The sequence below is a fragment of the Ambystoma mexicanum genome, chromosome 10 (assembly GCF_040938575.1).
Source record: "Ambystoma mexicanum isolate Mex_15411 chromosome 10, UKY_AmexF1_1, whole genome shotgun sequence".
Taxonomy (NCBI): domain Eukaryota; kingdom Metazoa; phylum Chordata; class Amphibia; order Caudata; family Ambystomatidae; genus Ambystoma; species Ambystoma mexicanum.
In genome coordinates this window covers 1,251,415,034-1,251,486,345 of record NC_090932.1, presented here as the reverse complement: position 1 = coordinate 1,251,486,345, position 71,312 = coordinate 1,251,415,034, and the positions used below count along the sequence as shown (strand labels likewise).

The window sequence follows — 71,312 nt, the reverse complement described above, 5'->3', positions numbered from 1 at the left end:
CCCTTGCTGGTTTCCTTCTCCCTCCCGCCCCCACCCCGCCCACCACACCATGATTGGCATGCTCTCCTTAGGCCCTCGAGTCTAGCGATCGTGCAGGCCCCAGTCCCCTCTTTCCTCCTGGGGAATTGAGGTGAGTGCCCACGCAATCCCTGCCATCTGACCCCATTTTGTGTAGAATGTTGGCCTCCAGTGGCCTGTGAAGCCCCCGTGCCCGCTCCGAGCCCCTTCCTGGTTTCCTTCTCCCTCCGGCCTCCCACCTCGCACTCTGCACCGTGATTGGCCAGCTCTCCTTGAGCCCTCGAGTCTAGTGACTCGTGTAGGCCCCGGTCCCCTCTTTCCTCCTGGGGAATTGAGGTGAGTGCCCACGCAATCCCTGCCATCTGACCCCATTTTGTGTAGAATTTTGGCCTCCAGTGGCCTGTGATGCCCCCGTGCCCGCTCCGATCCCCTTGCTGGTTTCCTTCTCCCTCCCGCCCCCACCCCGCCCACCACACCATGATTGGCATGCTCTCCTTAGGCCCTCGAGTCTAGCGATCGTGCAGGCCCCAGTCCCCTCTTTCCTCCTGGGGAATTGAGGTGAGTGCCCACGCAATCCCTTCCATCTGACCCCATTTTGTGTAGAATGTTGGCCTCCAGTGGCCTGTGAAGCCCCCGTGCCCGCTCCGAGCCCCTTCCTGGTTTCCTTCTCCCTCCGGCCTCCCACCTCGCACTCTGCACCGTGATTGGCCAGCTCTCCTTGAGCCCTCGAGTCTAGTGACTCGTGTAGGCCCCGGTCCCCTCTTTCCTCCTGGGGAATTGAGGTGGGTGCCCACGCAATCCCTGCCATCCGACCCCATTTTGTGTAGAATTTTGGCCTCCAGTGGCCTGTGAAGCACCCGTGCGCGCTCCAATCCCCTCCCTGGTTTCCTTCTCCCGACCACCCCACACCCCGCCCACTGCACCGTGATTGGTCAGCTCTCCTTGAGCCCTCGAGTCTAGTGACTCATGCAGGCCCCGGTCCCCTCTGTCCTCCAGGGGAATTGAGGTGAGTTCCCACGCAATCCCTGCCATCCGACCCCATTTTGTGTAGAATTTTGGCCTCCAGTGGCCTGTGAAGCCCCCGTGCCCGCTCCGATCCCCTTCCTGGTTTTGTTCTCCCTCCTGCCCCCCACCCCGCCCACCACACCGTGATTGGCCAGCTCTCCTTGAGCCCTCGAGCCTACCGACTCGTGCAGGCCCCGGTCCCCTCTTTCCTCCTGGGGAATTGAGGTGAGTGCCCACGCAATCCCTGCCATCCGACCCAATTTTGCGTAGAATTTTGGCCTCCAGTGGCCTGTGAAGCCCCCGTGCCCGCTTTGATCCCCTTCCTGGTTTCCTTCTCCCTCCTGCCTCCCACCCCGCCCACCGCACCATGATTGGCCAGCTCCCCTTGAGCCCTCGAGTCTAGCGACTCGTGCAGGCCCGGTCCCCTCTTTCCTCCTGGGGAATTTAGGTGAGTGCCCACGCAATCCCTGCCATCCGACCCCATTTTGTGTAGCATTTTGGCCTCCAGTGGCCTGTGAAGCCCCCGTGCCCACTCCGATCCCCTTCCTGGTTTATCGTCTCCCGCCTGCCTCCCACCCCGCCCACCGCACCGTGATTGGCCAGCTCTCCTTGAGCCCTCGAGTTTAGGCCCCGGTCCCCTCTTTCCTCCAGGGGAATTGAGGTGAGTGCCCACGCAATCCTTGCCATCCGACCCCATTTTTTGTCGAATTTTGGCCTCCAGTGGCCTGTGAAGCCCCCGTGCGTGTTCCAATCCCCTTCCTGGTTTCCTTCTCCCTCCCGCCCCCACCCCACCCACCGCACCATGATTGGCTAGCTCTCTTTGAGCCCTCGAGTCTAGCGACTTGTGCAGGCCCCGGTCGCCTCTTTCCTCCTGGGTAATTGAGGTGAGTGCCCACGCAATCCCTGGATTCTGACCCCATTTTGTGTATAATTTTGGCCTCAAGTGGCATGTGAAGCCCCCGTGCCCGCTCCGATCCCCTTGCTGGTTTCCTTCTCCCACCCACCGCACCGTGATTGGCCAGTTCTCCTTGAGCCCTAGAGTCTAGCGACTCGTGCAGGCCCCGGTCCCCTCTTTCCTCCAGGGGAATTGAGGTGAGTGCCCACGCAATCCCTGCCATCCGACCCCATTTTTTGTCGAATTTTGGCCTCCAGTGGCCTGTGAAGCCCCCGTGCCTACTCCAATCTCCTTCTTGGTTTCCTTCTCCCTCCCACCGCCACCCGGCCCACCGCACCATGATTGGCTAGCTCTCCTTGAGCCCTCGAGTCTAGCGACTCGTGCAGGCCCCGGTCCACTCTTGCCTCCTGGGGAATTGAGGTGAGTGCCCACGCAATCCCTGCCATCTGACCCCATTTTGTGTAGAATTTTGGCCTCCAGTGGCCTGTGAAGCCCCCGTGCCCGCTCCGATCCCCTTCCTGGTTTCCTTCTCCCTCCCGCCCCCCACCCCGCCCACCACACCATGATTGGCATGCTCTCCTTAGGCCCTCGAGTCTAGCGACTCGTGCAGGCCCCAGTCCCCTCTTTCCTCCTGGGGAATTGAGGTGAGTTCCCACGCAATCCCTGCCATCCGACCCCATTTTGTGTAGAATTTTGGCCTCCAGTGGCCTGTGAAGCCCCCGTGCCCGCTCCGAGCCCCTTCCTGGTTTCCTTCTCCCTCCGGCCTCCCACCCCGCCCACCGCACCGAGATTGGCCAGCTCTCCTTGAGCCCTCGAGTCTAGTGACTCGTGGAGGCCCCGGTCCGTTCTCTCCTCCTAGGGAATTGAGGTGGGTGCCCACGCAAACCCTGCCATTCGACCCCATTTTGTGTAGAATTTTGGCCTCCAGTGGCCTGTGAAACCCCTGTGCCCGCTCCGATCCCCTTCCTGGTTTCCTTTTCCCTCCCGCCTCCAAACCCGCCCACCGCACCCTGATTGGCCAGCTCTCCTTGAGCCCTCGAGTCTACCGACTCGTGCAGACCCCGGTTCGCTCTTTCCTCCTGGGGAATTGAGGTGAGTGCCCACACAATCCCTGCCATCCGACCCAATTTTGCGTAGAATTTTGGCCTCCAGTGGCCTGTGAAGCCCCCGTGCCCGCTTCGATCCCCTTCCTGGTTTCCTTCTCCCTCCTGCCCCCACCCCGCCCACCGCACCATGATTGGCCAGCTCTCCTTGAGCCCTGGAGTCTAGCGACTCGTGCAGGCCCCGGTCCCCTCTTTCCTCCTGGGGAATTGAGGTGAGTGCCCACGCAATCCCTGCCATCCGACCCCATTTTGTGTAGAATTTTGGCCTCCAGTGGCCTGTGAAGCCCCTGTGCCTGCTCCGATCCCCTTCCTGGTTTCGTTCTCCCTCCTGCCCCCCACCCCGCCCACTGCACCGTGATTGGCCAGCTCTCCTTGAGCCCCCGAGTCTACCGACTCGTACAGGCCAAGGTCCCCTCTTTTCTCCTGGGGAATTGGGGTGAGTGCCCACGCAATCCCTGCCATCCGACCCCAATTTGTGTAGAATTTTGGCCTCCAGTGGCCTGTGAAGCCCCTGTGCCCGCTCCGATCCTCTTCCTGGTTTCCTTCTCCCTCCCGCATGCCACCCCACCCACCACACCATGATTGGCCAGCTCTCCTTGAGCCCTCGAGTTTAGCGATTCGTGAGGCCCCGGTCCCCTCTTTCCTCCTGGGGAATTGAGGTGAGTGCCAACGCAATCCTTGCCATCCGACGCCATTTTGTGTAGAATTTTTGCCTCCAGTGGCCTGTGAAGCCCCCGTGCCCGCTCCGATCCCCTTCCTGGTTTCGTTCTCCCTCCTGCCCCCCACCCCGCCCACTGCACCGTGATTGGCCAGCTCCACTTGAGTCCTCGAGTCTACTGACTCGTGCAGACCCCGGTCCCCTCTTTCCTCCTGGGGAATTGAGGTGAGTGCCCACACAATCACTGCCATCCGACCCAATTTTGCGTAGAATTTTGGCCTCCAGTGGCCTGTTAAGCCCCTGTGCCCGCTTCGATCCCCTTCCTGGTTTCCTTCTCCCTCCTGCCCCCACCCCGCCCACCGCACCATGATTGGCCAGCTCTCCTTGAGCCCTGGAGTCTAGCGACTCGTGCAGGCCCCGGTCCCCTCTTTCCTCCTGGGGAATTGAGGTGAGTGCCCACGCAATCCCTGCCATCCGACCCCATTTTGTGTAGAATTTTGGCCTCCAGTGGCCTGTGAAGCCCCTGTGCCTGCTCCGATCCCCTTCCTGGTTTCCTTCTCCCTCCCGCCTCCCACCCCGCCCACCACACCGTGATTGGCCAGCTCTCCTTGATCCCTCGAGTCTAGCCACTCGTGCAGGCCCCGGTCCCTTCTTTTCTCCTGGGGAATTGGGGTGAGTGTCCACGCAATCCCTGCCATCTGACCCCATTTTGTGTAGAATTTTTGCCTCCAGTGGCCTGTGAAGCCCCCGTGCCCGCTCCGATCCCCTTCCTGGTTTCGTTCTCCCTCCTGCCCCCCACCCCGCCCACTGCACTGTGATTGGCCAGCTCTCCTTGAGCCCTCGAGTCTACCGACTCGTGCAGGCCACGGTCCCCTGTTTTCTCCTGGGGAATTGGGGTGAATGCCCACGCAATCCCTGCCATCCGACCCCAATTTGTGTAGAATTTTGGCCTCCAATGGCCTGTGAAGCCCCTGTGCCCGCTCCGATCCTCTTCCTGGTTTCCTTCTCCCTCCCGCATCCCACCCCACCCACAACACCATGATTGGCCAGCTCTCCTTGAGCCCTCGAGTTTAGCGACTCGTGAGGCCCCGGTCCCCTCTTTCCTCCTGGGGAATTGAGGTGAGTGCCCACGCAATCCCTGCCATCCGACGCCATTTTGTGTCAAATTTTAGCCTCCAGTGGCCTGTGAAGCCCCCGTGCCAGCCCCAATCCCCTTTCTGGTTTCCTTCAAAATTCCCGCCCCCCACCCCGCCCACCGCACCGTGATTGGCCAGCTCTCCTTGAGCCCTCGAGTCTAGCGACTCGTGCAGGCCCCGGTCCCCTCTTTCCTCCTGGGGAATTGAGGTGAGTGCCCATGCAATCCCTGCCATCCGACACCATTTTGTGTAAAATTTTGGCCTCCAGTGGCCTGTGAAGCACCCGTGCGTGCTCCGATCCCCTCCCTGGTTTCCTTCTCCCGACCACCCCACACCCCATCCACTGCACCGTGATTGGTCAGCTCTCCTTGAGCCCTCGAGTCTAGTGACTCATGCAGGCCCCGGTCCCCTCTGTCCTCCAGGGGAATTGAGGTGAGTTCCCACGCAATCCCTGCCATCCGACCCCATTTTGTGTAGAATTTTGGCCTCCAGTGGCCTGTGAAGCCCCCGTGCCCGCTCCGATCGCCTTCCTGGTTTTGTTCTCCCTCCTGCCCCCCACCCCACCCACCACACTGTGATTGGCCAGCTCTCCTTGAGCCCTCGAGTCTACCGACTCGTGCAGGCCCAGGTCCCCTCTTTCCTCCTGGGGAATTGAGGTGAGTGCCCACGCAATCATTGCCATCCGACCCAATTTTGCGTAGAATTTTGGCCTCCAGTGGCCTGTGAAGCCCCCGTGCCCGCTCCGATCCCCTTCCTGGTTTCGTTCTCCCTCCTGCCCCCCACCCCGCCCACTGCACCGTGATTGGCCAGCTCTCCTTGAGCCCTCGAGTCTACCGACTCGTGCAGGCCACGGTCCCCTCTTTTCTCCTGGGGAATTGGGGTGAGTGCCCACGCAATCCCTGCCATCCGACCCCAATTTGTGTAGAATTTTGGCCTCCAATGGCCTGTGAAGCCCCTGTGCCCGCTCCGATCCTCTTCCTGGTTTCCTTCTCCCTCCCGCATCCCACCCCACCCACAACACCATGATTGGCCAGCTCTCCTTGAGCCCTCGAGTTTAGCGACTCGTGAGGCCCCCGTCCCCTCTTTCCTCCTGGGGAATTGAGGTGAGTGCCCACGCAATCCCTGCCATCCGACGCCATTTTGTGTCAAATTTTAGCCTCCAGTGGCCTGTGAAGCCCCCGTGCCAGCCCCAATCCCCTTTCTGGTTTCCTTCAAAATTCCCGCCCCCCACCCCGCCCACCGCACCGTGATTGGCCAGCTCTCCTTGAGCCCTCGAGTCTAGCGACTCGTGCAGGCCCCGGTCCCCTCTTTCCTCCTGGGGAATTGAGGTGAGTGCCCATGCAATCCCTGCCATCCGACACCATTTTGTGTAAAATTTTGGCCTCCAGTGGCCTGTGAAGCACCCGTGCGTGCTCCGATCCCCTCCCTGGTTTCCTTCTCCCGACCACCCCACACCCCGTCCACTGCACTGTGATTGGTCAGCTCTCCTTGAGCCCTCGAGTCTAGTGACTCATGCAGGCCCCGGTCCCCTCTGTCCTCCAGGGGAATTGAGGTGAGTTCCCACGCAATCCCTGCCATCCGACCCCATTTTGTGTAGAATTTTGGCCTCCAGTGGCCTGTGAAGCCCCCGTGCCCGCTCCGATCGCCTTCCTGGTTTTGTTCTCCCTCCTGCCCCCCACCCCACCCACCACACTGTGATTGGCCAGCTCTCCTTGAGCCCTCGAGTCTACCGACTCGTGCAGGCCCAGGTCCCCTCTTTCCTCCTGGGGAATTGAGGTGAGTGCCCACGCAATCATTGCCATCCGACCCAATTTTGCGTAGAATTTTGGCCTCCAGTGGCCTGTGAAGCCCCCATGCCCGCTTCGATCCCCTTCCTGGTTTCCTTCTCCCTCCTGCCTCCCACCCCGCCCACCGCACCATGATTGGCCAGCTCCCCTTGAGCCCTCTAGTCTAGCGACTCGTGCAGGCCCGGTCCCCTCTTTCCTCCTGGGGAATTTACGTGAGTGCCCACGCAATCCCTGCCATCCGACCCCATTTTGTGTAGCATTTTGGCCTCCAGTGGCCTGTGAAGCCCCCGTGCCCACTCCGATCCCCTTCCTGGTTTATCGTCTCCCGCCTGCCTCCCACCACACCCACCGCACCGTGATTGGCCAGCTCTCCTTGAGCCCTCGAGTTTAGGCCCCGGTCCCCTCTTTCCTCCAGGGGAATTGAGGTGAGTGCCCACGCAATCCTTGCCATCAGACCCCATTTTTTGTCGAATTTTGGCCTCCAGTGGCCTGTGAAGCCCCCGTGCCTGTTCCAATCCCCTTCCTGGTTTCCTTCTCCCTCCCGCCCCCACCCCGCCCACCGCACCATGATTGTCTAGCTCTCTTTGAGCCCTCGAGTCTAGCGACTTGTGCAGGCCCCGGTCGCCTCTTTCCTCCTCGGTAATTGAGGTGAGTGCCCACGCAATCCCTGGATTCTGACCCCATTTTGTGTATAATTTTGGCCTCAAGTGGCATGTGAAGCCCCCGTGCCCGCTCCGATCCCCTTGCTGGTTTCCTTCTCCCACCCACCGCACCGTGATTGGCCAGTTCTCCTTGAGCCCTAGAGTCTAGCGACTCGTGCAGGCCCCGGTCCCCTCTTTCCTCCAGGGGAATTGAGGTGAGTGCCCACGCAATCCCTGCCATCCGACCCCATTTTTTGTCGAATTATGGCCTCCAGTGGCCTGTGAAGCCCCCGTGCCTACTCCAATCCCCTTCCTGGTTCCCTTCTCCCTCCCACCCCCACCAGGCCCACCGCACCATGATTGGCTAGCTCTCCTTGAGCCCTCGAGTCTAGCGACTCGTGCAGGCCCCGGTCCACTCTTGCCTCCTGGGGAATTGAGGTGAGTGCCCACGCAATCCCTGCCATCTGACCCCATTTTGTGTAGAATTTTGGCCTCCAGTGGCCTGTGAAGCCCCCGTGCCCGCTCCGATCCCCTTCCTGGTATCCTTCTCCCTCCCGCCCCCCACCCCGCCCACCACACCATGATTGGCATGCTCTCCTTAGGCCCTCGAGTCTAGCGACTCGTGCAGGCCCCAGTCCCCTCTTTCCTCCTGGGGAATTGAGGTGAGTTCCCACGCAATCCCTGCCAACCGACCCCATTTTGTGTAGAATTTTGGCCTCCAGTGGCCTGTGAAGCCCCCGTGCCCGCTCCGAGCCCCTTCCTGGTTTCCTTCTCCCTCCGGCCTCCCACCCCGCCCACCGCACCGAGATTGGCCAGCTCTCCTTGAGCCCTCGAGTCTAGTGACTCGTGTAGGCCCCGGTCCGTTCTCTCCTCCTAGGGAATTGAGGTGGGTGCCCACGCAAACCCGGCCATTCGACCCCATTTTGTGTAGAATTTTGGCCTCCAGTGGCCTGTGAAACCCCTGTGCCCGCTCCGATCCCCTTCCTGGTTTCCTTTTCCCTCCCGCCTCCAAACCCGCCCACCGCACCCTGATTGGCCAGCTCTCCTTGAGCCCTTGAGTCTAGCGACTCATGCAGGCCCCGGTCCCCTCTGTCCTCCAGGGGAATTGAGGTGAGTGACCAGGCAATCCCTGCCATCCGACCCCATTTTGTGTAGAATTTTTGCCTCCAGTGGCCTGTGAAGCCCCCGTGCCCGCTCCGATCCCCTTCCTGGTTTCGTTCTCCCTCCTGTCCCCCACCCCGCCCACTGCACCGTGATTGGCCAGCTCTCCTTGAGTCCTCGAGTCTACCGACTCGTGCAGACCCCGGTCCCCTCTTTCCTCCTGGGGAATTGAAGTGAGTGCCCACACAATCCCTGCCATCCGACCCAATTTTGCGTAGAATTTTGGCCTCCAGTGGCCTGTGAAGCCCCCGTGCCCGCTTCGATCCCCTTCCTGGTTTCCTTCTCCCTCCTACCCCCACCCCGCCCACCGCACCATGATTGGCCAGCTCTCCTTGAGCCCTGGAGTCTAGCGACTCGTGCAGGCCCCGGTCCCCTCTTTCCTCCTGGGGAATTGAGGTGAGTGCCTACGCAATCCCTGCCATCCGACCCCATTTTGTGTAGAATTTTGGCCTCCAGTGGCCTGTGAAGCCCCTGTGCCTGCTCCGATCCCCTTCCTGGTTTCCTTCTCCCTCCCGCCTCCCACCCCGCCCACCACACCGTGATTGGCCAGCTCTCCTTGATCCCTCGAGTCTAGCCACTCGTGCAGGCCCCGGTCCCCTCTTTTCTCCTGGGGAATTGGGGTGAGTGCCCACGCAATCCCTGCCATCTGACCCCATTTTGTGTAGACTTTTTGCCTCCAGTGGCCTGTGAAGCCCCCGTGCCCGCTCCGATCCCCTTCCTGGTTTCGTTCTCCCTCCTGCCCCCCACCCCGCCCACTGCACCGTGATTGGCCAGCTCTCCTTGAGCCCTCGAGTCTACCGACTCGTGCAGGCCACGGTCCCCTCTTTTCTCCTGGGGAATTGGGGTAAGTGCCCACGCAATCCCTGCCATCCGACCCCAATTTGTGTAGAATTTTGGCCTCCAGTGGCCTGTGAAGCCCCTGTGCCCGCTCCGATCCTCTTCCTGGTTTCCTTCTCCCTCCCGCATCCCACCCCACCCACCACACCATGATTGGCCAGCTCTCCTTGAGCCCTCGAGTTTAGTGACTGGTGAGGCCCCGGTCCCCTCTTTCCTCCTGGGGAATTGAGGTGAGTGCCCACGCAATCCCTGCCATCTGACGCCATTTTGTGTCAAATTTTAGCCTCCAGTGGCCTGTGAAGCCCCCATGCCAGCGCCGATCCCCTTTCTGGTTTCCTTCAAAATTCCCGCCCCCCACCCCGCCCACCGCACGGTGATTGGCCAGCTCTCCTTGAGCCCTCGAGTCTAGCGACTCGTGCAGGCCCCGGTCCCCTCTTTCCTCCTGGGGAATTGAGGTGAGTGCCCACGCAATCCGTGCCATCCGACCCCATTTTGTATAAAATTGTGGCCTCCAGTGGCCTGTGAAGCCCGCGTGCCCGCTCTGATCCCCTTCCTGGTTTCCTTCTCCCTCCTGCCTCCCACCCCGCACACCGCACTGTGATTGGCCAGCTCTCCTTGAGCCCTCGAATCTAGCGACTCATGCAGGCCACGGTCCCCTCTTTCCTCCAGGGGAATTGAGGTGAGTGCCCACGCAATCCCTGCCATCTGACCCCATTTTTTGTTGAATTTTGGCCTCCAGTGGCCTGTGAAGCCCCCGTGCCTGCTCCAATCCCCTTCCTGGTTTCCTTCTCCCTCCTGCCGCTACCCCGCCCACCGCACTACGATTGGCCAGCTCTCCTTGAGCCCTCGAGTCTAGCGACTCGTGCAGGCCCAGGTCTCCTCATTCCTCCTGGGGAATTGAGGTGATTGCCCAACCAATCCCAGCCATCTAACCATTTTGTGTAGAATTTTGGCCGCCAGTGGCCTGTGAAGCCCCTGTGCCTGCTCCGATCCCCTTCCTGGTTTCCTTTTCCCTCGTGACTCCCACTCCGCCCACCTCACCATGATTGGCCAGCTCTCCTTGAGCCCTCGAGTCTAGCGACTCGTGCAGGCCCCAGTCCCCTCTTTCCTCCTGGGGAATTGAGGTGAGTGCCCACGCAATCCCTGCCATCTGACCCCATTTTGTGTAGAATTTTGGCCTCCTGTGGCCTGTGAAACCCCTGTGCCCGCTCCGATCCCCTTCCTGGTTTCCTTTTCCCTCCCGCCTCCAAACCCGCCCACCGCACCCTGATTGGCCAGCTCTCCTTGAGCCCTTGAGTCTAGCGACTCATGCAGGCCCCGGTCCCCTCTGTCCTCCAGGGGAATTGAGGTGAGTGACCAGGCAATCCCTGCCATCCGACCCCATTTTGTGTAGAATTTTTGCCTCCAGTGGCCTGTGAAGCCCCCATGCCCGCTCCGATCCCCTTCCTGGTTTCGTTCTCCCTCCTGTCCCCCACCCCGCCCACTGCACCGTGATTGGCCAGCTCTCCTTGAGTCCTCGAGTCTACCGACTCGTGCAGACCCCGGTTCGCTCTTTCCTCCTGGGGAATTGAGGTGAGTGCCCACACAATCCCTGCCATCCGACCCAATTTTGCGTAGAATTTTGGCCTCCAGTGGCCTGTGAAGCCCCCGTGCCCGCTTCGATCCCCTTCCTGGTTTCCTTCTCCCTCCTGCCCCCACCCCGCCCACCGCACCATGATTGGCCAGCTCTCCTTGAGCCCTGGAGTCTAGCGACTCGTGCAGGCCCCGGTCCCCTCTTTCCTCCTGGGGAATTGAGGTGAGTGCCCACGCAATCCCTGCCATCCGACCCCATTTTGTGTAGAATTTTGGCCTCCAGTGGCCTGTGAAGCCCCTGTGCCTGCTCCGATCCCCTTCCTGGTTTCGTTCTCCCTCCTGCCCCCCACCCCGCCCACTGCACCGTGATTGGCCAGCTCTCCTTGAGCCCTCGAGTCTACCGACTCGTGCAGGCCACGGTCCCCTCTTTTCTCCTGGGGAATTGGGGTGAGTGCCCACGCAATCCCTGCCATCCGACACCAATTTGTGTAGAATTTTGGCCTCCAGTGGCCTGTGAAGCCCCTGTGCCCGCTCCGATCCTCTTCCTGGTTTCCTTCTCCCTCCCGCATCCCACCCCACCCACCACACCATGATTGGCCAGCTCTCCTTGAGCCCTCGAGTTTAGCGACTCGTGAGGCCCCGGTCCCCTCTTTCCTCCTGGGGAATTGAGGTGAGTGCCCACGCAATCCTTGCCATCCGACGCCATTTTGTGTAGAATTTTTGCCTCCAGTGGCCTGTGAAGCCCCCGTGCCCGCTCCGATCCCCTTCCTGGTTTCGTTCTCCCTCTTGCCCCCCACCCCGCCCACTGCACCGTGATTGGCCAGCTCTCCTTGAGTCCTCGAGTCTACCGACTCGTGCAGACCCCGGTCCCCTCTTTCCTCCTGGGGAATTGAGGTGAGTGCCCACACAATCCCTGCTATCCGACCCAATTGTGCGTAGAATTTTGGCCTCCAGTGGCCTGTGAAGCCCCCGTGCCCGCTTCGATCCCCTTCCTGGTTTCCTTCTCCCTCCTGCCCCCACCCCGCCCACCGCACCATGATTGGCCAGCTCTCCTTGAGCCCTGGAGTCTAGCGACTCGTGCAGGCCCCGGTCCCCTCTTTCCCCCTGGGGAATTGAGGTGAGTGCCCACGCAATCCCTGCCATCCGACCCCATTTTGTGTAGAATTTTGGCCTCCAGTGGCCTGTGAAGCCCCTGTGCCTGCTCCGATCCCCTTCCTGGTTTCCTTCTCCCTCCCGCCTCCCACCCCGCCCACCACACCGTGATTGGCCAGCTCTCCTTGATCCCTCGAGTCTAGCCACTCGTGCAGGCCCCGGTCCCCTCTTTTCTCCTGGGGAATTGGGGTGAGTGCCCACGCAATCCCTGCCATCTGACCCCATTTTGTGTAGAATTTTTGCCTCCAGTGGCCTGTGAAGCCCCCGTGCCCGCTCCGATCCCCTTCCTGGTTTCGTTCTCCCTCCTGCCCCCCACCCCGCCCACTGCACCGTGATTGGCCAGCTCTCCTTGAGCCCTCGAGTCTACCGACTCGTGCAGGCCACGGTCCCCTCTTTTCTCCTGGGGAATTGGGGTGAGTGCCCACGCAATCCCTGCAATCCGATCCCAATTTGTGTAGAATTTTGGCCTCCAGTGGCCTGTGAAGCCCCTGTGCCCGCTCCGATCCTCTTCCTGGTTTCCTTCTCCCTCCCGCATCCCACCCCACCCACCACACCATGATTGGCCAGCTCTCCTTGAGCCCTCGAGTTTAGCGACTCGTGAGGCCCCGGTCCCCTCTTTCCTCCTGGGGAATTGAGGTGAGTGCCCACGCAATCCCTGCCATCTGACGCCATTTTGTGTCAAATTTTAGCCTCCAGTGGCCTGTGAAACCCCCGTGCCAGCTCCGATCCCCTTTCTGGTTTCCTTCAAAATTCCCGCCCCCCACCCCGCCCACTGCACGGTGTTTGGCCAGCTCTCCTTGAGCCCTCGAGTCTAGCGACTCGTGCAGGCCCCGGTCCCCTCTTTCCTCCTGGGGAATTGAGGTGAGTGCCCACGCAATCCCTGCCATCCGACCGCATTTTGTGTAAATTTTTGGCCTCCAGTGGCCTGTGAAGCCCGCGTGCCCGCTCTGATCCCCTTCCTGGTTTCCTTCTCCCTCCTGCCTCCCACCCCGCACTGTGATTGGCCAGCTCTCCTTGAGCCCTCGAATCTAGCGACTCATGCAGGCCACGGTCCCCTCTTTCCTCCAGGGGAATTGAGGTGAGTGCCCACGCAATCCCTGCCATCTGACCCCATTTTTTGTTGAATTTTGGCCTCCAGTGGCCTGTGAAGCCCCCGTGCCTGCTCCAATCCCCTTCCTGGTTTCCTTCTCCCTCCTGCCGCTACCCCGCCCACCGCACTACGATTGGCCAGCTCTCCTTGAGCCCTCGAGTCTAGCGACTCGTGCAGGCCCAGGTCTCCTCATTCCTCCTGGGGAATTGAGGTGATTGCCCAACCAATCCCAGCCATCTAACCATTTTGTGTAGAATTTTGGCCTCCAGTGGCCTGTGAAGCCCCCGTGCCTGCTCCGATCCCCTTCCTGGTTTCCTTTTCCCTCGCGACTCCCACTTCGCCCACCTCACCATGGTTGGCCAGCTCTCCTTGAGCCCTCGAGTCTAGCGACTCGTGCAGGCCCCAGTCCCCTCTTTCCTCCTGGGGAATTGAGGTGAGTACCCACGCAATCCCTGCCATCTGACCCCATTTTGTGTAGAATTTTGGCCTCCCATGGCCTGTGAAGCCCCCGTGCCCACTTCGATCCCCTTCCTGGTTTCCTTCTCCCGACCGCCCCCGACCCCGCCCACCGCACCGTGATTGGCCAGCTCTCCTTGAGCCCTCGAGTCTAGCGGCTCATGCAGGCCCCGGTCCCCTCTGTCCTCCAGGGGAATTGAGGTGAGTTCAGACGTAATCCCTGCCATCCGACCCCATAATGTGTAGAATTTTGGCCTCCAGTGGCCTGTGAAGCCCCCGTGCCCGCTCCGATCCCCTTCCTGGTTTCCTTCTCCCTCCTGCTCCCCACCCCACCCACCGCACCGTGATTGGCCAGCTCTCCTTGAGCCCTCGAGTCTACTGACTCGTGCAGGCCCCGGTCCTCTCTTTCCTCCGGGGAATTGAGGTGAGTGCCCCCGCAATCCCTGCCATCCGAACCAATTGTGCGTAGAATTTTGGCCTCCAGTGGCCTGTGAAGCCCCCTTGCCCACTTCGATCCCCTTCCTGGTTTCCTTCTCCCTCCTGCCTCCCACCCTGCCCACCGCACCATGATTGGCTAGCTTTCCTTGAGCCCTCGAGTCTAGCGACTCGTGCAGGCCCCGGTCCCCTCTTTCCTCCTGGGGAACTGAGGTGGAGGTCTGGGAAGTACAAGGGATATATTAGGGAGCTGAGGAAAGGGACTGGTTGAGAAGGGGCAGCGGGTTTGTGGTTGGGGGTGAGGAGGTTTAGGTTTGTGAAGTGACAATGTGATTTTTTTTTTTCAGAGACAGCGAGGAGGCCGGAGCAGATGCAGCAAATCTGGATTGTCGGGCATTCAATTGTGAAGTGGGCGGGTAGAGAGGCGGAGAAGAGGATTTTTGGCATGCAGTTGGGTTGCAGCTATCAAGTAGGGATTGTGAGATGGTCGGGTCTTGGGGGTTGTGCTGGGATCAACTACTGCCCATGCTGGCGTGAATGAAGGAGCGTTTTGGGGTCCCGGACTGGGTTGATCATTCACTATGGGGAGAACGATTTGGTGTGGGATACGGGAGTAGCTCTGTTGAAGAAGATGAAAAGGGACATGGCGTGGCTTAGGGAAATATGGCCTAAGGTAAGTTTGATAAGGACTAAGTTGTTACCGAGGAGTGTATGGAGGGGTGCTGTAAGGGAGGGCGTGGTAGAGCGAACAAGGAAGAAAATTAACAGGGAAATGATAAAGTTTTGTGGTTTGGCAGCAGTGCGAGTTCTGGAACACAAGGAGATTGTATATGAGAACGTTGAGGTCTTTACGGAAGATGGGGTTCACCTGTTGGTTCATGGAAATAGCTACTACCTTTTGGATTTGACGTTGCTGGTAGAGGACATGGTGAAGAGTTGGAAGTAATACGTAATTCAGTGGTGGGGCAGAAAAGAACACCTCTGGGGAGGGTTTTTTCTGGTGCTGGGGGGCATGGCCCCTTTGGATGAGGGGGAGGCAAGCAATGGGGGGAATAGCGCCAGTAAGGATGGGGGTGGTGCTGTTTGCACAAATGGGCTACCCCTGGTGTGCAGAGAGGGGAGCAGGTCTTGAAGATGGAGGGGCATGGCCCCGGCGAGATGATGGCAGAAAGCCCACGCAATCTCTGCCATCCGACCCCATTTTGTGTAGAATGTTGGCCTCCAGTGGCCTGTGAAGGCCCCGTGCGCGCTCCGAACCCCTTCCTGGTTTCCTTCTCCCGACCGCCCCCGACCCCGCCCACCGCACCGTGATTGGCCAGCTCTCCTTGAGCCCTCGAGTCTAGCGGTTCATGCAGGCCCCGGTCCCCTCTGTCCTCCAGGGGAATTGAGGTGAGTTCAGACGTAATCCCTGCCATCCGACCCCATAATGTGTAGAATTTTGGCCTCCAGTGGCCTGTGAAGCCCCCGTGCCCGCTCCGATCCCCTTCCTGGTTTCCTTCTCCCTCCTGCTCCCCACCCCACCCACCGCACCGTGATTGGCCAGCTCTCCTTGAGCCCTCGAGTCTACTGACTCGTGCAGGCCCCGGTCCTCTCTTTCCTCCGGGGAATTGAGGTGAGTGCCCCCGCAATCCCTGCCATCCGAACCAATTTTGCGTAGAATTTTGGCCTCCAGTGGCCTGTGAAGCCCCCTTGCCCACTTCGATCCCCTTCCTGGTTTCCTTCTCCCTCCTGCCTCCCACCCCGCCCACCGCACCATGATTGGCTAGCTTTCCTTGAGCCCTCGAGTCTAGCGACTCGTGCAGGCCCCGGTCCCCTCTTTCCTCCTGGGGAACTGAGGTGGAGGTCTGGGAAGTACAAGGGATATATTAGGGAGCTGAGGAAAGGGACTGGTTGAGAAGGGGCAGCGGGTTTGTGGTTGGGGGTGAGGAGGTTTAGGTTTGTGAAGTGACAATGTGATTTTTTTTTTTCAGAGACAGCGAGGAGGCCGGAGCAGATGCAGCAAATCTGGATTGTCGGGCATTCAATTGTGAAGTGGGCGGGTAGAGAGGCGGAGAAGAGGATTTTTGGCATGCAGTTGGGTTGCAGCTATCAAGTAGGGATTGTGAGATGGTCGGGTCTTGGGGGTTGTGCTGGGATCAACTACTGCCCATGCTGGCGTGAATGAAGGAGCGTTTTGGGGTCCCGGACTGGGTTGATCATTCACTATGGGGAGAACGATTTGGTGTGGGATACGGGAGTAGCTCTGTTGAAGATGAAAAGGGACATGGCGTGGCTTAGGGAAATATGGCCTAAGGTAAGTTTGATAAGGACTAAGTTGTTACCGAGGAGTGTATGGAGGGGTGCTGTAAGGGAGGGCGTGGTAGAGCGAACAAGGAAGAAAATTAACAGGGAAATGATAAAGTTTTGTGGTTTGGCAGCAGTGCGAGTTCTGGAGCACAAGGAGATTGTATATGAGAACGTTGAGGTCTTTACGGAAGATGGGGTTCACCTGTTGGTTCATGGAAATAGCTACTACCTTTTGGATTTGACGTTGCTGGTAGAGGACATGGTGAAGAGTTGGAAGTAATACGTAATTCAGTGGTGGGGCAGAAAAGAACACCTCTGGGGAGGGTTTTTTCTGGTGCTGGGGGGCATGGCCCCTTTGGATGAGGGGGAGGCAAGCAATGGGGGGAATAGCGCCAGTAAGGATGGGGGTGGTGCTGTTTGCACAAATGGGCTACCCCTGGTGTGCAGAGAGGGGAGCAGGTCTTGAAGATGGAGGGGCATGGCCCCGGCGAGATGATGGCAGAAAGCCCACGCAATCTCTGCCATCCGACCCCATTTTGTGTAGAATGTTGGCCTCCAGTGGCCTGTGAAGGCCCCGTGCGCGCTCCGAACCCCTTCCTGGTTTCCTTCTCCCGACCGCCCCCGACCCCGCCCACCGCACCGTGATTGGCCAGCTCTCCTTGAGCCCTCGAGTCTAGCGGTTCATGCAGGCCCCGGTCCCCTCTGTCCTCCAGGGGAATTGAGGTGAGTTCAGACGTAATCCCTGCCATCCGACCCCATAATGTGTAGAATTTTGGCCTCCAGTGGCCTGTGAAGCCCCCGTGCCCGCTCCGATCCCCTTCCTGGTTTCCTTCTCCCTCCTGCTCCCCACCCCACCCACCGCACCGTGATTGGCCAGCTCTCCTTGAGCCCTCGAGTCTACTGACTCGTGCAGGCCCCGGTCCTCTCTTTCCTCCGGGGAATTGAGGTGAGTGCCCCCGCAATCCCTGCCATCCGAACCAATTTTGCGTAGAATTTTGGCCTCCAGTGGCCTGTGAAGCCCCCTTGCCCACTTCGATCCCCTTCCTGGTTTCCTTCTCCCTCCTGCCTCCCACCCCGCCCACCGCACCATGATTGGCTAGCTTTCCTTGAGCCCTCGAGTCTAGCGACTCGTGCAGGCCCCGGTCCCCTCTTTCCTCCTGGGGAACTGAGGTGGAGGTCTGGGAAGTACAAGGGATATATTAGGGAGCTGAGGAAAGGGACTGGTTGAGAAGGGGCAGCGGGTTTGTGGTTGGGGGTGAGGAGGTTTAGGTTTGTGAAGTGACAATGTGATTTTTTTTTTTCAGAGACAGCGAGGAGGCCGGAGCAGATGCAGCAAATCTGGATTGTCGGGCATTCAATTGTGAAGTGGGCGGGTAGAGAGGCGGAGAAGAGGATTTTTGGCATGCAGTTGGGTTGCAGCTATCAAGTAGGGATTGTGAGATGGTCGGGTCTTGGGGGTTGTGCTGGGATCAACTACTGCCCATGCTGGCGTGAATGAAGGAGCGTTTTGGGGTCCCGGACTGGGTTGATCATTCACTATGGGGAGAACGATTTGGTGTGGGATACGGGAGTAGCTCTGTTGAAGATGAAAAGGGACATGGCGTGGCTTAGGGAAATATGGCCTAAGGTAAGTTTGATAAGGACTAAGTTGTTACCGAGGAGTGTATGGAGGGGTGCTGTAAGGGAGGGCGTGGTAGAGCGAACAAGGAAGAAAATTAACAGGGAAATGATAAAGTTTTGTGGTTTGGCAGCAGTGCGAGTTCTGGAGCACAAGGAGATTGTATATGAGAACGTTGAGGTCTTTACGGAAGATGGGGTTCACCTGTTGGTTCATGGAAATAGCTACTACCTTTTGGATTTGACGTTGCTGGTAGAGGACATGGTGAAGAGTTGGAAGTAATACGTAATTCAGTGGTGGGGCAGAAAAGAACACCTCTGGGGAGGGTTTTTTCTGGTGCTGGGGGGCATGGCCCCTTTGGATGAGGGGGAGGCAAGCAATGGGGGGAATAGCGCCAGTAAGGATGGGGGTGGTGCTGTTTGCACAAATGGGCTACCCCTGGGGTGCAGAGAGGGGAGCAGGTCTTGAAGATGGAGGGGCATGGCCCCGGCGAGATGATGGCAGAAAGCCCACGCAATCTCTGCCATCCGACCCCATTTTGTGTAGAATTTTGGCCTCCAGTGGCCTGTGAAGGCCCCGTGCGCGCTCCGAACCCCTTCCTGGTTTCCTTCTCCCGACCGCCCCCGACCCCGCCCACCGCACTGTGATTGGCCAGCTCTCCTTGAGCCCTCGAGTCTAGCGGCTCATGCAGGCCCCGGTCCCCTCTGTCCTCCAGGGGAATTGAGGTGAGTTCAGACGTAATCCCTGCCATCCGACCCCATAATGTGTAGAATTTTGGCCTCCAGTGGCCTGTGAAGCCCCCGTGCCCGCTCCGATCCCCTTCCTGGTTTCCTTCTCCCTCCTGCTCCCCACCCCACCCACCGCACCGTGATTGGCCAGCTCTCCTTGAGCCCTCGAGTCTACTGACTCGTGCAGGCCCCGGTCCTCTCTTTCCTCCGGGGAATTGAGGTGAGTGCCCCCGCAATCCCTGCCATCCGAACCAATTTTGCGTAGAATTTTGGCCTCCAGTGGCCTGTGAAGCCCCCTTGCCCACTTCGATCCCCTTCCTGGTTTCCTTCTCCCTCCTGCCTCCCACCCCGCCCACCGCACCATGATTGGCTAGCTTTCCTTGAGCCCTCGAGTCTAGCGACTCGTGCAGGCCCCGGTCCCCTCTTTCCTCCTGGGGAACTGAGGTGGAGGTCTGGGAAGTACAAGGGATATATTAGGGAGCTGAGGAAAGGGACTGGTTGAGAAGGGGCAGCGGGTTTGTGGTTGGGGGTGAGGAGGTTTAGGTTTGTGAAGTGACAATGTGATTTTTTTTTTTCAGAGACAGCGAGGAGGCCGGAGCAGATGCAGCAAATCTGGATTGTCGGGCATTCAATTGTGAAGTGGGCGGGTAGAGAGGCGGAGAAGAGGATTTTTGGCATGCAGTTGGGTTGCAGCTATCAAGTAGGGATTGTGAGATGGTCGGGTCTTGGGGGTTGTGCTGGGATCAACTACTGCCCATGCTGGCGTGAATGAAGGAGCGTTTTGGGGTCCCGGACTGGGTTGATCATTCACTATGGGGAGAACGATTTGGTGTGGGATACGGGAGTAGCTCTGTTGAAGATGAAAAGGGACATGGCGTGGCTTAGGGAAATATGGCCTAAGGTAAGTTTGATAAGGACTAAGTTGTTACCGAGGAGTGTATGGAGGGGTGCTGTAAGGGAGGGCGTGGTAGAGCGAACAAGGAAGAAAATTAACAGGGAAATGATAAAGTTTTGTGGTTTGGCAGCAGTGCGAGTTCTGGAGCACAAGGAGATTGTATATGAGAACGTTGAGGTCTTTACGGAAGATGGGGTTCACCTGTTGGTTCATGGAAATAGCTACTACCTTTTGGATTTGACGTTGCTGGTAGAGGACATGGTGAAGAGTTGGAAGTAATACGTAATTCAGTGGTGGGGCAGAAAAGAACACCTCTGGGGAGGGTTTTTTCTGGTGCTGGGGGGCATGGCCCCTTTGGATGAGGGGGAGGCAAGCAATGGGGGGAATAGCGCCAGTAAGGATGGGGGTGGTGCTGTTTGCACAAATGGGCTACCCCTGGGGTGCAGAGAGGGGAGCAGGTCTTGAAGATGGAGGGGCATGGCCCCGGCGAGATGATGGCAGAAAGCCCACGCAATCTCTGCCATCCGACCCCATTTTGTGTAGAATTTTGGCCTCCAGTGGCCTGTGAAGGCCCCGTGCGCGCTCCGAACCCCTTCCTGGTTTCCTTCTCCCGACCGCCCCCGACCCCGCCCACCGCACTGTGATTGGCCAGCTCTCCTTGAGCCCTCGAGTCTAGCGGCTCATGCAGGCCCCGGTCCCCTCTGTCCTCCAGGGGAATTGAGGTGAGTTCAGACGTAATCCCTGCCATCCGACCCCATAATGTGTAGAATTTTGGCCTCCAGTGGCCTGTGAAGCCCCCGTGCCCGCTCCGATCCCCTTCCTGGTTTCCTTCTCCCTCCTGCTCCCCACCCCACCCACCGCACCGTGATTGGCCAGCTCTCCTTGAGCCCTCGAGTCTACTGACTCGTGCAGGCCCCGGTCCTCTCTTTCCTCCGGGGAATTGAGGTGAGTGCCCCCGCAATCCCTGCCATCCGAACCAATTTTGCGTAGAATTTTGGCCTCCAGTGGCCTGTGAAGCCCCCTTGCCCACTTCGATCCCCTTCCTGGTTTCCTTCTCCCTCCTGCCTCCCACCCCGCCCACCGCACCATGATTGGCTAGCTTTCCTTGAGCCCTCGAGTCTAGCGACTCGTGCAGGCCCCGGTCCCCTCTTTCCACCTGGGGAACTGAGGTGGAGGTCTGGGAAGTACAAGGGATATATTAGGGAGCTGAGGAAAGGGACTGGTTGAGAAGGGGCAGCGGGTTTGTGGTTGGGGGTGAGGAGGTTTAGGTTTGTGAAGTGACAATGTGATTTTTTTTTTCAGAGACAGCGAGGAGGCCGGAGCAGATGCAGCAAATCTGGATTGTCGGGCATTCAATTGTGAAGTGGGCGGGTAGAGAGGCGGAGAAGAGGTTTTTTGGCATGCAGTTGGGTTGCAGCTATCAAGTAGGGATTGTGAGATGGTCGGGTCTTGGGGGTTGTGCTGGGATCAACTACTGCCCATGCTGGCGTGAATGAAGGAGCGTTTGGGGTCCCGGACTGGGTTGATCATTCACTATGGGGAGAACGATTTGGTGTGGGATACGGGAGTAGCTCTGTTGAAGAAGATGAAAAGGGACATGGCGTGGCTTAGGGAAATATGGCCTAAGGTAAGTTTGATAAGGACTAAGTTGTTACCGAGGAGTGTATGGAGGGGTGCTGTAAGGGAGGGCGTGGTAGAGCGAACAAGGAAGAAAATTAACAGGGAAATGATAAAGTTTTGTGGTTTGGCAGCAGTGCGAGTTCTGGAGCACAAGGAGATTGTATATGAGAACGTTGAGGTCTTTACGGAAGATGGGGTTCACCTGTTGGTTCATGGAAATAACTACTACCTTTTGGATTTGACGTTGCTGGTAGAGGACATGGTGAAGAGTTGGAAGTAATACATAATTCAGTGGTGGGGCAGAAAAGAACACCTCTGGGGAGGGTTTTTTCTGGTGCTGGGGGGCATGGCCCCTTTGGATGAGGGGGGAGGCAAGCAATGGGGGGAATAGCGCCAGTAAGGATGGGGGTGGTGCTGTTTGCACAAATGGGCTACCCCTGGGGTGCAGAGAGGGGAGCAGGTCTTGAAGATGGGGGGGCATGGCCCCGGCGAGATGATGGCAGAAAGCAGGAACGAAGGCTTGAGTAGATGGTAAGGGGATGGTAAGGACCTGGGGATAGTTAGGGAGGAAGTTGCGGTTATTTATTTATTTGTTGGGGGTTTAAAGAGTTATTTATTTATTTAATGTTTTGGCAAATTGTTAAAGCGGTTTATTTTAGTCTGAAAGGCCAGGAGCCAGGTTAGCGTTTATTTGTGAGCTTTGGCCTGTCACATTAAAGCGACCTTTTCCACTTTTAAGCGAGTCTGGGTTTTTGTGCAGTAAGCCCAAAGGGGGGGACGGGGGGAACGCATAGCGTTTCCCCCAGGGGTGGTTTTGGGCGCTGCACAGGCAAGCGAGCTGGCCTGCGCATAGCACGCCGTGGGGGGGTGTTTAAGGGGCAGGGAAGGTTCGAGAGAAGGAGACCGTTGTGGGCTAGTTTTTGTCCCTGCCCTCCCCTCCCCGTTTTTGAGAGGTCCATCGGGGTCAGGAAAGGGGTGTCTGATTTGTGTTCGGGAAGTTTGCTTTTTAATTTTCCCCCAGATTTCGGGCTTCTGCGGTTATTTTAAGCGGGGCTTAGGTCCGGGGGGTTGACGGTTGTTTTCGTGTGGCAGGTCGGGGCGTTAGTTGGGGGTTATGTTGTACAGTTTTGTTGCTGATGCGACAGGTCGGCCTGGCTGCGGGTTGGAGGTAGGGGGAGTTTGGTGTAGAGGGGAGTTGAAAGGGTTTGAGTACATAGGGTTGCCGGGGGCATGGCCCCTTTGGATGAGGGGGGGTGGCAAGCAATGGGGGGAATAGCGCGGGTAAGGATGGGGGTGGTGCTGTTTGCACTAATGGGCTACCCCGGGGATGCAGAGAGGGGAGCAGGTCTTGAAGATGGAGGGGATGATGGCAGAAAGCGGGAACGAAGGTGGTAGGGGATGGTACGGACCTGGGGATAGTTAGGGAGGAAGTTGTGGTTATTTATTTATTTGTTGGGGGTTTAAAGAGTTATTTATGTATTTAATGTTTTGGCAAATTGTTAAAGCAGTTAATTTTAGTCTGTAAGGCCAGGAGCCAGGTTAGCGTTTATTAGTGAGCTTTGGCCTGTCACATTAAAGCGACCTTTTCCACTTTTAAGCGAGTCTGGGTTTTTGTGCAGTAAGCCCAGAAGATGTTTCTGCACAAGCACAGTAACACTTTAAAGCCCACGAACACAGTAACACTTTAAAGCCGCTGGTTTCAGGAAAGGTTTCTTTCCCCTCTCTGACTAACAAACAGCTGTGTTCCAAAACCCTGCCCTCAGCTCACATTTGTGGGGGGAAGGATTGGCGGCTCAAGCCCGTTTAGCTCAATGGTGTTGCACGCCTGATCCAAAGCACATAAAGTAAACTGGAACTAGTAGTGAAGATATTACCCCCCCTCCCACATGCCCCCCAACACACACGCATCGCTACAGCACACACACACATCCATGGGCGTAATAAGGGGGAGCAGGGGTATTTGCCCCTCACCCCCAACTTTCATGGCTCACCATGTTGTCCCTATTCATTTGGTTGGGGCACCTTTTCTACAGATGTCATGACCCCCCTGCCCCCAACATTTTCAGTAACGTTACTCCACTGCACACATCAAATGAGCCTCACATTGCAGAGCGGCTCATCTGTATACAGAGCTCTCCCGTGCGGGTTGGCCAATGCAGCTCAGACCTGCGTGGACTGGATACGTCTTGCACGCGTGGCAGAGCTCGCCCAAACCTATGCACGATCCCGTGTGCTTGTGGACTCGTGGTTAGTGGAGTTTAGTGCTGTGGCTCTCCTTCGTGTCATCGTGTACACGGGCCACGGGCAAATGCTTGAGCTTGACGTAGATCCACTGCTTTGGTTTTAGCTTGGAGAAGCCTGGCTCACTCAGCACGGAAGTCCCTGACTGACCGGCTTTGTGGAGTAGCTGTATATTATCCCATTCCCCACTAGGGGGCGTTCCGCCCTAACATGGAGGGCCCGCAGGCGCAGCCAGGGAAGCAGCCAGCAGGGCCCATAAAATCAGCGAAGATATAAGAGAGGCGCCAGGTGAGTAATAGACAGGATAATGCTGGGAGATTGCGAGCTGTTTACCACTACCCACCAGCGCCACCATAGTTACTCATTAACGTTACTATATACAAATAAGATACAGAGGCGATAACCCAGTTTGAAGTCTGCACCTGTGGGCACAGCACCTTTCCCCGCACCGAGCCTTCTGCCGGCGCAGCCTTGCCGCCATTAACTGTTCACCTCGTATTACATTTAAATGAAGAGTTATTCCCCTAGCCCCAATATTAAAATAACTTTTACCATTCATCTGCCGACTTTATAAACCCAGCTCGGAGATGTCCTGGCACCCGGCTGTTTTTTCACCCTGTATTTGGGCACGGCAGAGCTCAATACGTACACGTGAGGGTATGCGCGTGCTGGGCGCTCAGCAAACCGCGGCCCTGGAATGCTCCAAAGGTCCACCTCATGCCGTGTCATCCCTCCTCTAAACGAACCCTCAACGTTGCAAGTCCGCGAACAGCAAAGCCGGACCGCCGACACGTAGCACAGTCAGACGTTGGCCTCTGCCCCTTGGTCATAGATACATGCACATAAACACGTTTGGGCCGGATTTACAGAAGTGCCTTACAATTAATTGGAAAGTGCAACTGAACAGCGCTTTATAAATCAGACCCTTGCGTGGTGCGTGGATACACAACTTTTTTCCAGTCTCTCTCTCTCTCTCTCTCTCTCTCTCTCTCTCTCTCTCTCTCTCTCTCTCCTCTCTCTCTCTCTCTCTCTCTCTCTCTCTCTCTCTCTCTCTCTCTCTCTCTCTCTCTCTCTCTCTCTCTCTCTCTCTCTCTCTCTCTCTCTCTCTCTCTCTCTCTCTCTCTCTCTCTCTCTCTCTCTCTCTCTCTCTCTCTCTCTCTCTCTCTCTCTCTCTCTCTCTCTCTCTCTCTCTCTCTCTCTCTCTCTCTCTCTCTCTCTCCATCCACAGTCAGTTGCATAGAAAGTTGGATCCAATTTGGTACATAAATAAATACTGTTGTGAGAAGATGGTTCTGGAAATGTAGCTACTCAACAACAACAAAAAAGGGGGAGGGGGTCGTCTTTGTTTCCCCACAGGAGTGAGGTCAGTCAGGGCTGTAGCCGCCGCGGGATCCTCATTGGTCCATGCAATAGGGCCCGATTCATGGAATTCTTTGCACACTTTGCACTGCTGAAAACTGACTTTGCGCTGCCGACACAAAACCTGATTCATGGAACTGTGCAACGTGTATTGTTGCAGTCCAAAATCTGTGCAAAGTCATTTTTGCAATACAAAATGACTTTGCGCTGAAAAATACGCTGCGCAGTTCCATAAACCAGGGTTTGTGTCGGCTGTGCAAAGTCCCATGGAACCGTGCAAAAAATTCCATGAATCGGAGTTAAAATGGAAAACACTCAGGTAGGAGTGTCACGCCCATGCATAACACTATCTTTGTCAATGTGTGTCGCAGGAACGGCCGTGAAATGTCCCCAAAATTGTGCACTGATGTTTTTTGTTCCCCTTCTACAGATGCCATATAGCCTTGAAGCAGGGTCCTTGGCCATTGGCAACGAAACATGTGAGACAGAGCAACCTTGGGAAAATGCAGAATAGCGCCGTCAAGGGCCCACGTAGCATCACGTCACGGAATGCCCACGTAGCATCACGTCACGGAATGCCCACCTAGCATCACGTCACGGAATTACAAACTTAAGGACACAAGCGCTTTCCCGGAATTAGCAGCGACCTGGAGCCATTTCCAACCTTTATGCGTAGGTAAGGAAAAAAGAAAAGTCGCAGCATCGGTGCCGATCATTAATACATATTGGGGATTGTAAGAACGACACGGGAAATGTGTTCGTGTGCAGGCTCGGACTGGCCTATAGGGCGATGCCCGAACCAACACCATAACATGCTCGGACTGGCCTACAGGGCGATGCCCGAACCAACTTTAAAATGCACAATTTGCATCACATTTGATCAACCCCCACCCCCCAAACAGTCTGTCACAAAGGGAATTAATTGCCCTTTGCAACTGTGGGTCACTTTTTCATTGTTGCCCGAGAAAATGTGATGCCCTTGTCCGACCCTGTTCGTGTGTTGTAGTTGCCCAGCCGACATATGTGTAGACATGTGTGTGGTAGAGTGTGTTCTAAGTTTTATGAATATTGTTCTGTACTGGCACATAGTGAGATAGGTGGTCTTATTTGGTTGAGCAAAAAACGATGTAGTTGTATGTTTGAAATGTAACCGCGCCTCTTTCTTTTAATTTATGTCATGAGTAATATATGCATCAATGCACTTACAGTGACTGGTGGATATTTATGAGTGACATTTGGCTATTTCGCTCTCACACACAAATACAGAAATACAAACACACAGAAACACACAGATACAGAAAAACACACACACACATAGAGAAACGCAAACAGAAACGTGAATACACACACACACAGATGCACACCACGCACGCAGACGCACACACACCCCGAGACACCACACACCACACAGGGCCCGGTTCCCCGAAACACTAGGCAATGGGATTGCGCCATTGCAAGATGCTTTTGGTAACCAGGCCCTCTTTTTCTCCCCGTGTTGCATTGCACTCGTCAGTGCATCGCGCAATGCCACCCATTTAGTTTTGGGGTGCCGTGACCCTCTCCTAAATGATTCTCGCACAGAGGACTGAACTCGATAATCGTGTCTATTACTCTTTTTGGAAACACAAAAATAACAAGTTGTGGAGAGGTTTGCACCGGCATTGGTTCCTTCACCCAACCCTTGAATATAACTAAAAGATGCCCAGACGATGCCCGAGGTGGTCTGGCGCGGCTGAGGCGCCTCGGGGACTCTGTGCCCGAGGCCAGAGCCGTCCCTATTGGGCAGGGGTGCACTATGTATTAGAACGACTGGCACACATGTAAAGTAAGCGTCTCCTTTCATGTGGGCGCGCTGGCCTGGTCTGCCACCAGAAAGGCTTCCTGTTTCCAGAGGCTAATTTGCGCCGCTTATCAGGAGAACTGTGTTTCTTGTGCGCAGAGCAAAGTGAAAGGTTATCAGCGATCGGGCCGGTCTGTTTGATGTTTATATCGGCCGTGGAACCCCCTGTGGGCCGCCACGGGGTGCGATACGATCGCCATAACGAGCCATTTATACGCAGGCTGCTGCCACGGCTGAGCACACACATTGGCCCCGGGTTTTCTCGACTTCCGCGGGACTCCTGTGCTACGGCAAACCTTCTCTGCTCAGAGCACACGGTGGATCCTTACATTACCCCAATCCATTGGACGTGCCACGGATCACGCGGGCCAATCGTTCCCCCCTCACAGCAGACAGCCGATGTTGGACTATACCCAATGCTCGTCGGTGTCATGCACCAACAAGTTCGTTTTTAATGTGTTTCCCGTAACAAACTCCAGCCGCCTCGTGTTCTGCCAGACGGCCAATATGGCCTGATCGGTTCGCCGATAAGTATGGACCGATTTAGCGTCCGTTGGTTTTCAGTTCAGGTCGCTGTAACCCCCAAAAACTGGTGATGCGCAATCTGACGGGAGTGTTTATAAACCTGCTCCAAGCGCTGGCAAATTGTTGGCGTGTTTTGTACACGTATGCCAGCCTTGATGCGAAGGTGTGTGTGTGGGGGGGGTGAGGGGGGTGGAGCGGGGGTATATCAGTGGTCTTCAAACTGGGGGGCTGCCCCCCCCCCCACCTTAGGAGGGCATAAAGAATGTGGAAGGTACTCTTTGAAAAGGGATTACAATTACTGCTTATAATATATAATTGTACGACTGTTTTTTTTTATAGAAAATATAAGCATTATGAAAATCTGTTTATAATTTGAAGAGCCTGGCCCGGCCATCATTTGGTCCCCTGGGTGGTGGTGTGGGTGGGGGGAACAATATTTTTACTCGTGTGGGCGCTTGGTATAGAAACGTGTGAGTACCACTGCCCTACAGGAAGAAGAGAGAAAGACAAAAAGAAAGGTTCGTGACAGAAAGAAAGAAAGAAAGAAAGAAAGAAAGAAAGAAAGAAAGAAAGAAAGAAAGAAAGAAAGAAAAACAAGCTTGAAATAAAGAGTGAAAGCGTTAAAGAGCAAAACAAGAGTGAAATAAAGAGCGAAAAAACAACAAAGAGCGAAGCTAGAGGGAAAGGGGGTGACGCAGAGCGCCCAGACAGCGTTGCTCTATGCTCTATGTCTGCTGTGAGATCCCGCGTGCAGTGCGTGAGATGAAACGTGCTCTTTTCTGGAGAGCCCGTTCATACGTCGCCAGCTTTTTCGCGGCGCTCTTCCGGGCCCTGCTTCCAGGCCATGCACTGCGAGCTCTGCTTAGACAGGAAACGTTTCTGTTTTCGGGGGAGGAACCGAAAACCATCGAGCACGCATTCCCCCACATGACCAGATAATATCTCGGCTTTTATGACTTTTCAAAGCCTAAGTAGTTTATGTTTTCGTGGAAATTACTGCTCCAAATATCCAATCGCGCGTGCCTATCTACTTCTGGCGCGCTGAGCCGTTCTTTAAATCATGGCTTTTTTTGGCTGAAATAAGGCGACACTTCGCCCCCCCCTCCCTCGCCCCCCACAGACACAGTTTAGAACAAAGGCGCCTTTTCTCTGGATTAACATTACTTCCCGTCGCTTAACATGAAAGCGCTCGCCCCCCCTGAACCCCCCCAACCCCTCCTCACCCCCATGCCAATCACACACCAGCGACCAGGCAAGACATTTCAACAGCAGAAGCCAGGCATAGCTCAATAAGAATTTATTGAAACTCAGCGACGTCGAAGAAAGGAAATATATATATACATTGAGCTGAGATTTGCCAACAATTCCTCTACAATAACATATACCTTCATGTTGTGTGTATTTTGTTAGCTCAACCCTCCTGTGTCAAGACAGAAGACAACACAAAAAACACAATAGCCCGTTTTCATACGGGGAGTGGGGGCTATGGGGGGGGTATTCTTAATCGCTCCTGCTGGCCCCTGTCACCTTCAGATCTCACGCCGAGAGCAGGGACACTTTTAAGGCTGAAGGCCGCGGTTCTCAGCTGCCATGGGGGCGCAGTACTGGGGTCTCAATTGCTTTTTGCAGCGTCTTCCCTGCTGGGGGTGGGCTTCCACCGCCCCCTCCCTCCCCATAAGGCCCGAAAATAAACAGCACAAGTGGCGAGTTCCTAACCCTGCACAGTGGTTTCAAAATAATGCGTTTGAAATTAAAATGACAAAAAAATAATAAAAATAAGAAAAGAGGCAGAGTCGGGCGTATTTACACACGTATGTACACGGTCAATAAATTAACGTTTACTTTCCAGAGTTTATATATCACTTATTTACAGGAGATATCAAATAATTACATAAATACTTTCTTTTTATAATAGTCTCTGTTCTGTGTGTGTTTTAAGACCTTGTTATTGCAACATACGGACAGCATGAGGAAGGGGTGGAAGGACATCTACCAATACACTGGGGGGGGGGGGTCCTATGAAATAAAATCAGTCTTCACGTTGTGTTATGCTTTTTTTGATTGTGATCTGCTGCTTGGGAAAGGGGCGGTCGGGGGAGGGTGGTTTGAAAGAGAGGGGAAATATGCGCTTGTGTCCCAAGGGACCGAGGGAGTGGACGGAACCAGCATTGGGGACTAGAAAACAGACATTTCTGCTGCATGCACGCGTCATATAGTGGCGCTGAGGCCTCACGATACTACTATAAAGAGGAAGGTTTCCTCAGTGGAGCTTCGATCGGCCTTCGGCCCAGAGCAAGGGTCCTCTCGCGATACTATAGAAAGAGGGTGTTCTGCTCAGTGCGGGCTCCAACGGCTTTCGCCCAGAGCAAGGGTCCTCTCGCGATACTATAGAAAGAGGGCGATTTGCTCAGTGCGGGCTCATACAGCCTTCCGCCCAGAGCAAGGAGCTTCTCGCGATACTATAGAAAGAGGGCGATTTGCTCAGTGCGGGCTCATACAGCCTTCCGCTCAGAGCTGGGATCGCTCCTGTAAAATCTTCTGATAGTCTTCTGATAGTAGGAGCAATGTCTAAGGTCGTGGTCACTTCATGCGGGAAACTTTGTAATTCATGGCTATGTGCAAATGCATAAGAAACCACACACCCATGAAATGGGAGGGCGTAGGAACTCTAGGGTGTACGGCCTCCAGTCCAGCCTGATATTTTCTGACATTTTTAATGTTAACTTTGTTATACAACGTGGCCACGAAGAAACTTTCAATATGCACACCATATATTTCTTACCCTATGTTCATAGTGCTTTTACGTGTTTACAGGGGTGGGTGCTGGGGGAAAGGCGTCGTATGACTCACTCCTGCAAAAGCGCCCATGTCTTTCTACTGCCACGCATTTTCTCTGTACAACATATTGGTGCGATTAATTCGGTCCCTGCCTACACACATTAACACTTTTTTGTTGTTGCAACTGTTTAGCTTTCATATAGCAGTCCATACCACAGATGTGTTTCTGTAGTGGGGTCTCTAACACGTCTTAATAAGACCTAATTCAGTGGTACTCAATGTAACGACTTTGGAAAAATGAAAGGCGGAGCGAGCCCTGTCTAATGAATTCATGACGGTGAGTCACTTTGAAGGGAAATCAAAGAAGCACAGCTAGGGCTTAAGTGCTGTCACAAAAGTATCTGGCTTCTTAAATTCGAGGTGACCCAAACAATGCACGCACCTGCAGGCAGAGCATTATCACCTTCATTCACACAGGTGAGTGATGCAGAGTGATGCAGAGCTGGAATCTCATCAGCCAATATTTAATTAGAACGTATTCTGGATGCGATTTATACCCGAGGAGCAGTTTATTCCACATTTTTTTAAAGGTGAGTGAGAGAATTTGGTGTCCCTTAACCTGTCAGTACGATTAGAAATTCAGAATAAGCAAACATGAATTGTGTGTGTAGGCGGCTGTGTGACAATGTACTGGGGAAATAAATATACTTTGTGTGGACACAAGCAACCGATTAATATTCTATCTATGGAAATAGCAAGTTCTTATGAGGGCCAATTGGGGTCTCTTCCATGGCTGATGAGAGTGGGCAAGTTTGACGTCAGCGTGGCATAGCAGTCATTCTACAAATCATTTGGGACACTCTAGCAATGACAATATACGGTCCCAGAAGCAAGTGTCATCCTCGGTGGTAGAACGTGGTGTGCGGCGGTAGAACGTGGGGGGTCGCTTCCTGGTCACCCAGGAGCACAGGCACAGAGTCCCACATAGATAGTTATGTACACACACAAAAAGCCATATTTCCAGGGTCAACCAATGTGAGCACGTATGTGAGTACATTTTAAAAAAAACAAAGTGCATTGCAAGACTGTTCTGGAACGAGGTCAGACGTGGCCCATGAGAGGCAATCTTCCTGGGTAGGAGCTTGGCATGTAGGAGAAGGGGGCACTGCCAAGCCTCCTCTTTCTTGATCAGAAGTTGGCATGGAGTGGAAGGGGGCACCTGTGGTCCATGGTACCTCCTCCTTGGTGGGAGGTTGGCATTGACAATAAGGATGCTGCACGCTTTGGCCAATGGGTTCCTCTTCCCGGGTGAGAGGTTGGCGTATTGGCCCACTGGCTCCCCTTCCTTAGCAGGCGGTTGGCATGAAGGGAGAAGGGGGGGCGCGTGCTGCCTATGTTAGCTCTTCTTCCTTTGGTGAGTGGTTGGTTTGGAGGGGCAATGGGGACACTCGCGGTCCACCTGAACCACTGTTCCTGGGTGAGAGGCTGGCGTGGTGGCGAAAGAGCGCCGAATTGCCCAGGTTGGCATGTTGGCGGCTGCTCAGGGACTGCTGCTCCTGACTCTGTCCTTGGTCTCCAGCCCACTCACCAGGCGCTGGATGCTCTGCAGTTCGCTGCTCGATTCCTTCTCTGGGCCCAGCTTGGGCGAGAGGGACACCGAGCCCGAGGAGAGGGTGGAGGAGCGGCTGGTCAGTTCGGAGCCCGAGTCCATGGTGCCCGAGGACGGGCTGGGGGCCAGGTGCGCCGCCTTGGCCTCCAGGAGGGAGCTGCTGGCCGGCATGCCGTGCAGGGCTGTGGTCAGCAGGCTGCTGCTGCTGCTGTCGGGCAGGTGCACTGGGATGGAGTAGGGGCTGTACCTCAGCCGGGGACGCACTGCGTTCAGGAAGGGGTGCCTGTGCACCGAGCCGGAGGCTGCTGCCGCCGCCGCTGTCGAAGCTGCCGCCGCCGCCGCCATGTACGTGTAGGGGTATGAGAAGAGACCGCCGAAGGGCGACATGGCCAGACCCTGCAAGAAAGGAAACACACGTGAGTAAACTCATCTCACCCACGGCCTTCCCCACAGAGCAGCCTGACCGGCACCCACGCCTGAAAGGAGCAGGAGGGTCGGGCAGGGTCAGTCGCATGCCTGGCCCCGATCCTGGCGGCCGTTCAGAGTTGGGAACCGGGAAGGTCTTTCCTGCAAGCCAGATGCAAAGAGAAACACGATGCCACTTGTTTCCCCCTTCGTATAAATCACTTGTACACATTGTAAACATGCATGTCTTTCACAGGAGCAGAGAGTCAGGAGGTTGCATAAAGTTCCCCGGCTTAAGAATACACAAGAGGCTGACTCAACACTGGGGAATGGAGGGGCATGTGATGGGCAACGCTGCCGTGTGTTTGTAATGGCACAGCCACATCCACGGTTTCGGCATGCACTGAACATCTACGCCGTGTGTTTGTAATGACACAGACACATCCACTCAAGCAGGCATGCACTGCAATCGCCATTGTGTGCTTGTAATGCCAGAGGCACACCCACGGAAGCAGGCATGCACTGTACATCTTATCGTGTGTTTGTAATGCCACAGCCGCATCCACGGATTCAGGCATGCACTGCACATCTTATCGTGTGTTTGTAATGCCACAGCCACATCCACGGATTCAGGCATGCACTGCACATCTTATCGTGTGTTTGTAATGCCACAGCCGCATCCACTGATTCAGGCGTGCACTGTACATCTTATCGTGTGTTTGCAATGCCACGGCCACATTCACGGATTCAGGCATGCACTGTACATCTTATCGTGTGTTTGCAATGTCACGGCCACATTCACGGATTCAGGCATGCACTGTACATCTTATCGTGTGTTTGCAATGTCACGGCCACATCCACGGAAGCAGGCATGCACTGTACATCTTATCGTGTGTTTGCAATGTCACAGACACATCCACGGAAGCAGGCATGCACTGCAATCACCATTGTGTGCATGTAAAGCAAGAGGCATTTCCAAGCAAGCAGGCATGCACTGCACATTTTATCGTGTGTTCGTAATGTCAATGCACATACACGGAAGCAGGCATGAACTGTACATCTCATCGTGTGTTTGTATAGCATTTCCAGGCAAGCAGGCATCCACTGCATATCGTATAGTGTGTTTGTAATGTCACAGGTAATGTCACAGGCACATCCACAGAAGCAGACATGCACTGCACACCATGGCGTGTGTTTGTAATGTCACAGGCACATACACGGAACAGGCATGCACTGTACATTTTATCGTGTGCTTGTAATGCCAGAGGCATCTCCAGGCAATCAGGCATGCACTGCTCATCGTATAGTGTGTTTATAATGTCACAGGCACATCCACAGAAGCAGGCATACACTGCACACCTTATTGTGTGTTTGTAATGTCACACGCACAGTACATTTTATCGTGTGCTTGTAATGCCAGACGCACACCCACCGAAGCAGGCATGTACTTCCAAAAGTTATCACGTGCTTTTATTGTGAGAGTCATATCCACGGAAGCATGCATACGCAGTACATTGATATCCTGTGTTTGTAATGTCACAGGAACATCCACTCAAGCCGGCACACACTGTAATAGCTATCCTATGCTTCAATGCCACACGCACAAGCAGGCAAGCAAACGTGCTTGTATTGCCACAAGCACATCCCCGGAAACAGGCATGCACAGTGCATTGTTATCCTGTATTTCAAACGCCACAGCACTTTGAAACACATTGTGTATAGGCGCTATATAAATAAATGATATCATATCACATGCACATCACCTGAAGCAGGCATGCACTGTACATTGTTATCGCATGTTGGTAATACCACAAGCACACCGATGGAAGCAGGCATGCCCTTTGCATCACTGTCATTTGTTTTTAATGGCATATGCATATCCATGGAATCAGGCACACACCGTCAGTTGCTTATCAATGCAAACAGGCATGCACTGTGCATTGTCATAGTATGTGTGTAATGTCACAAGCACATTCATGGAATCAGTCACAAACGATACATTGTTATCATGTGTGTGAAGATATGATGTCACAAGCATATCACGCAAGCAGGCATGCACTGTCACAGGTGCAGATCACAGAAGCAGGCATGCACCATAGATTGTTATCGTATGCTCGTAATGTCAGAAGCATATCCATGGAAGCAGGCATACACTGTTACGGGTATATCTGCGGAGGCAGACATGCGCCATACATTGTTATCCTTTGACGATATGATGTTACAGGCACATCCACGGACAGGCATACACTGTCACTGATACATATCCACGAAGCAAGCATGCACTGCACACTGTAGGGAAACACGTACAGAACCATGCTTGCTATCAGTTGTTTGCAGCTACAATGGCACATCCATGGAAGCAGTCATACCACGAACATTGTTATCGCAAGTTTATCACTACAATATCACAAGGCCCCATTGTTCTGCTGTGCCCGAAAAGGGGTGCCCCATCCACTTCAGCTCTTACAGCAAAGACTACCATGAACAGTAAGTGAACCAGCAGCGCTGCCCTTGACATGTTCACATGGAACTCGCTTCCTGGGTTCAAACTAATATGTAACGAAGTCATGCATAAATAAACTCTAGAGCCTGATTCCCAATCGGAAAATCAAATGGAAAAGTGAGTTGGGAATCAGACTTTGTTCAACACTTGGTAAGCCTAGGCAGAGTGCTCTTGTGAATCAGGCCTGTGTTCTACACGCAAAGGCACAGGCAGAATACATTTGTGAATAAGGCTATCTGTGTTCTGTTCTACACTCGGTAGGCTCAGACTGAGGACATTTGTGAATCAGGCCCATTGTGTTCTGCACTAAGTAGGCTAAGGTGGAGTGCATTTGTAAGTCATGGCTACATTGTTCTACAATCAGGCCCATATTGTTCTACACTCAGTAAGCTCACACGGAGTGAATTTGTGAATCAGGCGCACTGTGTTCTACACTCGGTAGGCTCAGGTGGAGTGCATTTGTAAATCATGGCTACATTGTTCTACAATCAGGTCCATATTGTTCTACACTCAGTAAGCTCACACGGGGTGCATTTGTGAATCAGGCCCACTGTGTTCTACACTCGGTAGGCGGAAAATATTTATGAATCAAGGCCCATCTTGTTCTACACTCAGTAGGCTCAGACTGATGGCATTTGTGAATCAGGCCCACCATGTTCGACACTCGGTAGGCTTGGGTAAAATGCATTTGTGAATCAGGCTCATGTTGTTCTACACTCAGTCGGCTCAGATTGAGGGCATTTGTGAATCAGGCCCACTGCGTTCTACACTCTGTAGGCTCAAGTAGAGAGCATATGTGTGAATGCAACCCACCTTGTACACTTGGTGGGCTCAGGCGGAGTGCATTTGTAAATCAGGCCTACATTGTTCTACAGTCAGTATGTGGAATGATTTGTGGCTCAGGCCCATATTGTTGTACTCTCAGAAGGCTCAGGCGAAGCGCGTTTTTGAATCAGGCCCACTTTGTTCTACACTCTGTAGGCTCAGGTGGAGTGCATATGTTTGAATGAGACCCACTGTTTTCTACACTCAGTAGACCCAGGTGGAGTGCATGTGGAGATCAGGCCTACATTGTTCTACACTCGGTAGGCACAGGTGGAATGATTTGTGACTCAGGCCCATATTGTTCTACTCCCAGAAGACACAGACCTAGTGCATTTATGAATCAGGTTCACAATGTTCTACACTCAGTAGGCTCAGGCGTAGTGCATTTATGAATCAGGTTCACAATGTTCTACACTCAGTAGGCTCAGACCTAGTGCATTTATGAATCAGGTTCACAATGTTCTACACTCAGTAGGCTCAGGCGTAGTGCATTTATGAATCAGGTTCACAATGTTCTACCCTCGGTAGGCTTAGGCCTAGTGCATTTATAAATCAGGTTCACAATGTTCTACCCTCGGTAGGCTTAGGCCTAGTGCATTTATGAATCAGGTTCACAATGTTCTACACTTAGTAGGCTCAGGCGTAGTGCATTTATGAATCAGGTTCACAATGTTCTACCCTCGGTAGGCTTAGGCCTAGTGCATTTATGAATCAGGTTCACAATGTTCTACCCTCGGTAGGCTTAGGCCTAGTGCATTTATGAATCAGGTTCACAATGTTCTACACTCAGTAGGCTCAGACCTAGTGCATTTATGAATCAGGTTCACAATGTTCTACACTCAGTAGGCTCAGGCGTAGTGCATTTATGAATCAGGTTCACAATGTTCTACCCTCGGTAGGCTTAGGCCTAGTGCATTTATGAATCAGGTTCACAATGTTCTACCCTCGGTAGGCTTAGGCCTAGTGCATTTAAACTGCCTGTATGTAAAGTCTGACATTTCACCCGTGAGTGGGTGTAAAAAGGAGAGGGCCAGTTTCTGCTACACGTACAAATACTTCATGACAGTTGGCTTTGTTGGGCACCTTTTAAATATGGTTTTAAAGACAAAAAGCACTGTGTGTGCTCCCCAGTGATTGGGCCATGGACATGCTCGTCATTTTGCAGGGGAAAAAAACAGTTTGGGAAGGAGTCGGCATGTAGAAGACCCTGGAGTGAAGCATTTGTCCAGAGTTGGGCCTGTGCGGGCATGCCCCCACAAAACATGCATACATAAATAAAACGTGCTGAATACCTGAGAGGCCAGAACTTGCTGCTGGAGGTGAAAGGGCAGCGCAGCCAGCGACGCCCCGGATAGTCCTTGGCCCGCTGTGGCCATCACTGTACTGTCCAACCCGCTGACCCCCGCCGAGGCTCCAGACACCGTGGCCAGCAAGTGCCCCATTCCGGCCGCCATACTGGAGAAGGCCCCGCCCATGGCAAACTGGCTGGGGTGAAGGAGGAGGGGGTGGCTGCTGCCCATGGGGTTGAAGAACTGCTGGCCGGCCAGCCCGTGCGAGAAGGCCAGGTTCTGCATGTGTCCCGGGCTTAGGTGAGAGCCGCTGTCCGTCTGCACAGTCAGGGGGGCGTAGGGCTCCTTGGGGTGCAGCCTAGGCTCCTCGGACTTCTGGGGGTCCCTGGCGGGGCTCCGGATGTCCTCGCTGGGCAGGGCCCTGGTGCTCGAAGAGATGGTGGCTGGGCTATGCCTAGAGTCCGGGGAGCTTTTGCCAGTCCTGCTGCTGTGCTCCCGGCTCCTGCTGCTCCCCGAGTCCATGAGGAAGGGGCGATGACCTTTGGTGGGGCTGCCCCTCTCCCGTGCCTCCTCCCTGGTGGTGGTGGAGATCTTGCTGGACTCGTGCACCTCCTGGATCGAGTCTTCCTTGCTGTCGGAGTCACTCTCGTCTTCACTGTGGCAAAGGGCTGCAAGCAATGAACGCATTTTAACATTTCACTGTAGGGTACACACACAGGCAAGCAACGAACGCATTTTAACATTTCACTGTAGGGTATACACACAGGCAAGCAACGAACGCATATTAACATTTCACTGTAGGGTACACACACAGTCCCGTCTAAGCACATAGAGAAATACAGCAGCCTCCCATCAGATGTGCTCTCTAGACCAACACAGAGAAGGGCCCTGTTTGTTGGGAGGTTCGTGTCAAACTTTTAGTGTTTCTGCAAGGAAGGCCCCTCAACCCCCGGAACTAAACAAGCGAATAGGAAGCTGCAAGTTTACAATGGAGGCTTCCACTGTCAGTGTCCCCTCTATTAGGCTCCCCAGCCTGTCGCCCATACAGCGGAAATGGCGGAAAGCAAGCCAGAGCTGAAATGGATATCACGCATGCGCAGTGCTTTCAGTGTAGTTACATTAAATACACTAGAACCTATTTCCTCGAACGTTGCCTTTACACACACACGAAAATATGTGCGTGCCGCAAACACACTCACACACACACATACATATATATTACACAGAGACACAGCAATTGCATCGTGTAACTTCACTCACGCGCAGAAACGCGTATAGTTTGGGCGCGTGCGTATGTCCAAACGCTCAGGCACATATGGCATATTTACATGATACAAATCGTGGTTTCCTTCCAGCGCTCAATGCGTGGCTGGGTGCAAAGCTGGTACTACTCGCGCCTCTTATTTTTGATGATGTGCACCTGTGCGAGCATGGCCCAAACGGGCTTAACGTAACAGCGAGAAGTCTCAAAAAAACACAGGCTGCAATACTTCCGCCATGTGGATTTACCGGTCTTCTTCAAATACATAGTGACAGGTAAAAAAATTATAAATCTGCTAATGATGCATAGCCTCGATCGCACCGAGGAAAGCTCTATCATGAGGGCCAAATGAACCGAGCTCCCAAAGGACTCATGGCTGCACCCCTGAACTTGCGTTCCATGCATAGCACCCAACGCAATGAATGAATGAATACATAAATAAATATATCGATATAAATCATGCACAGGCAAGGCATGTTATGGGCTCCCGAGCCGTAGAGAGAATATGGCCTTAACCTCCAGGGCCCAGCCAAGGGCCACGGTGCAGGGGAGGGAAAACCACTTACACGCATAAATAAACACACGTCAACCGAATTTCCTAGACTAAAGCGGACGTTTAGGGGAGGAGAGGCCTTCAAATGCGCACCCGGGCTGAAGGTAGGGGTGTAAACAACCTTTCAGGTTTCAAGATTATGTATTATAAAGGCGTGCGCACACCCCCTCCACACACCCCAATAAAAAAAAGCGAAAGAACCTCGGGCTGTAGTAGCGTCTGCCGGTGCCCACATGTGTCTGACAGGAAGCGGGGGGGTGGGAGGTGAGGGGCTCACCTTTCTGAGTGGAAGTGCCCACGGCGGAGACAGCCGGGGACGAGGGCTGGGCGAAGCACTTGAAAGCGGGCTGCTCGCTGGAGGACTCGTCCGACGTGGCCCGCTCCTTCCTCTGGTGCTCCTCGTACACCCGCATGGACTGCAGGCTCAGCTGCTTCCTGTGGGCACAAGACGGCGTTAGAAGGGGCAGCCTGGCATTAAGCATGGGGGAGTGGGGGGGCAGTTTCACTCTAGAATTGGTCGTGCGAGGGCGAGGGAAGCAACTTAGAAAATGAACCCCACTCATTCCAATTTCCAGGACGTGTTTATCAACCATGCGATTCGGGAGTGCAAAATACGGGTACCTGGCACTTAAAGGGTGATGACATTTGCTAATTATTTTGATATTGTCCCGGTCTCCCAATGATAGGGCCGCTCCGCTGTAAATTAGAAGTTGAATCTCCCGGGGCTGGCCTTTCTTTCTTTGTGAAGACACCCGCATTGCAAATTCTTGGCCCGCCTATGGGTTATTCTTTAAATAAATATTTAGGGGCCCGGGCACAGGTGGAAGGGCGTGGGGGGGGGGGTGAGGGGGTCTGCATCCTGCACAAAACAGGCAGAGTTGGCGACAGAGTCAGACACGTCACGTGTCAGGGAACGACTGGGTGATTGACTCTGCACCAGCCCTCGTGCAGTGTCAGACACCGCGCCCTGTTGCCAGACCTCCACATTTGCATGCAAGGTCCACCAAGGTAGCGCACACAACTGCACACTAGGCCAGCGGCATCCAAATTTTAATATGATGCCCCCCCTTTACTAAAATTAATGTTACCGCCCCCTCCCAAAATACCATTACTGTTTGTTTCTAGTTTCCTATCAGGTGAAGTCACCATACTTCTTTTCGGTAGACATCCTTCGGCCCCCATACAGGGGAGGGTGAGGAGGAGGGCAACCGCACATTTCGAAGACCACTGCTGTAGGCCTTCCATATAAGCAAGGGGCCTGTGCCTGCTTCAACTGGGGCTAACAGGGCGCAGGCCGAAACATGCGCAAACACGTGCATTACATTACAGCCAAGTGCTCATTGACTTCTAGGAAGATGTCGCCCAAACTAAGGCGATGGGCGGAAGCGCCCATGCGCCCAGGCTGTTTTCTTTTTAATCCCTTGTTCCATTGGCCACTCCCTGCCCTTCCCTGTGGACACCCCTACGGGAGTTGGCACTCGGGGATCATAGGCGCCCATTGCTCCACCCCCCCCCCTTGCTGGGTGCTCCCGGTGGAGCCGGGTCTCCTAAGGTCATGGGGCAGGTTGCACAAGATCCCGTGCCGTCTTAAGAGTTGCCTCTAGTCGACATCATTATTCTCCCCCAGCTCACCTCTTCTCTCTCCTTCCGTTCCCCGTGTCACGAAAGCCTTTGGCGAAGGGGTTGTTGTCAATTTTTAATTGGGTTATCTGAAAGAAAGAGCAGGAAGTTACGTCAGACGTGCCTTTCCCTCCACGGCTGCGCGTTCGTCTCCAGCAAGCACCCCGAATTCGGCAAGACAGGCACGGTTTACACAAATATATACACAGTCATTCACGAATTAAAAAGCAAAGAGTGTTCGCAGATAACACGGACTTTCCCCTCAGAATTGGCGATCCTATTAATGCCCGCCGTGTCGGGATATTCCTTGCCAGACAATTAATGGCCGTGATTTACCTGCCCGCAGTTAATATGCTTACACTGAGTAATGGCCATTAAATGGAACGGGCCAATTAGGATTGGCTATCCATTAAAACCGAACCTTAATTTAAACATTTCATAACGCCACAATTATGGCTAAATGCATCCCCCAATCACACAGGCCGCTTTAATGAAATTGCGCAGCGCAAGGAAACTGCGCATTGATTTAATTAGAAAAAGTGTTTTACTGGGCAAACATTTTTTAAATTATTAAAGGGGAGAGCCCCGTACAGTGGTTTTCACTTGTTGCAGTTTTATCGGCCCCTGCGAGCAGCAGAAAACGGGGCCGGCGGTTGCATTTAAAAGAGGGCCCTGGGAGACTGGGGAGATCCCCCCTGTGCGGAAAAGTGGGCGCAGGCCTGGTCCCTGGTGCCCGTGCGCCCTTCTTATAAAACACCAGCCACGTTAATGACGCATGCGAGCAGCACAGCCACTCTTCCTCGTCGAACCACAGGAATACATCTAGTTTAACTGGAAGCATTTACCGACGCATACGACGATGTCATTATTAGAGCAAGAATTACAATTATTTTGACTCCAGCGTTTATAGCCAGTTACCAAATTGGAGTCACCCCCCCGCCCCCCTTTCAACATGCAACTAAATTAATGCACGCGCCCAATAAGTATATAGGTCCTGCTTCACAAAAGTCTATGTTCTGAGGGGAAACACCCCGCTGACAAGGGCTGTGTAAATCCGGCTCGTAGTCTATACAAATGAGTTTTACACCGGCTCTTTTGCAGTTCGCTCAGCGAAACAACATACCGGGGTACACCAACCGCCCTCACTGAGTCAGACTCCATGGCTCTAGGGCGCGACCGGCTTAAATGGGACTGCGCCCCTGACTACCCTTCCAGCGCCAAATATCCACCCGGTCACTATAAAGCTCACAGAAGTCGCGTAAACATATATATCAACTTCTCCCTTCTAATGTGTGCAGTCTCCGAAGTGTGGCCGATCGTCTTTAAAAACATGTCTTTCAGAACAATTAATGCAGTGTTGTTCGTGTTAATGCTGTAAAGAACCGGCCCATTTTAAAAATATATTTTTACCCACATTGCCGTGTCCCTCCGCTCCCATGAAGAGTACTGATTGACACAGAAGGAAGGGGCATTTCGTTGCTCGAAAACGGACCTCATATTGAGACGTTCGAGCCAGCGCTGTCCCATGTCCCCGCAGGCAGCTTCAAGGCGCACACGCAATGGCAAGCAGCCGTAACAGGGAACCAGTGCGCTATGGAAAGGCGACCTTGCAAGACACACCATTTTAAACACACACAAGGTTTGCTTTTCTTCTCATGCGGCATTTTCGGAGGGGTCGTTCTTGTGCATGTGAAGATTCACGAACGAACACCCCACACGCGCGCACACACACACACACACGCGTGTCCCAGTGCGTTTCGGGCACCTTAGCAAAGCACCGCCTGCTTTCGTAGAACATACGCGCTCAGTTTTTAAAGAATGCACGGACGGAGAGCGCGACCTCCCTGGACACTCGCCATCGGAAGGGACCCAAACTCCCTGGACAAGAGGGGTGGGAGGGTGGACTTCCCATCTCGACCTCCTTGGACACCAAACCAATAGTGGGCTGGGAACCGAAAAAGACCCGGGCACCGCCATTCAAAGTGGCCCGTATTACACTGCACAATACAATGGAGAGAGCAAAACCAACCTCTTCGGGGCTGGAGGGGGGTCGTTCTCTTCCCCGACCCCCAAGGTAATTCGGGAAAAATTAGTGCAAATGGTGAATGTTAAAGCACAAATATCAATATTAATAACTATACAAAGAAAACTGGCATACGAGGTTTGTAATGAGTGTGGAACACTATTCTAGAAGCTGTGTAACACAATATTTATTTGAAATGGAGGTGGGGGGGGAAAGAGATGGAAGACGGGTGATGAGGATGGCGAGGGGGCAAGAGCACCATACAACCAGGGTACAGACAAGAGGGCCATTTGGTAGAAGGCCGCCAGGAAATCCTCAGAGTTCCCTGTATGCCAGTCCACCACAGCACCCACCCCTCGACCTTTCTGGACACCCATCCCTCTAGGAGCCCAGGCTGGCTCACGTCAACCTCCCTGAACACCCACCCATCTAGTACCCAAGGTTGCCTCACTTCGACCCCCCCCCCTGAACACTCACCCCCTCTAGGTGCCCAGTCCAGCTCACCTCGACCTCCCTGGACACCCACCCAGCATGGAGCCCAGGCTGGCTCAACTTGTCATTCTCCCTCTATTAGCCCATGCCATTCTCCCTCTATTTCGCGCTCTGAAACACTTGTGTACGAGCACGATAGAAATAAAATATCAATGCCGGCTCACCTCGACGTCCCTGAACACCCACTCTCTAGGAGCCCAGTCCAGCTCACCTTGTCGTTCTCCATATAGAAGTCCAGGCCGGCTCACTTCGACCTCCACCCACCCCTCTAGGTGCCCAGGCTGGCTCATCTCGATCTCCCCGGACACCCACCCCTCTAGGTGCCCAGGCCGACTCACCTCGACCTCCCTGAACACCCACCCTCTAGGAGCCCAGGCCGGCTCACCTCGACCTCCACCCACCCCTCTAGGAGCCCAGGCCGGCTCACCTCGACCTCCCTGAAAACCACCCTCTAGGATCCCAGGCTGGCTCACCTCGACCTCCACCCACCCGCCTAGGTGCACAGCCTGGCTCATCTCGATCTCCCCGGACACCCACCCTTCTAGGAGCCCAGTCCGGCTCACCTTGTCGTTCTCCATGTAGAAGTCCAGGCCGGCTCACTTCGACCTCCACCCACCCCTCTAGGAGCCCAGACCGGCTCACCTCGACCTCCCTGAACACCGCCCTCTAGAATCCCAGGCTGGCTCACCTCGACCTCCACCCACCCGTCTAGATGCCCAGCCTGGCTCATCTCGATCTCCCCGGACACCCACCCTTCTAGGAGCCCAGGCGGTTCACCTCGACCTCCCTGAACACCCACCCTCTAGAAGCCCATGCCGGCTCACCTCGACCTCCACCCACCCCTTTAGGTGCCCAGACTGGCTCTTCTTGTCCTCCCTGAGCACCCACCCTCTAGGAGCCCAGGGCGGCTCACCTCGACCTCCCTGAACACCCACCCTCTAGAAGCCCAGGCCGGCTCACCTTGTCATTCTGGTAGGCGGTCACTGCAATGAAGTCCGTCTCGGGGAACACATACGTCCGGAAGGTGCTGTACGGGAGCTTGAGGATGTCGTTGGCCCGCACAATGTGGAACCTTGGCTGGTACTTGTGCATGGAGTTCAGGATGGTCTGTGTTGGGGCAGAGAGAGACATCGAGATCAGAGAAGGCAGCCAAGGCCCTGACCCTGCAGTAGCGCTACCGGGAGAGGGTTCAGGATGGGGCGAGCATATCAACAAGGCTGCTGTGGGTAGGGTGCCATGGCGCAGCTGGCATAAAGGACAGTTTTTAAATTAACAATACCACTACCAACAAGTATATCCGCACATATTTGTAATTCATACAAACACAATGTGGGCTCGCCCGACACCAGTAAGGATAATTTGATAGGACACAGCTCGGTTGTGCTTATACTTTATAGTGAAATGACAGAAAACTTTGAAAGTGCCATTGTGTTGGGCCCACTTGCACTGCATGGATCAGATTATTATTGGCCTGATTTATGGGATTTTTTTTAGCGCGGCGCAAAGTCACTTTGTGCTGGTGCAAAGTGACTTTACGCTGCCAACGAACACCCTGATTTACAGAACATTGCAAAGTGTATTTTCGCAGGGCAAAATCACTTTGCTCTAAAAAAAAAAAAGTACTCTGCACCGTGCATTGGGCCCATTTAGCGCGGTGCAAAGAGTACTTTTTCAGTGCAAAGTGTTTTGCACTGTTCTGTAAATAAGGGTGTTTGTTTGCAGGGCAACGTCACTTTGCATCAGTACACTTGGTACCGCGCTCAAAAAAATCAGTCCCTACGTGTTTTGCGCCCACCCGCGCATATATACCCAACATACCCCTCTCCCCCGTAGATTGAGATTACGCTCAATTTCCCCATATCGGCCACCTTGCTTTCTGGCATTATTTTACGCCCTGCCCCCGCACGCCCTTCTCCCTTCCAGAGCGTGGAGCGGCTACGTCTTCACGTTCCCGTCCATTTGCTTCCTGGCTTGCTCTGCAGGCCGTGATTAATATTTATTTAATGCTGCCCTTCAAAACCATTATGAAGCTTTTACAAATTGCAAAATCAATGTTAGTTTTCGTCTGGTAATAATAGCTCTTGTCTTCTTTGCGCGAGCTATCTCTATCACCTGGGGAGGAATTAAGGCCTCACAGCTGCGGAGCCACGCGGCCGGTGCGGGGCATCGGGGCAGTTCGTCACTCACTCGTCGACTCCCGGGGAAGGCCCGCGAGTCACCGAAGGGACGTGCCCACTCCAGCTCCGCTCACACTTGGCACGCGCCTTCAAGGCCTCGCTGGGAGTGTTTGGCGCGTTTTTATTAAATTCTGATCAAACAACTCGTACATTTTGAAAACCCCATTTTACAGATAAGGGGGAAAGTTGCAGGGCTGACAAAACAAATCCTTTCTGAGCTACTTTTGTTATTTAAAGTGAAAGGAACATAGTTTATACAGCAAATCAAATACCGCAGGTGAACACAACAAAACACAGGCCTTTTTTCAAACTGACTACTGCAGCCATGCTTAAATCAAAACATGCACGTCTTTGGTGAAGGCAGACAGGCCTAGGGGAAAAAGGGGTCACCGTTGTAAGTGCCCCGCGTTATGCGGCCTTGCAGGAGAAGGGGGGCGACTGCACTTACGAATCCGTGCTTGTCCGAGATGTTGTTGGTGAGCTTGAGCTTGTGGAAGGTCACCACCTTGGACATCCACTGCTCCCCCGTGGCCGGGCTGTCCGGGTGGATGTACATACGCTTGGGCATCTCGGGGTCCGCCTTGCCCGCCACCATCCAGCGGGAGTTGTGGAACTTGTAACGGCAGTCGTCGGCCGCCACGATGTCCATCAGCAGGATGTACTTGGCCTTCTTGTCCAGGCCTGTGCAGCGAACCTTGAAAGGGGGGAACATCCGCCTGCAAAAGCAAAGGAGTGCGTGAGCAAAGAGCACCGAGCGCGGCAGCGCGCGTACGAGAGCCCCCGGCTCGGCAGGCCGTGGAGCGCTGCGTCCTCAACCAGTAAAGCGACACCCTGGAGCGATCGACGCACCCTCTGCTAGAGGAGTAGAGGGTTTGCAGCGCCCTGTAACCACCCCCGACTCCCCTGTAGTGCCTGCACCCTCAATAGAAACACCCCCACAGCGCAGCATGGCGCCACGGTTCGACAGCACCTCGTCTAGAAAGCCAGGGCCCCGCGACACCAACAGGAGGGTCTTGAGGCACCTGCACCCCTCCATAGGACAGGCAGAGAGTGACCCTCTTCTCGAGGGTCAGGGGCTCCATAGAACCCGCCAGTAGCGGGTCGACAGTGTTCTTAATGGGGCAGAGTAAGCTGAGCAAGTACAAACTTAAATAGGGGGGAAGGAGTTTCACTGGAAACTGAAGTAGAGAGGAAGGGGTCAGAAGCACCCTCAACTAAGAGGACATGGCACAGGTGGCAAGCACACCAGAAGGGCATGCTGTGGCAGCACCCTTAAGCAGAGGGCCATGTGCCAACTGCATCCTCAATTACAGAGACAGTGGGCTATATGCACCATTAACTCGAGAGAGGCAGGGGCAGAGTTTAGTGGCACCCTCAACTACAGAGGCAGGGGGGCACTGCGCTATTAACCAGTGACGGCCATCTTCTCACTCAGCGGGCGTTGCCCCCTGAACTAAGGAATCGGGGGGCACTTCAACGGGGAGCAGGCCAACTGCACACTCAACATGTCTGGCCGGGCTCAGTTGCACACTCACCTGGGGAGGTAGGTTGTAGGGTAAGGGCGAAGCCAGAGATCCCAAGAAGGGGGCTTCAGAAACCTTCGTGTAGGTGTCACTGGGACTGGCGAGGAAATGGCCGCGCAGACCCCAACTGCCGAGGCTAGTCGTAAACATCAACTTTTACTAGAAGGGAACGGTTTCAGCAGCCACCACAACTGCGAGTAAGAGTGGTGGCTGCACCGTCACCACGGGGCGCTGGGGGTTGGGGGTTCAGCCTCCTTCACCCAGAAGATACAAGCATAAACAGTGGGGTGCAGAGCTGCGAGGAAGCCCCAGTGTCGGCTACATGCTCAGCAGAAAATGAAACTACGAGAAGGCCCGCGACTACGAGGGGGAAACGGCAGTCTCGCCCCTCTCAAAATTCGCGGACTCCCCCTCTGAAATTCAGGCCTCTCTGATCAGCTCGTACCTATTTTAAATTCTGATCAAATGCAGAATAAAGCCGTACAACACGGGGTGCCTCGGCATGGATCTCTATTGGGGCAGTGATGTGTTCATGAAATAATACGCCTTAGTGAAGACAATTGATTTTGGGATGACAACGATATAGGTTTTGTGTTTGATTACATTTCTAGTAACCTTTTAGATATTTAACTACCCCACATTTTATTTATTTACCTTATTTTGTATTAAACAAAACGCCCCAGACACCCCGCACTATTCACAGCCGCGAACAGCAAATATTTCTAACTATTCTTCTGATTTGAAGGTAGGCCGCTTCATAAAGTACAACGTGTGCGCGAATTGTGGGGGAGGGCGGTCGCACCAGTGCGCTCGTGCCAGGCACGCAGAGGTCAAGGGTCCCCATCAACGTCTCATTTAAATTTGCAGCAGGATGCCACCGGCTTGCTGTTTATTTTGCCAATCGTTTGCCTCGAAATGCTGTTTTTTTCTAACAGGAAACACATGGCAGAATCCGGCGCGACGGGACGCTCGGCCCCGCCGCCTCTCCGTGCGCAGCCCTGGCCGCAATTAACGCCCAGACTGGGCTAGCGCAGAAGGGGCCTGCGCGCTGCTGCCCCGTTGGGCCTGTTTATGGTTTGGGAGCCGGCACTCGAGCCGGGAAACCCGCCCTTCCACGGGGCACCAGCGCGGAGAGTCCGCGGACATCACATCGTGTATGGCAGGGGAGAGAGGGGGGCGACGGCTCGGCGACCCCGCTCCTGGGGCAGACGGTATCTGCAATGCGTATGGGGATTTTACTTGCGAAAAGTATTATTGCAAGCAGGCTCTGATCTGCGTGTGGGTGTTTATTTTTGTGTGCACACACATTTATGTATATATATGTATATATATATGTATGCATTATATATACGTGTGTGTGCTATATCTATCTACATATATCCATATATAGATATATATACACACACGCACACACACAAGATATGTATTTAAAGCCGCGTGTAACATGTAGCCAGGATGTGTACTTATTGTTTTGCTTGCGAGTATACTGCAGCATTAGAAGGGAAATATGTAAGGAGCTCGTGCTTTCTTAAGTTGCACACAGACATTCGCACCTCGGGTCCAGAATGCATAGTGAATCGTGCAGTGTGTGTGAGCGCGTGTGTGTGAGCGTGTGTGTGTGTCCGTGTGAAGCCCTTTGCAGGCGGAGTGCACACTGAATGGAACTTCCTCGCCCCGGCTCCTCACTTCCCCACTGGGCGCGCGCTTGCGGCGAGAATGGGGCTGCGCTCCGGTAATATGCATTGCGCACATTTAGCTCAGATGTGGTCTCGCCGTGGGACTAGTGGTCTGTCGCCCGCGGGCACAGGCCGGGCCTTAACGGAGCCTAAAGCCCTGTGAAATAATGTGTCGTTTTAAATAGGGAAGGAGTGAACTAGCGAGAGGGTGTGGGTGGAGGGGAAAAGTGAAAGAGAAAGCAAAGCGCCACACTCACCTTCCAGACTTGGTGATCACCATCTCTGTGCCCCGCTTGTGGAACTGGTCCCAAAGGTCCTTGGCTTCCAGGTGCACCTTGGGGTCGTCGTCCACCTCCTCCTCGGGCTCCAGGGTCTTGAGGGGCCGCAGGTGGGCGGCCGCCTGGTGGCCGAGCGACGAGAAGGGGATGCCGGCCTCGGCCGCCCCCACCAGCTGCTCCATGATGGGCTTGGTGAGCGCGCCGGGTAGGGAGAGCGCCGCCCCGCCGTGGGACAGCCCCAGGGCCGGGAAGAAGGGCGGCTGGTGGCCCAGCATGGCGCTCATGGCGAAGTCCGGCGCCCGGTGCGGCAGGAACGGGTGGTAAGCCATGCTCGTCCCAGGGAAGGCTGGATCTCGCATCGGGAAGTTCATCCACTCCAGCCTCGGGCTGTGCGGTTTCTTTGGGGGTCCGGGGGTTTAACAGCTCATTGTGAAGCGGGGATCCGCTGGAAAAAGCTTCAAAAACGGGGGCTCACGGTGAGGCACAGGGGCGCATCTTATGCCACAAATGTGGTGGAGTGTGAAATGTCACGAGAGCAGATCCAGGGACGCAGAGTCCCGCTCGGCAACACTTCTTCTCTGCAGGAATCTGGGTAGACCCTCCTCTCGCCCCTTGGGGTGCCAGGTAGTCCACCGCTGCGCTCCTCCCGGGGTCCGGGCGTCCTGTAAGAAACGAGGGAAGAAAGCAGCGAGCCCCTTTATTCTCCAAGCCTTGTGCACCCCTAACTTGCAGCCCCAGATGCCGGCTCCCTGCTGCTGTTCACTGGCTGCCCTTGCCCTGCTGCCAACTGGGGGCTATTCTCTGGGCAGCGGTCGCCTGCCTTGCACCTCCGCTGCAGTGCATTCCAACACGGGTGGCGTGAGAAGAAGAGGGGAAGGGGGGCAGAGAGAGAGAGAGAGGGAGATGGCGGAGAGACAGTCCCAGCTCCGAGGATCCCGTGTGAGAAGGAGCTCCTCTCCCACCGGCTCTATGGATGTGCTGTGGCCTCGCAGGCAGCTCTGGCCCACTTGATTGGCTCTTTCACGCTCCCGGACCAATTGTGCGGCTCCATAGGCGTGGTTGTGACAGGTCGAGCGGACTGGGGGGAGCGGGGTTATAAAAAGAAGGTGTCGGAAGCTGTAGCGCTGCAGTCCAGCATCACCACGACGCTATGAATATGTCAACATGATCAGATGGGAGGGGAGGGAGGCGGGGGAGGGGCGTGGGCAGGAGGGAGGAGGAGGGACGGGCGACGGCATCCTCTGCAAAGCCAGCCACTGGGAGGGGAGTTCCAGGGCAGCCGCAGGAGGCTGGCCCGCCAGCTAGAGCCGGGTTCGCACCCTCCGCTGGCTCTTCACAAGTCCTGGGCAGATAAGGGAGTGGCGAGGAAAAGTGGGGGCCGCTCTTATCTCACCCCTCCCTTCATTCCGAGCGGAGATGGAGGCTTGTCTTAGCACCCTCGCCTGCCCCGGTCTTTTCAACATGTTTGGGCGGTTAAGCACGGGGAGGGGGCGGGGCGGGTTTCATGGTCTTGGCAGAGCAGTGGCAGGAAGCAGCAGTCACGGGGATCCGTGCACTGGGGCTGAACTTAGTGTAAATCTCAGCCAGCCAAGCGCACGGGAACTGCACACACGGCCTTACGCTTTTCACGCTGCACCCTATGTACACCCATGTCTTATGCACACGCGTTGCGTGCACGATTCTGCATGTCTCGCTATAGACCACGTAACAGTATGCACTTTCTGAACACTTGCCAGGCATAGCAGGTTTGCCTCCACCCCCACGCTCCCCACTGTATTTAATATTTGTTATGTTTTTCATTGGTTCTCGCCCACTCCCTGTTGCCGTGTGGGCGCTTTGAAACAGTATTTACTTCCTGTATAAACGCCTAACAAGTGAACAATAAATAAATAAATATAACATGGCTCAAATGGACGATTGAATTTTCACATTTAAGGTGAAAGGCTCTTCTTCAAGTCTTTTTAAACCCACCATAACTCTCTTGGTGTTGTGTGTGTGTGTATATATGCAAAATAATTCAGATGGTGGCTATATACTTTTTTGCCAAGTTGTGTGAGGATTACTCAAACGTCACCATAGTTATAAACTACACAAAAACTGTTCTTCGGATGGGTTGAGCATCTTAATCATAATTACAGCATCACTACCACAGACCCTGTAGTATATATATATATATTTAAGCCATCTCCCGTGCTCATAGAATGCAAAAACGTTGTTTTCCTCTATAAAGACCTGACTTGTACGATACAGAGGGTCTTTTTTTTTTAATCCTGCAGGTTTTTGCCAATGAAGTCCCAGCGGTGACATGCAGTTACGGGGCTGTGCAGTGATGCCATGTGCTCGCTGACCATTCATGGACTGCGCTGGGCATCAGGGCATCAACTGCTTACAATGGCTTTTCTTGTTCACCTGCCAGGGCGATTGCGCTGGAATTTCTGAGGAGAAATTAATACACTCTCCCTGTCTATTCCAGAACAACTCCTGCCACCCCCGAACACTGTCTGTCCCCCTCCCCATAGAGCAGTTGTATTGAAACATTTTAATGCCGACCCCCCTTGAAGAAAAATATTGCTGCTGGGCTGCCCTAGATGTTATTTCTGCTTATATTTTCTATTAAGATCAATCACTGTACTCCCTTTCGAAAGGGCCTCGTGCCCCCCACCCTACACCACCTTCGGCCCCTCTGAGGGGCAAGCCCCACAGTTTGAAGACCACTGCAATAGAGAGCTAGATTAGATAGGTAAGTATATAGACACAGGTGTAGTTATGTGTGTTAGCATGCATCCATGTGTGGCTTTGACATACCTGGATGCACTCAACAATCTGATTAATAATGAAGATGAATGTGTTTATATATCATCTCTCTCTCTCTCTCTCTCTCTCTCTTCTCTCTCTCTCTCTCTCCCTCTCTCCCTCTGTCTCTCCCCTTCTCTCTCTTTCCCTCTCTTTCACCTTCTCTCTCTCTTTCTCTCTCCCTCTGTCTCTCTCTCTCTCTCTGTCTCTCCTTCTCTCTCTCTCCACGTCTCTCTCTCCCTCTGTCTCTCTCTCTCCCCTTCTCTCTCTCCCTCTGTCTCTCTCTCTCCCCATCTCTCTCGGTCTCTCTCCCCCCTACTCTCTCTCTCTCTCTCTCTCTCTCCTTCTCTCCCCCTCTTTCTCTCTCTCCCGCCCTCTCTCTCTCTCTCTCTCTCTCCCCTTGTCTCTCACACTCTCTCTCCCTCTGTCTCTCCTTCTCTCTCTCCCTCTGTCTCTCTCGCCTTCTCTCTCACCCTCTGTCTCTCTTTCTCTCTCCCCACCCCCCCCTCTCTCTCTCTCTCTCTCTCTCTCTCTCTATATATATATATATGACTGCCTTGGCTTAAATCGATTATCAGACTTTCACATTTCAGGTTAAAGGTTTTTTTGAAGAAGCCTTTTCAAACCCATCATAACTTTGTTATATATATATATATATATATATATATATATATATATATATATATAGTGTGTGTTTTTCAGCGTGCCTGGCTGTGTGTGTCTGCGTGTGATGCATCACTACACCCATGCATACATATTTCCCTTTGGCACCTCTGGGGGTGGGGGGCGTCTATCTCGCCCTGGAATCACGTGTAAAGTACGCAGTGCCTCTAGTCTTTCCTCACTTGCTTCCTATCTCGCCAGTAATCAGGGCTTAATTTGTAAAAACAAACCGTGAAATGCCGCCCTCGCTTAGAGCGGCCCCGGCCCTGTCTTCACTCGGCCGGGATAGAGGCGAAAAGGGAAGGCGAATAATTGCTACATTTCGCGTCTCTTCCACACCGGCTCGGCGGAGGGGGTTGGGGGGGGGTGGCTGCCCTCCCCTTCTCCGCATCTCTTGTCTAAAAGCTGGATAAAGTGGGGGGACAATGCCCCGTCTGCATTCTGAGCTAAACGCGAGCAGATAGCCGCGGAACATGTGAGGCGATTAACTCCTGTAACGTTGCATTTTTGACGCACACGCTTAAGAGGCTGTGGCGCCAGGCTGGTCCGGTCCGCGACTCGCCAGTGTCTAAAATCACTTTGCATTCACGAGAATACAGCCCTGCAGTTTTTTTCTCCAGAGGGCGGGTAGGTGGGGGCGCCCTCTTCAAAGAGAAAGGGAAAAAAAGTCCCAGAGGGGGTTGAAAGAAAAAGGGGGAGGAGGGTTCTGCGCAGCCACCCTTCTCTTGACTGTCTGGAGTTTAAGGACTGACTCGCAATGGCAACATCTCCAGCCACTGGCTGTCCCTGAATAGCTCCCAGCGGCGGCCCATCTTTCACACCACAATGGCCTCGGCCCTCGTCCATCAGCCCTCTTGGAAAACCAAAGGGGGGCTCTGTCTGCCCTGTGCTTCCCAGCAGGAACAAACACCCCGGGGCGGCAGACCCCACAGGGTTAAACACACACCCACAGAGGGGGTCCTCTCCCAAGAACGGGCGTCACAGTGTCCTCTACTTCCCACTGCCAGTAATTGGGCGAACTCAATAGAAGACCGAATGCTTAGGCGAGGACAGACATTATATGCCTCGCCTATGCAGGGCTGCAGGCGGGCATTTAGTGAGAAGCGTTGCCTCGGAAGCTAATAGGGGCGACACTATTGCCCGGACATTGAAAGCTGCCGAGAGAAGTAGGGGCTACGTCCGAGTTACCCGTGTGCATATCCGGCTAATTAAAATGGCACAGTTTCGTAATTTTTCAGAGGGCCACACATCTCTGTAGTGTGTGTAGCCATTGCAGAGACAGGCCCTTCTGAAAACGCGAGTGTACCCTATTGTTCATGGGTACACTACACGTCTCTGGGTGCAGTGGCACAGCCAGGTGGTAGAAAGGGCGCTGCAGCCTAGCTGGCATGGGGTACAGATTGCGCTATCGCTGCCAGCGTTGTCTGGACTAGGTCGTGAAATGGGTTAGCACCACCCACCCCCCCCACCCAACCCTCTGGCTAAATTAAGCAAAATTAGGCAGACATGTAATCGTGCTCTTTTAGCCCCCCCCGATGCTAAGGAATAGCTCCCCCTTATGCCCCTTTAAGTGACCGCTCGTCCTGGCACAGGCACACTGCGAGGCTGCTGGTTGGTAGGACGGCGTGGGCCCCGTCTCCCCCTCCCAGCTCCTGCTCAGACCCTGGAGCCTGGTGTGGTGAAGGGCGGCCGCCCTAATCTGGGATCAAACGCAGGAAGGTGCGAACTGGCTTTGCCTGTCCCCGGCCGCCTCATTCCATCTCCCGAGTGCGATAAATCTACACTGGCGCCGGCTGCGCACTCCGTCATTCACTCGCGGGCAAACAAAGGCCGATCTGATGGCCGGAGCATGGGAGTTAAATATTGGCCAGCGCGAGCCCCCTCCCAGATGGCCGAGCCTGCGCCGAGAAGCCGGGGATCGCTGCGGCCTAACGAGGCCTGCCGCTGGTGCTGGAAGGGGGAGTCCTACCGAGAGAGAAAGGGGGGGGGGGTTCCGGGGGGGGGGGTTCCACAGCCGGGTCAAGGGGTGGTGGTACCCATTCCTACAAGGGGGGGCACCCAATCCCACAGCCGGGCCAAGGGGTGCTGGTACCCAGTCCTGGGGGGGGGGGCACAGGGGTGGTGGTACCCAGTCCTGGGGGGGCACCCAATTCCACAGCCGGGCCAAGGAGTGCTGGTAACCAGTCCTGGGGGGGGGGGACCCAATCCCACAGCCGGGCCAAGGGGTGCTGGTACCCAGTCCTGGGGGGGGGGCACAGGGGTGGTGGTACCCAGTCCTAGGGGGGCACCCAATTCCACAGCCGGGCCAACGGGTGGTGGTACCCAGTCCTGGGGGGGGGGTCACAGGGGTGGTGGTACCCAGTCCTAGGGGGGCACCCAATCCCACAGCCGGGCCAAGGGGTGGTGGTACCCAGTCCTGCATGGGGGGAACCCAAAATCACAGACGGGGTGCGGGGTCGTAGTACCCAATAAAGGGGAGGTGTGACTGACTGGTGCCCCAGACCACAGGCCGGTTGCGGAGTGGTGATTTCCAATCCCACAGAAGGGCAGAGGGAGTTGTGCCGAATTGTACAGACTAGTCAGTACAACCCCCTGGGGTGCAGCATCGCAGGCAGCATGTTATACGCAGGCCGAGTGATACGAGAGATGCCCCTAACGTGCACATTTATAGGAACTCCCCCCCCCACCTCCTTTTCTGTCTGCTTGTGCCTCAGTCCAAGCTTTACGGTGAAATCTTTTGGTGGGCTTCGCCTGGGGGTCTGCTAGTTCATTCATGTAGACTTTCTTTGCCAGTCTTTTCGCCGTGCCCCTACCCCTACATGTCGAGGGCATTTTCTCTTGTATCTCGCGGCTCGACGAGTTCCTCCAGTTGCATTAAATGGCGACGTGGTGTCTGCACCCGGCACCCGAGGGGCTGAGACACTCGTGTGCATTTGGGCGCTGTGGGTTGCATTGCACGCCCGCGCCCCACCCCTTTCTCGTAGAACCCCATTCTCGCTCAGTGTTAAACTGCCAGAACGGGGGTGGGGGGTCGGGGGGGGGGCGGCTCGTTGACGCTTTGGCTGTATGTCCTGCTGCGTCTTTGCGTGTAGGGGGTGCGGGGGGCATCACACGCGCACTGCCACTTACACTTTCACCCCCACAGGCCATGCGAGCCAAGGTGCATAGCTCTCAACCATTTGGGTCGCGAAGGCGGGTGAAAACACCCGATTTTAGTTTTGGCGGGTGAGACGCCCATTGAAATGAATGGGCGTGCTGGAGGCTTGGCGGGTGAGTCAGCTGTTTACAAGGCGGGTGACACCCGCCAAAAGCGTGAGAGTTGAGAGCTATGCAAGGTGTCACTAAATGGGAGCAGTGTTGACGCTGTGGCATCCTATAGTCCCCTCCTAATTAAGTGGACCCCCGGGGAGGGGGTCAATATGGGCAGACTAACAGCTTACTGTGCTGCAGTGGCCAAACAACGGGGGGACGGGGGTCGGGCAGGCGGTGGATGTGTGGGGTGCTTTTTGGAGCTAATACTGAATTCCTGCTGCACTGAATGTCACAATGCGAGGATGCCCCCCTAGGCTTGGACAGCTCTGCAGACCAACACGTGCTCTAATCAGAGAAGCAGAGTGCGGCTCACGTAGCCATAGTAATCGTTCGATATGCCCCCGATGCACTGCAAGAGGGCTGTGTAGACATGACCTTTGGCCTTTCGCTCAATCCTGGAAATAAAGTTCGCATTCCACCCTTAGATGACGTAAACTACATAGCCAGGAATCTGCTCCCTCCATCCTGTCTTCCAAGTTATCACGTTTAATTTATGAATGAATGACACGCAGGGCCCTTCATTCCTTAAACTCACATGTCCCCACCCCATTTTCATTCCTGCTTTTCACCTTCCGCGAGCCCTATTTTGCGTACACCTCTTTCTCTGCTCCTATTTCTCATGTATACTCTTTATTCCAATAGGACTGATTGCCATCATCTAGGGTGTGAAAGCCCCGGCTTTTTTGATTTTTAGTAATACAAAATGACGCAGGTACATTCTGTTTATGAAAGGGAGGTCTGCTAGTTAGACCCCATTTTAATATTATAATTACTCATGCCACAATTATAGTGCAAACATGGGTCTTTTCCAAGACAGCTGAAAGGCACACCCTCCACCCCAGCTTTGTAGTGGCACAGGACAGGTTCTGAGGTCACATGACTGACTGCTGCTGGAAAACCAAGTTCCTGCTGACTGAGGTGGCTTTTTAATGTTCTGCACATCTGATGTAAGTCATAATAATGATATGCCTTAGTCTGGTGGCAGGTAAATCTGTAAATAGAAGCGTCGCCTAGTTGTGTCATGGTGAGCCTTTTTTATAGGGTACCTCCTCAATTGGACCTCAGCGCCCTTTTGATAATAGTTTATTATTCACCAATTACGGTCGCATGCCTGGGTAACAACGGAGTCTTCCTGGCCCCCTTGCTCCGTTCGAAAATGTATGTATGGGTTGTGTTACTCTTACTAATATCATGCGCCCTTGTCGTATCGTTGTAAGAAAAGATAAATCAATGCTTCTTATACTCCAAGTCAAGTGATTGATTTTTTATTACTCCTTTGGTTCCTTAGAAAAATGCCCTATATGATTACACGTGTTTCGACATTCTATGTCTTTTTCAAATCAGGGCTAGTCACACATTACATAACAAGAATTACCATTTTTATAAATCCAAAAATGCACCCAATCAAAAATTAAACAACATTGATGAATGGCCATTTTGAGGGAGGGGGTAGGGTGGGATTGTTAGGAATGAGAAAAACGTTTTTCAAAATGAAGAAACAGAAATATTTGACAAAACACAATGAGAAAGAAAATTATTGTTAGAAATTGATTGATAAAAGATCGCTTCATAATTGTTTTATGTGTTCATCATTGAGTGTGTCGCTCACTCTTATTTCTTACCTAATCTGTTTCGTTCAAAATTCATAAGTTGAATGCTTAATTTCAATGGTCATGGGTTAAATCCCTAAAATGTAAACATCATAAGGCTCATTAGTGAGTTTATTTACCCCGCGATATGTCAAATCACTTCAAATACTAAATGGGGCTATCCCTTCCGTTATTTTCTCGGCGGAGAGCGTGAATATCAGTGCCATTAACCGTGTTAAACTGTGTTGATCATTGCAATGCCTCAGATCCAAAGAGTATTGCCACGTGGTCGCCACGTGTAGTTGGACCGTATAAACAGGACCCCCATTTCAGAGCCCCCTCAGCACGCTTACCTGCTCCTTGCGAGCGTATTCCGTTTCTAAGAGTCCCCATGCATTCTGCATCTAGGTACTGATATTATTGTCAGCTTAGTAACGGTACCGCTTAGTCCTACTACCATGTTTATTACTTCCGTCCTAATTCTTGCACAATACGATCAAAAAGTCAATTGTTGTTTTGGCGCAAGTTAAAATACTTCTTTTATATATGTCAGTTATAATTTACTAATCCAAGACGGAGTTTTAAACAAAAACATTTTTGCTCGATAATTTTCCAATAAATCACATTTCTTGATAGTCCCTGGTCCAGCACTGATTTAAATTTATCAATAAGGTAATTTTGTCTCTAAGGTAAAATATACATAACTAAGCTACAGTCGAAAAACTGTTCCGATCGTGTCCCTGACAGTCCTTTTTCTATTTTTAAACCCGCGGCCATATTTTGGGAAAATTTCAATTTTGACTTATGGAGATCACGTTCTCCTTGTTTGTTACACTTATCATTACATTGGTTTATGTCCCTAAACATCGATGGCTTATTCAAAGTTAGTTGTGTATGTAAGAAATTGCTTATATGTACCTTTGTACATAGAAAACTGATTCCGGAAAGCTATGTTTTTAGACAGAGGATACAGGAAAGTGAGATAACTATTGAAGAACTGGTCAATATTAACTTACTGAGATCTCTACAAGAAACGGAAGAAAGACCGATTCATGAGACATTACATGAACTTCAGATACAACAAACCACCCTTTCCACTAGGGCATTTAAACCTAAATGTAAGTTCACGCCACAGTTCATGCCAGAAAACCTAGTGGATACTTTTTATAAAACAGTTACAAAGGATTTAAATGACTATAATGATGCTCAAATTTCAAACAGATCTAAATTGAAATATCAATTTGATAATTTGACAAAGATGGAAAGACAAGCATTACACCGACTCAAAAAAGATCATAATCTGGTCATTAAAGGTGCCGATAAAGGAGGGAAAATAGTGGTTATGAATAGAGAAGATTATGTGGAGATGGCAATGACACATCTGAATACACCTAATTGTTACGATCGGAACAGTTTTTCGACTGTAGCTTAGTTATGTATATTTTACCTTAGAGACAAAATTACCTTATTGATAAATTTAAATCAGTGCTGGACCAGGGACTATCAAGAAATGTGATTTATTGGAAAATTATCGAGCAAAAATTTTTTTGTTTAAAACTCCGTCTTGGATTAGTAAATTATAACTGACATATATAAAAGAAGTATTTTAACTTGCGCCAAAACAACAATTGACTTTTTGATCGTATTGTGCAAGAATTAAGACGGAAGTAATAAACATGGTAGTAGGACTAAGCGGTACCGTTACTAAGCTGACAATAATATCAGTACCTAGATGCAGAATGCATGGGGACTCTTAGAAACGGAATACGCTCGCAAGGAGCAGGTAAGCGTGCTGAGGGGGCTCTGAAATGGGGGTCCTGTTTATACGGTCCAACTACACGTGGCGACCACGTGGCAATACTCTTTGGATCTGAGGCATTGCAATGATCAACACAGTTTAACACGGTTAATGGCACTGATATTCACGCTCTCCGCCGAGAAAATAACGGAAGGGATAGCCCCATTTAGTATTTGAAGTGATTTGACATATCGCGGGGTAAATAAACTCACTAATGAGCCTTATGATGTTTATATTTTAGGGATTTAACCCATGACCATTGAAATTAAGCATTCAACTTATGAATTTTGAACGAAACAGATTAGGTAAGAAATAAGAGTGAGCGACACACTCAATGATGAACACATAAAACAATTATGAAGCGATCTTTTATCAATCAATTTCTAACAATAATTTTCTTTCTCATTGTGTTTTGTCAAATATTTCTGTTTCTTCATTTTGAAAAACGTTTTTCTCATTCCTAACAATCCCACCCTACCCCCTCCCTCAAAATGGCCATTCATCAATGTTGTTTAATTTTTGATTGGGTGCATTTTTGGATTTATAAAAATGGTAATTCTTGTTATGTAATGTGTGACTAGCCCTGATTTGAAAAAGACATAGAATGTCGAAACACGTGTAATCATATAGGGCATTTTTCTAAGGAACCAAAGGAGTAATAAAAAATCAATCACTTGACTTGGAGTATAAGAAGCATTGATTTATCTTTTCTTACAACGATACGACAAGGGCGCATGATATTAGTAAGAGTAACACAACCCATACATAGTTGTGTCATGGTGACTGCTAAGAGTGCACAATTATACAGCCACAGCAATTTGATGTCACACTAGTGCCAGTTCTGTGAGCAGGGCCCAGCTATGACAGGAGGGATGCATATTGGAGTCGACTACGCCAACAGCCTCTACCTCGGAATGTCAGAACACCTTCTGAAGAAACTACAACGCATCCAAAACGCTGCAACAAGAATCCTCCTCAAACTATCCAGAAGAGATCACATCACACCAGTGCTAAAAATGCTACATTGGCTTCCAATCAAACAACGTATCACGTTCGAAACCATCTACACAACACACAGGGCAATCAGCGGCCAGGATGCAGAAATCCTACAAAAGAAAATAACAGTCTACAAGCCAATGAGACTCCTTAGATCAAGCAATGAAATTAGTCTGGATCCAAAGCCAAATGCCAGGAAAAAACTTGGGGGCTCCTCTTTTTCCCACCTGACGGCTAAAACCTGGAACAGCCTCCCAAAAGAAATAAGAAACACCAAAGGTCACCTAAAATTCTGAAAAATACTAAAAACCTGGCTCTTCAACACCTCAGGATCAGATGGAAACAATTGAAATAATAAAAACCATATATACAAAGAGAATCATTTGACAGAACCCATGATGCCGCAGTTAACAACTAGAACCGACAGAGAGGGGAACACCCACAAGAACAGGAGATACAATGCTAGGCTGCACCGACCACCAACAACAACCCAATCAGGACAGAACAACAGCTAACAAGGCTGATACACATAGTCACTACTACCAACCTTACCCACTACCAAGCATCCCCCCTGACAGACATTATTACATGACTCATGGGTAAACCCAACCCAACGCAATCATGCATCCACACTATCCAACTTCTACCTCATGCTCACAAGACAACCATCCTCCAACCAACCTCACTTTATATGCTAACCCGCCAACCAAATGAGATTAGATTGCGTCATTTTAAGACAGGATTGCAAATGTTAGCCTGTGCCACATTTAGATTTAATTGTTGAATGTTACCTTGCATCACAGCTGGACATAATTGTGAGTATTAGCCAGTGCCATATTTGGATATAATTGTGGGTATTGGCATGCATAATTTCTAGACAACACATTGAATATTAGCCAATGCCACATTTAGATATATTTCTGAATATTAGTTTACATCACATCTAGATAGTATTGTGAATATTAGGCAGTGCAACATTTAGATATAATTGTGACTATTTGCTTTTGTCACATCCAGACAGGATTGTGAATATTAGACAGTGCCACATTTGGATAGAAATGTGGAGATATTCACGCACAACATCGAGAAAGAATTTGGAACTTAGCATATACCACATCTAGATAGCGAGGCCACTAACCAACCCCACTAACAATCTCACCCTTCTGCATACACCTCTTAAACTCTAACCAAACACAACCACACCCCTAAAACCGCACAAACTTCACTAAACCGCAACAACTAAACAAATCACACATAGCTCCGCACAACAGAACACAACAGCTAATAACCGAAAAGCACACTTAAGCTCAGCGAACAGTGCTAACCCAACTGAAGCCGCCAACAGCACATCACTGCTCTCTTGCACTTTTCCGGCTCGGTCCTACTAACTCACCCCAACCTCTTTCCTTTTCAAATCTGCCAGAGCGCCTGGGGACCACTTCATAGTGCAGGGTTCAAATATCCTTTAACATTAACATTAACATTAACATTCTAGTCTGGCTGTCTCCATGGCTGCTATGTGGTATAATATCCAGGATGCTGCCTCTTTGAATCACCTGCAGGAAGGGTAACACTATCTCCCTTGGCACAGGCACTTTTCCCAGGAGGTCTCCTGTGCTTCAGATGCAGCAATAAAGCCTCTCACACCAGAGTACTGATCACTGGAATCTCTTTGAAGTCACCAGGCATGGGGAGGCTGGAGTTAGAGTAGTCACAACAAATAGGTGGGCACATGGTGTGTCCTGCCATCTTGGTTCCTGTTAGGGCTATCTATAATTTCATGTCCCCTCCATTTCTTGGAGTTAAAAAGCACTTGCTATTACAACCTGGTTTGGACCTCTTAAAGTACGCTTGATTTGGACCAATCCCCTGTGACATTTTATCTTTAAAAGTAGGAGGACACCACCTTTGCTTCACCTTTCGACTCTTGAACCACAAGAATAATTCACTGGATCTCTGTTAGGAGTGCAGCCTATTCCACTGGCCTTCACCAGTGAGGTAAAGACCCAAGGCATGCATGACAGAGGAGAGGTCTGTCCCCTAACTATCCCAAGGGAACATTGGGGGTGTACTGAAATGGACCTACCCTGCCTCTCTTATGGCTGTACTGGAACCTGGCTCCTGTTCACTAGAGATGGACAATTCCCTGTAGCTGCCAGCCAAGCTCCCCGGAGTGGGAATGCAAAACTGAGGGACTCACATGTCTCTAGAGAGCACAGATTGTGCCACCCCGGCAACCCAGAAGTCAAGGAACAGCTCTGCTCCCTGATTGCTGCATCAAACTGCTTGTAAGCTACATCAATTTGGACATCGCTATCATATCCCAAGCTTCTTCATTCCACTTGCTGTTGCTGCTTATGACCGCAATGTGTGGTGGACACAGTAGCCCAATTCGCCAACCTGACGCTGAATCACTGCCACATAAAGTGCCTTGAAGCCTCACTTGTCACTGCAGAGCCGCAATGACAAGTCAAAAAGGTATTTGAAGAAGGCCCTGTCTCCCTGGTCTATTTTAAAAGACATTAGGGAATTCAAAGCCTCCCTAATCTACCTTTTTCTTCACAAGCTTAACTTTGAACATTGACATTGTTTGCAATCATGTGCCTGCATGCCCCATATCACCTATCACAAGTGCCCTTTTGTAAAAGACATTCTCTGAATTTATTTTACACAGGTGAATTTGTTTTAATGTTTTCTGATTAGGTATTTGCATTTTATTGTTTGATTAAAAGTCTATTTTTTTAGAAACTTTATTGGATATTCTTTTATTTTGGAGCCATTGAACTTAGGTTGTTTGGGTTGCTTCTGTTATCAGCTCACACCCGTTCTGAATATATAACATGCCTTGGCCTGCGATTCCAAAATAGCAGAAGGAGGTATACCTTTCTGGCTGTGCCTATTCCACCTTTACAATTGAGATCTATGTGGGCTTAGTTGTGAGGTACATTTAAGGCCTAAGGCAGAACCCCCCTACAACAAAAACTGCATTTCAGAAGTCACCCAAAAATGGCCGTGCTTTTGTCTGCTGAGCACATATGAGGCGAGAGTTGAACACAGCCACCCCAAGAATAGCTGCATTTTCTTTTCATTCACACGAATCCAGATAAAATAACTCAAATTCAGAATGACTGTGCATTGCTATTCTGTCATTTAAACATTCAAGGCTGCACAGGAAAATGACCTGCATTTAAGACGGAATCGCACTTGTGCTCTCTTTCATTTTAAAAATCACACAGTTTTGCTACATTGAAACACAGCCCTGCCTGTGTATTGCATTTGAATACCATCAAATAAGACCATCCCTCCCAGAATGGCATTGTTTCATCAAATATGTTCTGTGAAGAGCAGAGAATTTTGTTTCCGTCCGCACGGCTAGAATTTACTTTTGAAACAAACACATGCAAAGTACTTTAAAGGAAAGATGCTCTCTCTCCCTTGATTCATGTGTATTTACATTATTTCTGCACAATTGGCAGATTTGCACTACCAAGAAGTTGCACTTGGTTGTTTTTATGCACTTGTTCCAGGCATACGTAAGCACAACATTTCTTGCATATTTTTGCATGGCAAACTTTTGTTTTAATCACAACATCTCTATCATATTTTACATGGTAAACTAGGATATTTACCAGAAAAGCTGATCCTTCTTGTCTTCTTGCATCTGTTGCAAAAAAATTACTTCTATTACATTCTTGTTAAAAGTATAGGAGTTTGTGTATTTGGTATATGCATTCACTTTTGCCAAATAAAAAATGGTAACATATATATTTTTCTCAATAAGTTGTGTGAGATGTGATTTTGCATTGCTTTGTGTCTCATTTGGACAGTCTGGGTAGGTTCAAGTTTGGATATCCATTTGTTGGATACCAAACTAACTAAAATCAGTAGCTTTTTTAGAATTTACTCCTTTATAGCTTGTGTATTTTTTGTGCGAAGGTTTGAGACCCCCTCACTAGCTGTACCACATTCGGGGCAATCCCCTTTTTATGTTGATCCCTCCCAGAACGGCATTGTTTCATCAAATATAGTCTGTGAAGAGCAGAGAATTTTGTTTCCGTCTGCACGGCTAGAATTTACTTTTGAAACAAACACATGCAAAGTACTTTAAAGGAAAGATGCTCTCTCTCCCTTGATTCATGTAAATTACCAAGAAACCATTTTCAAGCATATCTCTGGGTATAGAAACTGACTAGATCTATAAAAAGCCTTTCAGAAAGTAAATATAAAGGAAATTGTGTGCGGCAGAAAGCCACATCTTGTGAAATCAACACGGAAATAAATGAACATGTGTAAATCCATTTTTGCAAAAGCAAGAAAACTGCTCTTTGAAAGCTAAATGTGAAGTAATACTGTAGTTTGCACAGAAATGCAATTGTACATTTGGGGAGAGGAGCTGCAAAGAGATGTACACTGTACTCTGATTTTCCGTCCAAAAGACAAATCATCCTGGCTGAGGCCCAGGCATACCTGTCAAACCAGTTTGGCTGAAAGGCTAATTTTGCACCTACCAGTGAACTAAGGCTGGGAGGGCATGTGCTCTGTTCTATGGACCTGCCAGTGTGATAATTACTGGTTCTCACAGATTGGCAGGCAGAACTGCTCCCAAGAACAAAAGATGGGGGAGAAGCCCTGTGTTTTGCCTCGTAAGTGTGATTTCCTTTCTATTAATTCTCATTATTGACTGGAAGACTTCAAACAGAGAGTCATGGAAACCCTTTTGCAAAATGACCCAGGGAAGACAATTTGCACTGTGGGGGTGGCCGCACCGCCCACTTCTTGGGCAAAGCTACCTCATTGACAATGCAGAACATTTATACTTTAAGACATTTTTCTTTGCAATTTGAATAAGCAATGTAATATTGTAAGCTACATTGATTTGGATCACTATCATGTCCCAAGGTTCGTCATGCCACTTGCTGTTGCTGCTTGTGAATCGCAGTATGTGTGGGACCCAGTAGCCCAATTCCCCAACCTGATGCTGAATCACTGCCTCCTAAGTGCCTTGATGCCTCACTTGTCACTGCAGAGCCGCAAGAACATGACACAAAGGTATTTGAAGAGGTCATGTCTCCCAAATCCATTTTCAATTACAACAGTCACTTTAAGCCTGCCCTCTCCACCTTTCTCCTCAAGAGCTTAATTTTCAATATTGACTTTGGTGCCAATCATGTGCTAGAATGCCCCATATCACCTATCCCGACTGCCCTTTTACAAAAGTCATTCTATGAGTTTCTTTTACACTGGTGAGTTTTTCTAATGTTTTCTGATTAGTTGTTTGCATTACATTGTTTGATTAAAAGTCTATAATTTTATAAAAGCTTTACTGGTCATTCTTTTATTTTGTAGCCATTGTACTTAAGTTGTTTGGGTTGATACTGTTATCAGCTCACATCCCTTCTGAAGACATAACCTACCTTGCCCTGTGCTTTCAGAATAGTAGAAGGGAGTATACCTTTCGGACTGTGCCTATTCCACCTTTACAATTGGGATTTATGTGGGTTAGCAGTAGTGTGTGGCTGAGTAGACACTTTAATCACTACCAATCTCTGTACTTCTGCAGAGAAGCAGTCATGTTGTCACATACAGCCCCTATTTTACTCTCACAATCTCTATTATCCTCTCACGCTCTATCCCTTTTTGCCTCTCATTCACTCTCTCCAGGCTTCCTCCTCACCATTAAATCCAGTTTAACTTCATTCTTTTTCTAAACATTATTCCCTTTTCACTTGGTCAGCTCTATCCCTATATCCTGCTTTCTACTAATTCTTATTGTCATGGGATCTCGCTAGCCCTACTTCCCCTCTCTCCCTATCCTCCATATTCTCGCTTCTCTCTGGCAGAAAAGTAGTTCATCAGTACACCCCAAAACATGCAAACGTTAATGGAAGGAAGAACAAGGGGATTTATAAGAAATCAGCATTACCCTCATATCCTCTCTTACTCCTCCAGTCCATTCATTCATGTGAACGGTTACTCCTCCAGTTCATACATGTGAATGCAGTCTATCTTCTGACAGTTGTTCTCCCAATAATCCCCTTCCATTTTAAGTGGCGGCCCCATTCCCCTTCCCTAGAGGTATAAGAGGACTATTGTCATCTTGTTATCCTGACTTATTTATCGTGACTTTGTTATGCCTTTGTTATGCCTTTGCATGGCCACATCTTTAGGAAGCTAGTTTCAATGTGGAGATCAGTGTGGAGTCGTGAAATGGGATTCAGCATGGACAGACTGATTGTTCATAAAGGCAAACCTTTTATGTGTGTGTCTGGATGAGCATGGTGGATTCAATATTATTAAAGAAAAGAACCACTGGTTGCCACCGTGGTCAGGTTAGTCTTCAATGTATATCTATTCCTTGTTTTGAATGAAGAGAGTGAGCAGGTACGAGGAGGAATCTCCAGGGATGTAGACTTTGTGGAAGAAGCATGTCTTCAAGTTTCTGTGAGGATCTCAGGAAGTTATCTTCAAGACTTAACTGAATAAGATGTTTGGAGCCCTGGATGTGAAGTGTACTCACAAGGTTGGGTAGTGGTATCTGTATTTTGACAGATTTAAATTCCAGATTCCTATTAGTGTGGCATGACTAATTTCATTTCCCAGTATACAGTCCCTGCCCCACAATTCTGGACACGGAAACAGACAGCATCGTTCTCTAAAATTCAAAATGTAGTTAAAAGAATAGAATCACATTTTAATGAAGGTGGTCTCCAGCTTTACACCATGGAGATCGCCACCATGTTATAGGCTCAAATACAACTGGGCAATCCAAACAAATGTATCTACCTGTAAGAATCTCGCTGCTGGTTCTCACACAAACATTCAAAGAAGCTTATTATAAATATACATCAATATTTAAAAATACTAGGTTTTATAAACACTCTTATTGCTTCTATCTAAGCAACACTATATATTTAATTGATAACACTGCCAATTTTTGGCCAGTGTATGCATTTTCCAATGGAACCCATAGAATGCTTTATATAAAAAAAACAAATTGGTGTTCTCCAGTATCAAGACAGGTAAGGTATTGGAGAAAAGTTACTTGAACAAACATTTGATGCACATAATACTGTCAATTATTTCCCCTATGTGAGTGTTGGTTGTGAATGTAATGGCTATGTGCTGGTCATTTAAATGTAGACAATATCCAGCATACATTTGGTTGGCACAGGTTTGGTCTCAAATTAATACTGTCACTGATTTTCACTCTCTACTCTGAACACATATGTGTCCAGTCTTCTCAGAATATGTATGTGCAGCTTTCAATGTACATGTGTTTGCAACATTCACTAAACATGATTGTGCTACTTTAAATCTATATATGTTTGCTACTTTCAATCTATGTATGCATGCACAGCTTTTAATGTGCCAGTATGTAGTTTTCAGTTGACCTGAGTTGTGGGCTTGAGATACACTATTCCCCAGTGAAATGTAAAATGTTAAACGCTCCTTTCCCTGTCACATTACGCATGGGTCTGCTATGTATTCAAAGATAAGGGACTGCAAGGGTTTAACACTTTGCATGATTTTCTATGAATATAATTAAATCTCTGTTCATTTAGTTTTTTCATTAAAATGTCAATTATGACTAGACCCAGCCTAGACTCAGCCGCCATGCAATATATTGCATGATATTGTGGGATGTATTTACCCATGCATCCGAGCCCTACCTCAAAACTGTGCAGTACTGACATGGAAAACATCATGATGGCCAGAGCTTCCCAGAAAATGCACAGGGAAATGCATGAAGAATAGGCTGCCACTCATTTTTGCCGATGTTATGGGCACAGAAGGACACTGCCTAAAACCACCATTGGACTACCCACACAATAGTCTGAAACCATTGGGAATGGCAATGCTGATTGCCAAAAGCAAACCCATAACTGTGGAGAATTCATTTTCTTAAATCCCAAAAAGGGGTGCAGTACCAGTACTCACCACTATCCAAAAGCCGGCGTTTTAAAACCACCAGATTTTACTTTTTTGTAGAAAACTGAATAAATGAACCCAAAACATGCCAAAGAAAGACTTACTGAGAGGTGGATCCAATGTAAAGTTATATTCTGAAGTGACTTGAAGGTTTATAACAAGACTGGCTGAGCTGTGGATTTCAGCAGTTTAAGTAAATTTGGACTGAAAGACACTAAAAAATCTAAATGTTTAAAAGAATTGAGTGACCTACTTTGAGTGTCACATAGGTTTCAATTGTTTAAATGTCATAGTTTTAAACTTAGAATCAGCATTCTAGCTGCATATGTAAAAATGTTTAGTTTTATTTGAATGCAGAAACTGGGGAACAAAAAGTGACATTTTATCTGAAACTGGCTTAAAGAGATTCCAATTTGCCTGGCAACTACCCCCATCAGGAGTGAAACTTGAGTCACAGCTGTGTTCCCAGGCCTAGCTGCCCTTTTGCTGCTCACACCAAAAGGGATATGACACTTCCCTGATTGAATTACCTGGGCTCTGCAGGAAATTGAACAAAGCCCTGTCTTGACTCAGGCAAATGTTTTATGGCGGGAGTCGTAAATGGAGATTTCTCCTGGAAGCACAGGGGAGGGGCACTGCCTGTGAGAGCAAGCTGGCTTGGCAGAACTGGAAAAACCAGAAATTCAACCTTGTGCTGGAGGAAAACCACACCCCTTTGGGGCCAGAACATAACTCTAAAAAGATGAATAACTCATAGAGCGGACATGTGAAAATTTTATAAATGATACCATAATTCTTGTGATTTTTCTGCCCACATTTTAAGACGTGCTAGGACCCGGTGGTATGTTCAGGGGGTTTTAGCGAAAAAGAGGATATTACTCAAAATGTGTGCATGTGAAAAATCTGACACTTCATCAACTAATGTCCATACTCCTTGCGCACATGTGTGTAAATTTGGGGTAATGTACGGTATTGCAAACCAGTTAAAAAGTGCAAAATATTGCCATTTCTGAATGCAAGCTCCCAGGAAGAGCAGAGTTTGAACAGGAGATACCTCCTGTGATATGTGAGGGGTGCGTGTAATTTTAAAACAATATGTACCTCTGCAAATATGTATTTGGTTCAAATCTAGATTTGTGTGTAAGTTGACAGGAGGAGTGGACTTTCTGCAGGCTGTAAAATGACATCACTCTGACACAACTTAGCTCCCCCAATCAGGGGAGAAATGAAAGCTTGGCCAATGATAAGTGGAGAGGGGCTGGCTAGTGATGCTGCTCACACACACCCACATTCTAAACACATAAAAGCAGACAGACAGGACAGATAGGGACCTTCAAATCCATTTGCAGCTGGAAGCTCTGCCGGAAAATCCATACTTTACCTCCATCAACTTCAGAGACCCAGACCAGACCAGCAGAGTAGAGCTGACCTGTTAGCAGAACCAGAGAGAGCTGAACCGGAGTGCAGTCCAAAACCTGACCAGATCCGTGGCAAGACATATTTCTAAATATATTGTGAGTACATAGCAAAACTGTGCAGAACCAATCTCTTAGTTAAAATAATATAATTCAATCCTATTTTAATCTAAGTAGAACTGTCTCCTAACTGTCAACTGTCATTTGTAAAGCTGTCACTTGTCATTTTCTAGTTGCAAGCTGCACTTGTCTTTTTGAACTTTAAAATTTCAAATCTGAAAAACGACCTTTATTTAATCGCTCATATCTCCGTGACCGTTTGTGCTAGAGACTTGCAGTAACTTTCATCTGGAAGCTGAGATCCTAGGCTTTCTTAGGACCCCAAGACGATAGTGATAGTCCTTGTAGTTCCTCTGTAATCGCGCTCGGCGCATTCGCAAATTTAGCCGCGATTTGACATTTTACCGCGATTTGCAAATTTCTCCACTTGCAAAAAGATAGCTGCTTTTGCTTTCCTCTGAAAGAAATTCGTTTGCCTTATAAAAACCATCCCTGCATCATTGCTAGTGTGAGCCTGGACTAATATTAACTAGATACCACTCACCCTGAACCTCTAGAGGGAATTAAAAGCATTTAAACATATTTTCACTCCATTGCCAGCACCTATCAAAGCATTTTGCCTGTGTTTTCAACGTCTGTAGTCTAAGTTGCCGGGTGAACTGAATCACATTTAATTGCATTTCTGAGAACTGTGTGCTTCCTTCCATTTTCTTGCATTGCATAAAAGGGGGGGGTGAATTGTCCAATAAAGTGATTACGTTGTCTTTTGCTGCAATCCTATCAAGTTATTTTCTTTACTGCATTTCATTCCACATTGCATCCATTTGAAACCATAAAAGTATTGTTGCTATCTTATCCATTTCATGTCAACTCCTTAGTGATTATCAAGAAGTGTGCTAGTGCCAGATTCTCCGTTGTTAATCTTGATCATCTCAGATTAAGTGTGATATCCAATTATTAATTTATTATAAAGTGTGATATATATATCTATATTGTTTAAATTATCAAATAAACCTTTTAACTTGCAAAACAGAACTACTTCTTGGCTCAGTGGGGTCAGGAGGATTCCAAGAGAGGGGTGTTATATAGGGGTAGTCATCCAGAACGCATGAACTGGACATAAAGTTATATCAATAAGGGTTTTCATTCAGTATTATAGACTAGGCGTTGACTTAGCTGTAGTGTTGAATTGAATCCTCTTACAATATCACACTAGATGATAGTGTGTGATGAATACACTAGGATGTGGGATTCTTTTTTTGCAGCAAAATGGATTTAGTTTTAAATCTCACCTCTCAATACAAAATGCATGGGGCTTTAGAGAAATTACATCTCACGTTGTACTCAATGGAAATGGGAGACACAGTGTACCATATTTAAGACTGCACATGTATCTTTTTCACTCTGCAATCTCTTTTCCCCCACCCCTCCAGCCTCAGGATTTTCTATGGAAAACACTCCAGGCAATCTGTTTTACATTTGGGGTCTGTCTTATTTACACATTAAAAATGGATTCTTGTTTTTGGAGAATCATCATGGACTCCTGCAGTCTGTAATTATACCCCCACCAAAGGCAGCTGTTAGTCTGGAACCCTATTTTCAATATGTATAGCTCATGTGTCTCTACAGGGTTTCTCTATCAAGCCTGCCTGCAAACCAGTCTCCAATGGTCTCAGCTCTCCCTAGGCATCTATATTTGTTGGCACAATCCTTCCAGCTTAATCATTCCAGGTTAATTTCCCAATATTCCATAATAATCTATCTTCTATGAGGATGCCTATTAATATATTGTTTAATCCCTCCCAGATCTTGTCACAGGGGTGTTGTTCCAACCAGCCTCATGACAAAGAGAGGAGGGGCAAGCTAACACCTAATGAAAAATGGCAATTTTGGGGGTTAATGTGTGAGATTAATAAAACCAGTATTATCAGAATCTGTAGATCATTGCACATGATGGCATGCATGAATGATCAAGCTGTCCTGAACACTGGAGGAGATAAGTGTTTTTCACAATTATCTCCTAATCTTTATGCGACACCCTATGCAAATTGTACATGGTTTGTTAAATATAATTTCTAGCTACAAAATGCTATTTGCTTTGTGTTGATCGAAACTCTCATCACAGAGATGCTTTTCTATTATTAACATATTTTGTTTTAAAAGGTAACATGTATTTTCTTACAGTTCAGAAGTGAAGAAATGTTGGCTTTATATGGAGGGAACTGTTGACACATCTGCATACTGCTTTTTCATGATATCAATATATGTCAAGGCCTAATTTCCTTGGCCATTCATGAAGATCAGATAAACTGCCACATTGATGCAGTGAATGGATTTTGTATGAGGTCTATGTTTTGACACATGTGACAGGTCTCTTTAAAGCCCAAAGCCAAACCACATTAGCCGACATACAGCAGTTCTTTACTGGGCTGTCAGAAAAATCAATGGATCTGTTTGCGTTCATATCTTGTGACTGCTTTTTGCTTTCCTGTATTGGGTCTAGGCTTTGGCAAGGAATATTTTAACAGTTTCAAGTTACCCAGCTTAATCAACAATATGCCCAGGCACTGTAATTTCAAATAAAATACAGTGTGATTCAGAATGAAATACATGCATAGCAGAACAAAATGGAACTTTAAATGAAACTTCTATCCTAAATTTCACATTATTTTGCTTGGTACTTGGGA

General features: G+C 51.3%; 1 protein-coding gene across 1 annotated transcript; it reads right to left on the bottom strand.

The window, feature by feature from the left end:
- Positions 1-28,340: 28,340 nt before the first annotated feature.
- TBX3 (T-box transcription factor 3) lies at positions 28,341-49,213 on the bottom strand. The gene is made up of 7 exons (XM_069619220.1): positions 48,050-49,213; positions 45,042-45,309; positions 43,377-43,523; positions 39,914-39,990; positions 38,559-38,716; positions 36,471-37,135; positions 28,341-31,841 (listed from the first exon to the last, which is right to left on the bottom strand). Exons 1-7 carry the CDS (start codon positions 48,439-48,441, stop codon positions 31,377-31,379), a joined length of 2,172 nt encoding a protein of 723 aa, XP_069475321.1. The 5' UTR covers positions 48,442-49,213; the 3' UTR covers positions 28,341-31,376.
- Between the last annotated feature and the right edge of the window lie 22,099 nt (positions 49,214-71,312).

What these genes read in the sequence shown, in the direction of transcription:
- TBX3 (XM_069619220.1), bottom strand. Translation starts at nt 48,441, where the DNA reads ATGAACTTCCCGATGCGAGATCCAGCCTTCCCTGGGACGAGCATGGCT. An exon ending in TCTCGGACAAGCACGGATTC is followed by an intron (nt 43,524 to 45,041) that starts GTAAGTGCAGTC and finishes GCCCCAACACAG; the next exon opens with ACCATCCTGAACTCCATGCA. An exon ending in GGGCACTTCCACTCAGAAAG is followed by an intron (nt 37,136 to 38,558) that starts GTGAGCCCCTCA and finishes CATTGCTTGCAG; the next exon opens with CCCTTTGCCACAGTGAAGAC.